The following is a 72089-nucleotide window of genomic DNA, read 5'->3' as shown; positions in this document are numbered from 1 at the left end:
CACCAAAGATTTTTAACCAAATACCAGTTTTTCTTCGCACATACAGATACCTTCAATGTATAAGAAGAAAAAAAAAAAAAAAAAAAAAGATATAAAATATTTTTCATAGGGAACTCATACCGCTTTGAGCGTTTTCTGAATGTTTTTTTTTGTTGCTTTATTTTATTTTTTGATATTTTTTTTGTCCCTTTTTGTTCTCTCGTCACCAGCACAACGTACTTCTTTTGTGAACAAAAAAAAAATCAAAACTTCCAGGCCAGTGAGTACCTTACATTCCAAACAATTCGAATATCTGTTAGGCTATAAAGGCACCAAGGCACAAGACAGATTGTGCGCTCGCGCACACACGTAATACTCAACCCAAAAACCTGGCTCTAAAGTGTACTCTAGAGAGTCTTATTTAATAATATCTGTGGCATCCAGCAGCAGTACCAGCACCATCATCATCATCAGCTTTTAACTTCAGCTCCAGCATTTATTAACCTACACAATACACACTTTGTAGATAGATATTCTCTCGCGGTTATACACCAATCCAGTCGACCGACGACTGAGTGAATAAGTAGTACGTCAGATTTGATTCGAGTCTATACGGGGACTATCCAGATTCGAAATACCCGTATTCCGTACTTCGCCGTCCCTCCGCCGCCACAGTCATCACCATCACCATCATGATGGTCTGGCCATGGTTATACCATACCAACAACCATATAGCAGCACCAATGAATGTATGAAACGAAGAGAAAAACCAGGTTCCTGAATTTTCAATTCACCACTTAATTGGTAGTCGAGATTTGGACCTTAAAATCGAAAGAACGTTCTTCGTTGAACGATGTGAAAGCGGTGTTGTAGGCACGTTGTGTTTTTTTTTTTATTTTTGTCTTCTTATTTTTGTTAAATTTTCCATTTGTGGATTTTCCAGTGTACATAAAGGAAAAAAAAAATAACAAGAAAATTTGCATAAAATTGAAATTTTTTTTTTATAAAAGAAGAAGTTTTATTCAATTTTATATAATAAATAAATAAAAAAATAAATTATTTAAATATACTTACCACACTTTAATTTTAATTTTTGTTAAAAATCGGTTACATTTTAACGGAATTTGTGAGTTGAATAAAAAAATACATATTTAATTATGTAAAATTAATTATTCACTAATTTAAAAAAAAAAAAATACGTTAAATATCAGCAACAAGGAAAAAATAAATAAATTAAAAGGAAATAAATATCGTTTGCTTCTACAAAAAAAGTCCAATTTAAAAAAAAAAAAAATAATTGAAATAAGTGCAACTAGTAGAAGAAAATATTTCAAAAGAGAAAGTGTATATGTGTTTGTGATGCTGTTGCTGCTGCTATTGGACCATTGCGAATATTTTTTTTTTGTTGAATGCAGCTCAACTTGTGGCACTCGTTTCCGCAAGGGGAATACAATTAATATAAAAGAAAAAAAAAAAATACATAAAGAAGAAAAAATAAGAGAAAAATAATAATAAAACAACAACAAATAAAAAAAAAAAGAAAATAAAAGTATCTCAAGTATCTCAACTCGCAAGCAGCACTCTCAACGTCGTCGTTGTAGCTCCTTTCCATGGTTGATTGTTGGAATTAAAAGATACATGTATGGCCAATTGGTTTTACACACAGTTCAAAACGAAAATTCTGTTATTTGCGTAGTGTCAAATACGTGATTCTTTTGTTTGGATTTTTGCTTTTTTTTTAGTTTTGGTTTATTTTTTTTTTTTTTTTTGTATTAAATGGATATTGCCAACTTGGGCTTGTTGCAGACTTTTTTTTTAAAAGAGTGGTAGGTTTTTTGATTTTATTTTTAAATTAATATATTTTTATTTAAATTTAAAAACTATTTATAAAGTGTCTCCAAAAAAAAAAATCGTTTGTACTTTGTAATTTGATGTTTATTTCTTTTTTTTAATGGCTTAATTTTGGAGATAATTTTGTTCAAATATTCACACTTTAAATAGTTTTTTTTTTAATTTCTAGTTTGTCTTTATTCTGTGAATTTTAAATGTTATTGATACTTTTGTTTTGTAAGTATCAATAATACAAACAAAAATCTAATAGGTACCTCATAAAATAATTTACATATGAATTGATTTATATTTTTGTGAACTCCCTTAATTTATTTATTTTTTTTTGTTAATTTATTCATTGATTGTGAATAAATTTCAAATAAAAATATATTTTGAAAAAAAAAAAAAATATTAATTTTATTATTAGCTTTGAGTTTACATGACTTTCCTAATGGGATTTCATTGATGAATAGAGGACGATTCTGCGAAATTATTTTTGTTATAAATTAAAATTCATAAAAAGAAATAAGCCTATTTTAAGCTTACAATTTCAATAGAATTTACATTTTAAAGAATTTAAACAGCAGGGTGTAAATTAGGGCGTTCGTTATTTCAGAGTTTTTCGAGAATATTTTTTTAAGGTTTTGTTTGTTTTAATAAAACATGCTTGTTACAATAAACTCAAAAACATGCATGTTCTGACTAAATCCCTGGTCCTAGAAAGATGGTTTATACCTTTATGAAAACGGTGTCTAATGTAGACAAGAATTTCATTTAAAATTTTTCTTTTAAAGCTACATATATCTAAAAAAATGACCTCATAAGTCAAGATATACCTATTTCAAATGAGAAAAAACTTTAACCCTCGTGGGGCGCCATCTAGCGTCAAAAGAAAAATCTGCAAAAATAAGAGGATTTTTTTTTTATTATTTTGAAAAAGTTTTTCCACTTAGGAACTTGATTCTCGAAAAACATTTTAATAATAAACCCCCTAGTGTACATAGTCTAAAATTCACTTTAAATTAACTGGTAAAAGAAAACGTTCGGCATTTATATATGATTTTTGATTTCGAGATTTTTTAATTTAGGCTTTTGAATCTGTTTTTTTTTTCTGTAACTGCTAGTAGATTTTACTTCTTATTCTTAGTTGTTAAACCTTCATACCTATTTGCTTATACATTTAAAAAAGAACACAAATTTATAAAACAAAAGTTAAATAAATTTTAATAAATGCTCTATAAATTAAAAAAAAAAAAATTGTTTGGCCATTTACAAGATACAATTCACTATTTTTGAGAAAAAATAAAAGCTCAATGTGGTTAGAATCACTAAGAGTATTACGTGATTCATATAAAATCTATTGGAACCGTTTTTGAGGAATTCGCAATACATCGAAACCGTTATACACTATGAGGTATTCCTTCTGGTGGTGGTATGAAAAAACAACCTTGGGAAGTAGGATCGATAGATTTTTGACATTTGACAAAAAGAAAAGAAACTCGATTGTCAAACTCTGAGATGGTGATTGCGTCATCACTTTTTAGAAATGGAATGTTTTGATTAGACCTAGATATAGGGCAAGTAAAATATTAAAATCGTTAGATTGCGATTTAAAAAGATTGCGATTTGAAACAAAATTTCAAAAAAAATTTAAGTTTTTGTTCAGATTTGTCTTAAAATCCAATTATTTTGTTTTTTATGAATATTTATATTAAAATGACATATATGTACTATAAGGACTTCGTATAAAAAAATTTCTGGTTATTTTAGGAGAGTCCTTAATGAGAAAAATAGTAGGTACCGTACATTCTGGGAAATAACATTTTCACCAAAAGATAGATTTTATTTTAGTAAACAAAAATTAGTAAGTAAATTATCTATAAAAAGTTGATTTGATGAGAAATGTAAAAAATAAATTAAAAAATTATTTTTAAAATATTACAAATATCTAAAAATATAATCTTAAAACGAAGGTTGCTGTTATATTTCTTGTACAACAAAGAATTAAAAAAAAAATAAAATTGTATGAACTGTTAAAAACTTCCAAAATTGTTTAAAAAAACAGTACGATTTGCCATATTTTGCTGACGACAGCCTTTACAATACAAAATAAAACAAATGAATTCTGTTATACTAAATATGTAATTAAAAATGAAATAACAAAAAAAAATCCCTGACCCGTTTTCAAAAACTTGTTTTTTCGAAAAAAAAAAATGATATATTTTGAAAAATCCAAAATTGAGAATTTTTGAGAAAAAGATATATTCGTTGAATAAGGCTAAGTCAGGAAGGATAAGAAAAGCATAAAAAAACGGTTCTATGGCAGGTTTGAAATGGTTAAAAAAATATATTTTTTTTTTATTTCAAAAGTAAGACCTTATTTGTCTTTTTGATAAAAACAACCTTTTAGATATTGGAAATTCAATTTTTCCCCTAAAAATTGATGTTTGTTTTTTTTTCAATATGTGACGAAGGAATCAATAGAATTTAGAATTGCCAGTTAAAAAAAAGTGATCAGAAAACATAAAAAGTTCCGCAAAAACAGATTTTAATACGATGTTCACCAAACGAAAAATGGGTTTTTGTTAACATTGATGTATAACATTTAGGAAATCCAAATTTTTATTTTTCCTTCGAAATACCTTCATAAAAATTCCTTTCCATGCACTTTCTAAGACCAGAATGTAGTACCTATGTATAACATAACACTAACACATTTTTTTTTTGTCACAGTAAAATACTTCAAATCAAAAAAATGTTCATTGGAATTTTGACAAAAACCACCTACCTATTACTCTGAATCCATTAAATAAGATCTAACTCAAGAAACCTTAAACTACTTTTTTTTTGTGTGTCTTGACAAAGACACAACAATATATCTCAATATCTCATGGACAAATCATTAGCAGCTTTAAGGTATAGTTAATAAGAAGACAACAACAACAACAAAACATATCTCGCACAACAAGAGTAAGCCACCGCGTATATAGTCAAAAAGCCACAAACAGAATGCGGTCACGACTTTGTCTTACCCTTTTTTTTACCATTTTGGTGCACATTCTATTGAGCATAACATAAACAGAGTGGAATGTCAAATCGATATGGCAAAAGACTGACAGTCTTATTGGGTAACAGGTTTATTTTTTGTGTGTGTATGATTTTTTTTTTGTTTTGTTTTGTTAAAGCAAAACAAAAACACACTTTCAAATACCAAACAACAAAAATTAAGTTCTTTTATTTAATTTTTTTTTTGTAAATTCCAAAATGAAAGATTCGATATTGAAAGATTGATTTTGGCATGCAAATTCAAAGGAACGAATTCAAACTGCAAAAAAAAATTACAATTAAATCTTAATCTTTTCATAGGATTTTTTAGTTGTTGTTGTAGAGATCACTTTCACGCCATCAATTATGTTTGATAAAAGAAACTCCATCACATTTATCTAGGATAAGATTCCTTTTTTCTTTTTTTATTGAAAGTAAAGTATGAATAATTGACTGTGAGATTGAAAATCTATGAGGCTTAAAATTCAAAGCATTCACTGGACTATGGTGGTACTGGATGGCGGTCCTTTTATGTTTGGACACAAAAGATCTGACAGCGCAACGAATAAACGTCACTCAATAAACTGTTGCTTTGTCGTTTTTTTAAGCGATTAGGTGTGTCGGTGTAATGTAGTGTATTAATTCAATAAGTAAATAAATCTTAACAAAGATTTCACCATACAAGCTGTATCCCTTCTTGCATGAACCATCATCAATTTAAAAAAAAAAGAGTGTGTGTACACATGTACACGCGACTGAAGTTATACTTCTCATTCAGTATATGTAAATGAATTTCATTTGATATTTTTAATTTCTATTATGAAGTAATTAATCCACACTTAGTTTTTTTACATTTTTATCAAGTGAACAATAAATTAATTCTTTCATCCTCCTTGCGTCCATGTAGTTTTCAATTTATTCTGTGAAATTTATTAATGTTGTACGGTTCAGAACGTACGGTATATGGTTAACGAAAGTAAATGAATTGCTCATAAAATATGCGATATGGTAATTTTATGAGAATTGTGTGTGCTTCAGTACTAGTAGTAGCAATATGGAACTTGCAGGGTTGCTAAAAAGCTCAAAAGTTAGCTGAGCTCAGCTCACAGCTCAGCTCAAATTTTGAGCTATCTCAGTTTTGAGCTATTTACCATAGCTCAGCTCATTAGAGCTGAGCTGAAAGTGAGCTGAGCTGAAAGTGAGCTGAGCTGAAAGTGAGCTGAGCTGATGGTTGAGCTGAGCTGTTGGGTGAGCTAAGGTAAAGTGAGCTGATCTGTGATGGGTGAGAGGATACATTGATTTTTATTTGGAAAGTATAATGAAATAAGAAAATATTTTAAACTTTTATAAAACACCATAGCTTAAGATGTTTGGTTCAAGTTATTAATGGAATTATTTTAACACATGGATATTTTTATAAATAAAACAGATAATTTTTCGTGATCTTTTTTCTTGGTTTTTTTTATAGTCTATTTAATAGACCCGAGCTCCAGAGCAAAAATAGAACAAATTTCAAGACTTTTTATTGGCGATTATGATTCCTTGGCATACAAGAATACTCCACCCAAAAGTGCTACTAAATCCATTGGTGCATTTCTGAGAAAACGGCAACACTCGTCGGTTTTCAGTTTTTTTGATTTAACTCGAAAACCAAGCCTGACTTTGAAATGGTTCAAAGACACTTTTCATAGCAAATTAAATTTTCTGTCAAGTTAAGATGGTTAAAAAATTTTAAAAATTATTTTTGTCTAAAATTCTAAAAAAAAAAAGTTAAAAAATTGACAATTTTATTTTTTTTTACTAAATCAAGGGGCATTTTGTGTATGTAGCCGGGACGTCCAAACTTTGTACTAATGAAATAAAGAAGAGGTAAAATCCTTTGATAATATACAATTTTTAATTTTTTTTGTCAAGAAACAACTTAAATGTACCTATTCAAAAATTAGCACTTTTTCTAAATTTTTGACTTTTTTAGTTAAAAGCAAGTTTTTAAAACTCGATAAAATCGTATTAATTGGTAACTTTTAGACTTTTAAAGTAAACATACTTCGAGGGATTGATTTAATATAAACTAAATATGACAAACCAGAGCCGGTTTTAGGGGGGGGGCAGCCTGGGCCGTCGCCCAGGGGCGCAAGAATTGAGGGGCGCCGCAGGCGCCCCGAACTTTTACAAAAGTTATATAAATAACGAAGTCTTTCCATTCGATGTTTTATTTTTTTTTACATTCACAAAGGCGCCCCAATTTGTTTCTATTTTACATTTTCAACGGCGCTCGTATTGTTTGTCCTAAACTTTTTGAAGAATGAAGGCGCCCCCCAATTTTGGGTTAATTTATTTGGCTTCCGGAAGGACAATGGTGTCCAAAATCTTCGTTCATCTTTGAAGAACAAGGCGCCCCAATTTCTTTTGAAAGACTAAAGCAATCCTAATATTCCTCCTACCAATTTAATTTTTACAAAGGTGCCCCTATAGTAATGAATAAGGAGAGAGAAGGGAGACGGACAGAATCCCGAAATTAAAAATCCAGAAAGCCCAAAATCCAGAAAACCCTAAATTCCGAAAACCCAAAAACACAAAATCCCGAAAACCCACAATCCCAAAATCCCGAAAACCCAAAATCCAGAAATGCCAAAATTCACAGCTTCTCCATTTCTCATAAAAACTACTTTTGTGTGTGAGAATAAAAAAATAGGTCTGTTCGTTGTTCCCCCCTCCAGGGCACTCTAAGTCATTTCAATTAACTGTGAAAAAATCAGAGTTTCTCGGGTTTTTATTTTACATCGAACACCTCAGAGCTTTAGTTTCATCAGCGAACATCGAACACAGAGGAAATAACTCTGGTTGAAAAAGGAGCTACAAAAAACGCTTGACAACGAATTCGGAGCGACCCAGAGTGCCCTAGAGCTCACAACGAACAAACCTTATACTTATAAAGGTATGTTGTTTTCGATTGGCCGTCCGGAAGCGCCTGGAATCATTAAGAAGCGTGCTGCAAGTTTTTTATTCTCCTAGTGAAAAAAACAAAACACAATATTTGATTTTTCACCAATACAGATATTAAATTTTAGAATTGGGTGGAAGCGATTCAAAGTTTTTTATTGGATTTCAGAATGAGTGAATCATTGAGTGATTCCAATCGAAAACGACATTAATGTACCTAGTTGAAAAAGTTTTTGAAAAAATATTGTTCAAATAAGACCAACTGTACCTAATCTTTAAATGTGTTTAAACAAAAAAGTCAGAGATAAAGGTAGTCTTGTCAATTGAGCCTAAATGACATGAATAATTAATTTTTTTTTTTAAGTTAACCTTTTTAAGTTAATACACTGCACATTTTTAATAAATGCATTAACAAGTATATGAGAGGTAAGACATAATCTGCTATTGCTTTTTTTCGTGATTTTAAAAAATTGTTTTTAGATGAATTTTTTTTTAGAGGCGCCACTTGCAATCTTGCCCAGGGGCGCCGGTAGTGCTTAAACCGGCACTGTGACAAACAAAAAAATTTATTTGCATCCTTATGGCCTTTTGTGCAATTTTGTGTATGTGCATTTTTATAAATTCGGGTCGAATATATGGACGGAGAGCCATTAGCTTTGGTCTATTGCATAGAAGAACATTTAATACCAACTCTTTTACTGTTTTCAATGGCCTGAAAAACAATTCTTGTAAAATCCGCGACCAACGAAAAGTTTCTCTTGAAAAACGAAAAAAATACTCTAATGAGTTTGAAACAAAATAGCTCAGGGAAATTAGTAAATCAAATTGCACTTTTCGCGGGACAAATTTTTTTCATGGAACGTATTTAGGTGAATGTCCTTATCGTAAAAGTGAATTTTTTGGGATGATAAGATATCGGGAACAGCCGCCATCTTGGAAAAGAGGTCGGTGCCGTTTTTATTTTATAACTCCATTTTTACTCATTTAAACCAAAAATGTCCGAGGGTAGACTTATTATCAATTAAATTATCTAAAAAATGATATACAAATGAATTCCGTGAGTTAGTTAAATTCAATTTTATAGTCGGTCAAAGTCCGGGTTCTTCTCGCAAGGTTAAGACAATATGACATTTTTTCAAATATCTGAAGAACTTTTGATTTGTTGGGGATTTTCTTAAAGTATGAATTATAGCACTTTGAATTATCTATGAAATGAGCCCTTTATCGTTACTGTAACCAACATAATGTATAAGCCATCTAACGTCGAAGTTCACATTCTACTATCCAAAAGTGAGAAAATAACAAGTTTTCTTCTATTAGACCGAGCAAATTTTTGAAGTGGAGGTATAACCAAAATATAAGTAAACAGTTTTTTAACTATATTCGTCTAAATATTGAATTCAAAGTTTGAAATCTTTAATGTTAACCTTTATATGGTTTTCGAGGTTTTAAATGAAGTGAATTTTCCAATTAATGTGAATAAGCTCAAGTGACACTATTTAAAATTCTAAATATAAGAACTGATGCCCTGTCATTTTTCCTAAACATGAACACCTCAATCTCAGCATTACGATAAGTATAACTCAAGATATGAGGTGTGTAAGCCGTTATGTTTTCGAGACTATTGTGTTTAATTTTTGATTGTTTATTTGAACTATTGAAATCCCAAATATGTTCAGTTAAAAAATCGTATATCATGACTTCGACGTTTGGTTGCCCCTACAATGTGATGGTTACAAAAACAATAAAGGGTTCATTTCATAGATAATTAAAAGTGCTATAATTCATACTTTAAGAAAATCCCCAACAAATCAAAAGTTCTTCAGATATTTGAAAAAATGTCATATTGTCTTAACCTTGCGAGAAGAACCCGGACTTTGACCGACTATAAAATTGAATTTAACTAACTCACGGAATTCATTTGTATATCATTTTTTAGATAATTTAATTGATAATAAGTCTACCCTCGGACATTTTTGGTTTAAATGAGTAAAAATGGAGTTATAAAATAAAAACGGCACCGACCTCTTTTCCAAGATGGCGGCTGTTCCCGATATCTTATCATCCCAAAAAATTCACTTTTACGATAAGGACATTCACCTAAATACGTTCCATGAAAAAAATTTGTCCCGCGAAAAGTGCAATTTGATTTACTAATTTCCCTGAGCTATTTTGTTTCAAACTCATTAGAGTATTTTTTTCGTTTTTCAAGAGAAACTTTTCGTTGGTCGCGGATTTTACAAGAATTGTTTTTCAGGCCATTGAAAACAGTAAAAGAGTTGGTATTGTAACGATGAATTACTGAACTATTTTTAAGATAAAAGTCTGAACACACTACCTACTACTGCAAAGGTAGAAATGTGAACGGACCTTTAATAATCAAGAAACTACCTACCCTCTGAACACATCCCAAAATATCCAACTAGACTGGAAGTATGAAGCGCCCCCTCTTGGAAAGGAAGTTTCGAGAAGCAAAGACGAGAACCTTCGAAGACATTCTCGAATCTCGAAATTCCGGTATAAAAGGGCAGCGTAGACACCGACCGGACACAGTTTAATCTTGAAAGTGAAAGAGTACAGTACAAAGTCAAATAAAGTGTTGCGAATTGTTAGTAGTAAATAAAGTGATATTTGTTTGAGCGAATAATAAAAGCAAATTGAGTTGAAATAAAGTGTGTTCTTATTTGAACGGAAATATAAGTGGAAATTAGATAAGTTTTATTGTGAACCCGGAATAAAACATTACAGTATTAAATGTTCTTCTATGCAATAGACCAAAGCTAATGGCTCTCCGTCCATATATTCGACCCGAATTTATAAAAATGCACATACACAAAATTGCACAAAAGGCCATAAGGATGCAAATAAATTTTTTTGTTTGTCATATTTAGTTTATATTAAATCAATCCCTCGAAGTATGTTTACTTTAAAAGTCTAAAAGTTACCAATTAATACGATTTTATCGAGTTTTAAAAACTTGCTTTTAACTAAAAAAGTCAAAAATTTAGAAAAAGTGCTAATTTTTGAATAGGTACATTTAAGTTGTTTCTTGACAAAAAAAATTAAAAATTGCATATTATCAAAGGATTTTACCTCTTCTTTATTTCATTAGTACAAAGTTTGGACGTCCCGGCTACATACACAAAATGCCCCTTGATTTAGTAAAAAAAAATAAAATTGTCAATTTTTTAACTTTTTTTTCTTTGATTTTAGGTTAGAATTTTAGACAAAAAAAATTTTTTTAAATTTTTTAACCATCTTAACTTGACAGAAAACTTAATTTGCTATGAAAAGTGTCTTTGAACCATTTCAAAGTCAGGCTTGGTTTTCGAGTTAAATCAAAAAACTGAAAACCGACGAGTGTTGCCGTTTTCTCAGAAATGCACCAATGGATTTAGTAGCACTTTTGGCTGGAGTATTCTTGTATGCCAAGGAATCATAATCGCCAATAAAAACTCTTGAACGAATTTGTTCCATCCAAAAGGGTCTATTCAATAGACTATTAATAGTAAATATATTTCTATTTTTTTAGTAAAATATTTCTTTTTTTATCATAAAACAAAATTCCGGTACAATCCGGTTTTTCGACTTTTTTCAAAATTCCGAGAAAATCGCGTTTGAAAGTTGGGGTAAATTTTTTTTTTTCGAAAAATCCCCGAATCTTTGAATGCTCCTGGAAGCTAAACCGCTTGAGAGCAATTTTTGGGAGTGATGCCAAATGATAGCTTGTGTCATGGGCCTACGCTTTGCACATTATCAGATTTTTAAAAAATCGCCTTCCATGTTAAACCGCCACATCATGCCTATTTTTTCGGAATCGCGCCTATTTTTTTTTTTTTGCTTTTAAGTTCTCCCGGTTTGAGAACTCGTGGACCTACAGGCATGAGAGTTGTACCCAAATGTAGGTTAGAGTCCCCGCTACCTTTTGGCATCAAAAACTTTATTTCCATTTTCTTCAAAATTCCGCGATATAGGCGTTCGAACGCTTTGATCTAGAGACAGGGGAGTGGTGCCATATGAAAGCTTATTTTCTCAGCTACCCGATAGTGGTATAATCCAGTTTTTCGATTTTTTTCAAAATTCCGAGAAAATCGCGTTTGAAAGTAAGGGTAAAATTTTTTTTCGAAAAATCCCCGAATCTTTGAACGCTCCTGGAAGCTAAACCGTTTGAGAGCAATTTTTGGGAGTGATGCCAAATGATAGCTTGTGTCATGGGCCTACGCTTTGCACATTATCAGATTTTTAAAAAATCGCCTTCCATGTTAAACCGCCACATCATGCCTATTTTTTCAGAATCGCGCCTATTTTTTTTTTTTGCTTTTAAGTTCTCCCGGTTTAAGAATGCGTATACCTACAGGGATGAGAGTTGTACCCAAATGTAGGTTAGAGTCCCCGCTACCTTTTGGCATCAAAACATTTTTTTTTTCATTTTCTTCAAAATTCTAAGATATAGGCGTTGGAAGTTGGGGGCGCTCACTTTCAGCTCAGCTCACTTTCAGCTCAGCTCAAATGAGCTGAGCTATGGTACCTAGCTCAAAAGTGAGCTCGTGAGCTGAGCTGAAATTTGAGCTTTTTGCAACCCTGGCAACTTGCCACATGGAAATTGCCACATGCAACTTGCCACATGCAACTTGCCACATACAACTTGCCACATGCAACTTGCCACATACAACTTGCCACATGCAACTTGCCACATGAAACATGTAACTTGCAACGTGTTGTGTGTTTTATGTTTGCCGTACTGCGGCGTACTGCATTTTTAAATACTAAAGTACTGCCTATTCTAAAGGTGAAACGACAGCCCTGCTACCCAGGGTGATCGCGTCATAATCCCTTTGACATTCTTGTCAAAAAGTAAATTTTCATACCCACCCTCCCATAAGAAGTATAACTTCAAAAACCATAACGGGTGACCTGCTCTAAAATTATTTGGGTAGAATATGGTACACTTACCTATTATAAGATGACAATTGGTCAGCATCAGCTATTAACTGAAATCTGTCTACTCGCCAACATTCTCCCAAAATCCGCGTTGCCAAATGCTATAAAATTTTAAGCGTAATAATATTTTTTATCAGAAATGTAAAGGTGGTGAAATTTATTTTCTTGCTTTTTGCACTCCAATTTCGAAATTTTTGACTAAAACGGTCATTTGAAAACAGACAAATATTTAGACTTTGATTGCTTAATTTTTTCAGGCCTACATATGTAAATAATAACGTATTTTGCACTCAGTCTTTTTAAAAGAAATCTATTTTTTCCCTTCACCGAAAAAAAACAATATCAATTTTACATTTTTTAAATATCAGCCAAAAATGCCTTATAAAATGTGTTTTATGATATTTAAAATGTTAAAACAACATTTTTATTATCAGGATGATATTTAAATGTCACATTTTAGAATTTTTTTTGATATTTTATTATCATTTTTTCATATCAATTTCTCATTCCAAATTATTGAAAAATATTAAATAAAAATTCTAAATGTGTACTAATTTAAAAGCGCTTTGTGTTTTTTCGAGGTAAAATGTATGATTTACTGAGAAAATTTGATCGGCAATAAGATTTTACTTCACATAGTTTGGGAGAAAATAACAAAACAATTATATCACCTATAAGCTATAATAGAAAAAATAATATCACCACTATTTTGTAAAGATTATTCACTTTCAGTAATGTTTTGAAAAAAGAAAGAAAATACTTAAAATAATAAAAATAATAAAAAAGAAAAAGAAAGAAATCGGTTTCATTATAATAAACTAAAACGTAAAATCTAGTCAATATTGATATTTTAATTGTCAAAGTGAAATGTTCACTATCCACTTAAACTTAAAAAAATATCAAAATGATATTTTAAGTTTAAAAGTGAAATTTTCACTATCCACCTAAAATTAAAAAATGTCAAAATGATATGATAAAATATCAAAATTGATATTTTAATTGTTGGACGACTTTTGTCACTCAAAAATGTTAATTTGAAAGCTGTTATTATCAATTTTTTTTTCGGTGTTGCGATGTGTAGCTTAAGCTTCAAGAGGATCAAGTTCTCAGGCAACCTCTGACTTAGATCCTATATTCTGTATAAAAAAGCTAATTCGAGAAATGCTCTAAGAACGACGCACGCATGTTAAGATTTTCTTAGGAAACTGAAGAAATGGTTTAACAGGGTCAACAGCAGCATTTAAAAGTTGAATGGGCTATACCTACGGTGACCATCCGTCCCGGTTTACCCGGGACTGTCCCGTATTTCTACAGCTTGTCCCGGGTTTTTATTTAAGAAATCCGGGACGTGTAAGTGTCCCGTATTTTGTAATTTGTCCCATGATTGTCATGGGATTTTTTCATTCAAAATTTTAAAAACTTTGTACGAAAAACAAGATAAACAGTGGTTGCAAATTAAAAGTTTTTCTAATTTTTTTGTATAAAAGCGTCAAGCCTAGTTTGCACTCGAAGCAAAACGAAAATTTTTCTGAGTTTCCCAAAGTAAAAAAAAACTCTTTTGGAGCAAGAAACATTACATGCACCGTTAAATATGAGTGACAAATGATTAAAAACTCTCTAATTATTCTTGCACAGGTAAGAATTTCGTTGGTTAAGCTACGTAATGTGCAACGAAAAGTAAAATTTTCTTTTACGATTTCGTTGAGCTGGTTTTATAATTTTCAATTTGCCTCTAGACTAGGCTTTAGTTTTTAAAATTTGTTGTCAATTATTTAACTCCAGTTTATATTTGCCAGGTTGAAAAGCTCCATCAGGGAAAGTTTTTTCGAATAAAGAACAGAAGAGTTTAGAACCCAGCTAAATTTCAAAAATTACAATTTTAAAATCATTTTAAATAAAATTAAAATGTTAAAAAATAGCTCTCACGATTTTGACTGAAAAAATATTTTTTTAGAAGTGATTGAAGTATAAAAACGCTTTCTTTATTTTGTATACGACTTAAATGATTTCATCGAAAACGCTCCCATAAAATTGTTTAAGAAATCTATCGAAATGAAAATGAAAATAATGAAGACACATTTTAAAAAATTTCAATTGTTTATTTTTATGTTTTTGAAGAATCAATATTTTCAAAACGATCCGAAAAATTTTGAATGTGTCCCGGGTTTTGCTTCTGGAAATATGGTCACCGTAGCTATACCTTATACCAATTTGAATACGAAAGTAGATAATGCTTAAAGACCATTTCGATTAGATCCTCAAAGGTCGAGTTTAACATTTTACCAACGAGTAAGCACAAGAAGTCAACCTGGATAATATAAATCTAGACCAGTGTTTTTCAACCTTTTTGAAGTTTTTGCGACGTTGTTGGAATATAAATATTTACTTTTTGAAGAGAAATGTCAAAGGATTAGCAAGTAACATCTTCTAGTGCTCATAATTCTAAAACATTTTTTTCTTTGGTATAAACCAGCTATTGTATCTAAAAGTATTCTCTTTCACCAAAAATTTGGGCAAGTGAGTAAGAAAATAATTTTTTTTTTGCACTTTTGCAAAAAGTGGTGAATGTATTTAAGCTTAAGTGTTAAAAAAAATTAGAGCCGAACTCATAGTAGTTGCTCAAGTTGAAATTTTTCTAGACTTAAGCATTCCCTCAAGTAATGTCATTATTTGCAGCAAGGATAGAGCGATCCACTTGAGTAAAGTAAAATCTCGAATTGAGGAAAAAATGTTCTCAATCTAGCTGTCATGTGAAAATATATTTTTTTAAATCTTCATCGATTTGGTTTTGTTTTTTTTTGGGATAGACGATATTTAATATTAAAAAAATAAACGAATAGGGAATTACTAAAAAATATATATTTTTAGATGATAGTTTCCTCAAAGTAGTCGAATTTCATTGTGAGTTTGACTGAAAAAAAAAAATATTTTATCAAGTCAAGATTTTACCCTACTCAAGTAAATGCTTAAGTTGAGAAAAATCTTTACTTTAGTATTGACTATAAATTTCGTCCTTTATGACTAATATTATAAGAAAAAAAGTAAACACAATAAGACTGAAAAATAAAAACAATTGATCAATATTTGGAGTAGGTGTAATTGGCTTTTTTTAATGAGAAAAAAAGAGAGAACAGGATAGAACATAAAAGTTGAAAAACGTTAGAACAGAAAACAAAATCAAATTTTATACAAAAGCAAGTATGGAAAATCCCGTTCTAAAATGTTCAAGGCAGGGTCATTAACACTCATTGTAACACCATTTTTTACAATTTAAGTTGTCAACCAGTTGGCCAAACGTCGAAATAATGCAGGACAAAATGTAATCTTCCGCGGTTCTATGGCGGGTATTAAAACTTCTCAAATTGAAGTAGGTACCTACTGAAACCATACAAAAAAAAAAAACTAGTGGTCTTGTTGCAATATTTTTTTTCATATTATTAGGCTTTTAGAATCTAATTCTAATTCTAAGGAAACACCAATTCCCAAAGGTAAAAAAATTACTTCCACTAACATTTTCTCATTTGAACATTTTGTATTCATTAATACAAATATAAAATGAGTGGAATCAATAATTGTATTTTAATTCAAAGCACTGTAGAACACAAAAAAATAAAAGCAAATGTATACTTAATACCTACCTCCATATATGATAAAAAACTATTTTACCTACCTAGATTTTTCTAATTTAGTATTTTCCTATAAAAAGTAATAAAAACTTCAGAGTGGGATTTATTGTATTTGCATTTTATTCTTGTTTATTAACCTGCATATATGAACGATTTACGTACATATACCTACAATCAACTATCGGATATAATATATGGTAGCTTTCAGAAAAAAACGTATAAATCTTAATTGACAGTCAATTTAGCATAAAAGCAATTTTAATGAAACATAATTAACTCATTCAAGCTCATATACAAAATTATAAAATCAAAAGTAAAAAGTGTCAGTAACTATTCGGCATCATTATAAATTAGTTGCAAACTAATTTTATTGTATATAGAACTCGTTTTTTTTTTTTTTTTAATTTAAATTTATCTTAACAAACAAAACTTATAGCTAAAGGGATATTAGTAAATTAGTGACACAATAGACTTCTTGGAGATTGTTTCAATTCGAAACTTGTTTCTTAGTTTTATTTTTCAAACGTGGGTGTTGATGGAGGGTACAAGAATAAAAAGAAGTGTCGCCATGTTTTATTGTGTGCTAAGTTGGGTCAAGAGATTAGACCATTTTAAGGTGGAAAATTTATTTAAATTATTAACATCACCTATTGAAGAATAGTCAAGGTGTTAATTAGGTATTTCTTTTGTTGTTATTTATTGTTTAAATTCATTTACATTTTATGTGATTCCTTGAATCTATTCAATTAAGGTTGAAATATTTTTAAAAATCGATTAAAATTATTTTATTAGTGCTGCTTTTTATAAGAATTTTAAACTTTTACGACTTTATTTTTAATTCACACCTAAGCATTGAATGTAAGCAGTTATAATAGCGAAGTTTTGAGAATAGGCGTAGAAAAAGATTAATTTTTATGTTCATCTAGCTAAATAGTGTCTAATAACAACTTTTAACATGAAACTAGTCCCAATTCTTTAAAAAATTTGAATCTTAGGTAATATTATAACTGAAGGAATTTTTATGATTTCATGTCAGTGCCATCCCACTTTTTTGATTAGATTTCGTTTTACGGGTCAAAATTCTGGCTTCAAAGTTCTGCTTTTTTCAAGAAAATTCTGTTTTTCAAAATTCTGCTTTTTGAAATTCTGCTTTTCTAAGGTATATATTATAACTCACATCTTGATAGCGTGCAAAACTAATTAGAAACGATGTTGTGTGATAAAAAATATACATTTTCGTATTCAATTTTTTGAATATATACATTTTTATTTGATTAATTAAAAAATATTAAAATATTGTTTTTCGAAGGTATTTATCATTGAAAACCTTAACTCAATATTTTTGAATTTATAGATTTATAAAAAAAATTTAGTACTACAAAAATTGACAAAGTAGAAGATGATCTTATAAAATTCTTAAAAAAATTAAAAAAAAAAAAAAACATTTTCCAAACAATTATTTAATTTTTTGCAGAATTTTGTAAAACTGAATTATGAAAAGCAGAATTTTGAACAGCAGAATTTTGAAAAACTGAATTTTAAAAATTAGAATTTTGAAAGCAGAATTTTGAAAAGCAGAATTTTGACAAAACATTTTTGACCCCAACCCCAACAATATTAAAAGTGTATAAAACTTCAATTATTTTCCGAAAATATTCAATATTAAAGACCTTTTCTTAATATTTTCAAATTTATTGATTTATCAAACAACAAATAAGAATCCTACAAAAATTAAAAAAAAAAGTTTTTGAAAATCTTAAAAGGTGCGCGCTTTTTACCATTTTCAAAACCCTTTTTTAATTTTTTGTAGAATTTTTAAAAACAGAATTTTGAAGAGCAGAATTTTGAAAGCAGAATTTTGACAAAAAAAATTTTGACCCTGGCAGTATTTTGACCCCAACCCAAAACTAATTATTCAAAAAAACTGAATGAAGAAGATCGTAAGCGTCTTTTTCGTTACATTATTTGCTTGTTATAGATTGAACTGCGTTTATTTGGTTTTTCTTGAATCTTTTAGGAAATCAAATTTATAAAGACCCTTAAAACTCACCAAGTTTCAAGAAAAACAGATTGCTAACAAGATAATCTGGATAAAGTACCTATCTATATGATAATGATTTGAATTTCAAGGTAATGTAATGGAGGGTTGAATTCAGGACTATAGAACATTCAATTTTTATAAATATGTTTCCAGTTTTTGAAACTTTTTACTTCCGTATTCAGTCAGAAACACTCACACTGAAATACCTATTTTTTTTGCAAATAAAATTAATGTCCTGAAATAAAAATTAATTAACAAAAATAATACATTCAACAAAACATTAAAAAGGAGGACCAAACGAAGAGAAAACTCTTTAAAACGAATAAAAAAAACCCTCACTCATAACACAGGGAGTTATAAGGTACCTATTAAAATGTAAAAAGGATTCCTCTTCAATTTATCAATCAGAAAAGATCAAGAAGATCGCTACCTAACTGACCACTAATACCATCCCCATTCGAATTTCCAAAAAAAACACTGATAACTGTATAAGTCAGTTATCCGCACATGCCTCACATTCCAAGTTAATTTCGTTCAAAAAAAAAAGGAAAACAAATGGACGATCCAAACTAACTTACAAAAAAAAAAAAAAACTGAAAAAATAACCAACTCTTCCACATTCCACCATTCCATTCAATTTACTGGTTTTTTCGTATTTATGTGGTCTCATATTTGTGCGGTAGTATGCCTGCAGCAACATATCGCATCGATTCAAAAATTGCATTGTGTGTTGTATTTTGTGTAGTAGCCCGTATTTGTATTACAGTTGTTTGAGTGTTTTTTTTTTTTTGACAGATATAAATAAATATAAAATAAACTGACAGAAATTTAATGTTTCAAAAAAATCATATCATATTTTTGTATTCAAAAATAGCTGCGTCCCTTTGAGCACATTTATCTACTGCTTAGTACTTAAAGCTACTTTGAACTACTTTTACTGTATTCAAAAAGAATTTCAGAGCAGTTTGATGTACTAAGCAGTAAATGAATTTTACCAAACAAATTCAATTTTTTTTTTTTGAAAAACCAGTGTTTTGAAATCGGTTTTAAAATTTTTTTCTTACTTTTTTTTTTTAAAACAGTTGAAATTTTAATTTTGAAAAAAGATTTAAGAATTTCTTATTTGTTTCAAAAGCACGACACAGTGCATTAATATTCAAATCGATAGATATAATATGTATATTAGATTATGATAGTCACAAACACAAAAAAAAATCTAAGACTATGACTAAGAAAATTCAATATAAAAGGTATTTGAAATAATTATTTTTGAAAAACCAAATTCATTCCAGGTACATTGTACATACATTTTTACAAGAATTTAATTACTGCAAAAAAAAATTTAAATATTGGTTTTGTAGGGCTAGCTTTTTGATTTATAGTAAAAGTGCATAATGTACCTGCACAGAGAAAATAGACTACATAAAATAGAACAAAACAATTAGATTTCTCTATAAAAGAAAACCTTATTAAAACAACGGATTTGATCGCGATTTTTTGTTCTAGTGTCAAGTTGAAAAAAATGAACTTTTCACTCAAATTTTAAGAAGATTTTATGTAGATATAAAAATAATAAGAAATCTCCTCAAAAAAACCTTCTTAATCGTTGCTTTTAATAAGATCTCCTTATAAAACATATATGCAATAAAACAATAAGGCAATCTGTTAGTTTTTAGGTGGTCATATTTTTCTCTTTGTACCCTCAAAATTTAGATTTAAATACAAAAAGGATATTTTTGTAAGTTTTCAGTCTATTTTTTTTTTTTTTTTTGGAAGGGTTTAAAATATTTTGATATTTTGGTGATTTTAAAAGATATTAAGAAGACATAAAAAGACATTAAAAAGAAAATTCATTTTGAAAAGTTTTCTATTAATTTATATTCATTTACGTTTTGGAGAAAATCATAAATAACAAAAAATTAAAAGTTCGACTTGCTCTCAGAACAAAAGTAGTGTAGAATGTTTATGTAAAAACTCATGAAGATTAGCTTTATAAAAAATGTCTGAGCGACGTAGCTCAGCCGCTCAGCTCTGTTCTATTTTCTTTTTAATCCTGAGCGGCGAACTACATTATATTCTAAATTAACACGAACATTTTAGTAAAAATTATGGTTTCTTGTGAAGAAAAATATTAAAAAATATTAATTTTTTTTCATAAAAATAAAAAAATAATAAATAGCGGCAGGAATCGAACCTGGGACTCGAATCTTTGTCTGTCTAAGAAGCTATATCCTAAACGGATTTATCAATTCTCTTCAAACTTGGTATGTAACAGTTTTTAAAGATTGAGCAGATGATTGTATGGAATTATTTATTTTAGAACCTTATCTAACCATACCTGTGATGCACCAATCCTAGAAAACTGTAATTTTCTCAAAAAAATTAAGTGTGATGGGTTTTTGGACATGGCCTATCTTTTAACAAAAAAAGATTTTTTCGAAAGTCATTATTAAAGGTACCTGTCATAGAACCGTTTTTTAAACTCTGAATTTCTCTCAAACGACTTATTTAAATTTATTAAAATTTTTTATACCAAAGCATTTATATAGCCTTAGTATAAATCAAAAATGAAATTTTGAAGAAATGCATTTTTGGGTTTTTGAAAAAATGTTGATTTTTTTTTTTAATCAAATTTTCGTAAACAGGTCATTGGATTCATTTGAAATTTTGGTTTTATGTGTTGATCTATATTAACTACAATATGGCATACCAACTTAATTTTATTTAGGATTATAAAATAAAAAAAAAATAAACTTCTAGGAATCGAACCTGGGACTCCCGCGTGCGAGCGGAGTACTCATCGATTTTTTTTTGCACTTGTAGGGTTTTAAAATTGCCGCTCAGGACGTGGCCACCTCGTCGCTCAGGATTGACGCTCAGCCGCTCAGACGCTCAGGACGTGGCCGTACCCTTAAGGAGATAGGTACCTATAAATAAAAATAAAAAAAACAGGTATTGAAAATCCCTTCAATCAACTATAAAAAATTTCAAGCGAATTCATTCATCCGTTTAGGCCCCATATCGGCCGGTTTAGGCCACACATGGACGCAACGACCGACCGACGCACGGACGGACGGCATGAAGATACGAATATTTTCTAAACGGTGAAAAGAATCAATTTGATTTCAAGGAATTTTTTATAGAACGTTTAAGCCCCTACAGAATATATCTTGCTTATTTGAAAATAATGAATTTTCAGTGAATTAGAAAATTTTGAAAAGTAAAAAATGTTTTTATATTTTTTTTAATTTGACCTCGAATATCTTTAGAATGGTTAGATTCATGAAAAAAGTAAATAAGATCTTTTTTGTGGAACAATCTATTTCATACAAGAATATGTCTTGCGCGTTTGATTATTATAATTTTTCAATTTTTTACAAAATTAAGAACAAAAAACGAATTTTTAAAGATTTTCTCGATTTTTGGACCTCAAATAACTATTAAACGGTTATATAAACGAAAAAAGTGTACATTGCCTTTTTTGTAGACCTTTCAATTTCCTACAAGAATATGTAAAGAAATTTGCTAAAAAGTCGATTTAAAAAAAAGAATGATTTTTTTTAGTAGAAACTTGATGTAAAAATTGAAAATTGCAAAGCGGAGGACCTTCCCATTAATATTAAGAGCTCATATTTGGTGTGTATATTCTAGAGGTGTCTAGCAATCGATTTTCCGGAGTACCAAATAAAAAAAAAGAATTTTGATTTTTTTTGACCCACAATAATATACATACATACCTACATAAACATTTTCGTTGACTTATTTCAAATAAGTCGAAAATAAAGAACACGATTCTGTGACAATAACGTCTCAAAATATAATTTTGTAACCATAAAAGTATAGGTAAATAACAACGAAATAGCCAAACAGACAAAATTATATGCAATTTAACAAAATTTTATGCGATTAGAAGATGAAGGTCTTAAGTGAAATTTTCTAAAATTTTAATAACACTGGTCGGCAACGAAAATAGAGCTAGAACCAAACCATACTTTTTTAAAGTAATTTTGTGTGCTGAGTCCGAATCTGAAGTCAAAATTCCACTGGCACGTCAAGGTTTTGAAATACTTGAGTATTAAGAGCTCAGAAACGCGTTTTATGGGCACATGTGATGTCGAATTACACCACCATAAAATATTTTTTTTTTGCAAATCTTCTTATGCAATCTCAAAACGCAATATTTTATCGTCCTAAATATACCTATTTACATTTTTTTTCAATATTAATTTTTTACTCAAAGATATTGGAAAAAGAAATTTATGATATCTCAACATCATAGTACATATCATAGTGAATGGTTTTTTTGATCCAAATTCCAGTTTGCGACTTCTGATTTGGATTTTAAAAAGCAACATATTAAGGACTTGCTGACCCGGCGGACTTCGTTCCGCCATTTCTTGTGTTTATTTCTAACTTTCGACTCTGTAATGAGTCATAATTTCCAATAAAAAAAGGGAATCAAAACTTGAAAAGTTCGTAAAATGACTTTTAAAATATTCACTTTTAAACTTTTAGCAAAAGTGGCCTATGTTAAAAACGGCAAAAAACTTGGGTAAAAAAAACTTCTTTTTCAAGTTATTCGGTCAAAAATAATTTTAAAAATTCAATTGTTTGTACATGCATGCTCATGACTAAAGCCTATATTTCCTACATATAAATTTGAGATTTTTTGCAGACTTTTAAAAATTCTAAAAAAATAAAAGACTACTCAAAAATGTATCTAAAAATTAGGTTGTTTTTCAAAAATTTGTATTTCCAAATACAGGGCCTATGAAAAAAATCCGTTTTAGACCCCAAATTTTTTTTTAAATATCTTTCTCATGGTGTAACTCAAATTTCTGTGCAAAATTTTGCGTACCTGTAATTAGTCTTTTGTCGAAGGTCTATGACTGCAGAAAAACCTTCACAACTTGGTTTTGAAATTTTTTGGAATTTTTTCAATACCTTTTTTAACTATTGAATAAATTTGTCTTTCATTTAAAAAAAAGTCAACTCTTTACGACTTACCGTTTAGAAAATAGCCTCTTTTTTCAATGACTTGTTACCCCTATTTACCCTATAAAATCTTAAATTTTTTTTTTGCCTTAAACCTTCTCCTCTTATGCCTCTTTGATTTAAAAAAAAAATTAAGGAAATAAGTCAGTCGGTGTGGCTGGTTAGCGAACGTACACAAAACCAAACTTTAATATATATAATAGACGTAAGTTGCTATGTATGAATTTTTTTGATTAAACATAAAAAAGAACTTCATTAAAAATTAATTTTTGAGACTTTATAGTGAAAATAGTGATCAGTAGTATAACTCAAAAACTAGACGTGATCGAACAAAACTGTTAACAGTTTTGAATTCAGCACACTAAAGTTAATTGAAATCACCTAACAAAGTTCTTGCTCCCGACTTTTTCTTAATTTTTGCTGACCAGTGTAATCAGCGTTTAAAATTGTTTTCTTCTTGAATTTAATTTTAAGCTCGAATGGACTCTAGAATCAGAAAAAAAAGTTCTAATTGGATAGAAAAATAAGTTCATTTTAATTTCTGATAAATAAGTAAAAACTCAAAACACGTCACATAGGACCTTAATCATGCATCATCTACGTGCTTTTAATTACGTTACATTGTATGTAGGCAGGGACTAATAAAGAACATATTTAATTTCCTCGTAGTTTAGCACCTTTGTTTTAAAAATCTCTCCATATCATAAGTTGAAACGAACTACTCAAAACAAAATATAGATTTATTTTAAAATTTGCGAATCAATGTTTATTTCGTTATGTTTGCAAGTAGGTAATGTACATAAAACAATTAGAAACCATTTTTCTAATCAATACCTACAAAATTAATTTAACCCATTAAATTCCAAAAAAAAAACAAACATCTAACTACCCACTTCGCGTACAAATAAACCCGACCTCCACAACAAACCACAATCCCACCTTGTAACAAATAGCAAATAACTCTCGCTTCACAACATGATGTTCTCCATAAATTGCTTACTCTGGAAATAAATTCAGATCAGCTAGTTTGCTTTGTAAATGGTCGCATTCTGATTCTGCTGATATTCTGGATTCCAGATTTTTGCAAGGAACAACAACAACAACAAACAACTGATAAATGTTGTAGCTGCACTTAGATACCTTACGTGTTACGTGCATGCCGCATACTTTTGGTTTTCCCCATCATACCAAAACCATCATCATCAGAGCAGCGCCCGTCGGAAGAGCCTTTTCTAAATCATCGTCATAAAATGTAATTATACCCATGTCGCCATACAAATAATGTTGATGTGGTGCTCTTGACTCCTCTCGGCCGTTGCATAGTTTCATTTGGTGTCCCATATGAAAACGATAGCACAGTGGTAGTCGTATTAGTCTGCATTTCTAGATTTCTGGACTTGTACTTCTTTGGCTAACAGAAAGAAAGCCAAACCAAACCAAAGAAGAGAGGGGAATTCGTTTGAACTGAAGGATGAAATAGAAATCGTGATGCTTAAGGTTCCATTATGATCGTTCAGCGCCATCAGTCTAATGCGGAAAGTGTAGAATTTAAAGTCTCCATGCTTCTTGGTGCTACTCTGCTCTGTGCGGAGCTAACTTTCTGCTCTAGAGTGGGTTCCATTGCGTGGCTCTAGCACCAATTATACGCATAGATCTGCATTGGCCAAGAAAAGAAAAAAACAAAAAAAAAAAAAAAAGAAAGATAAACATTTGTAGGTAATTGATAGAAGTTTGGAGCCATGCAACATTGGAATGCGATAAGTTTTGTCGGTGTTATGCTGGCGATATTACACTGCTTCTTACTCGTATTTATGTATGTTTGTACGATGTGTTGTATGCTTAGATGTCGTTGACTGTAATGATGGTGTCATGGATAGTATAAAAAAAAAGGTGATTGATGATTAGTACAAAATCGAATATGGAATTTTTACGATTCTAGCAGGTGGTGTTATTGATGCTATAAGGTTTTCTGTAAATGTCCGCTGGATTTTTCTTGTGATGGAATGTCAGAAATTAATTAGAAGAAGTTTGTTGTTTTTTTTTGTAATTTTTTATTGGTTAGCAAAGATATAGACACTTTTCTAGAAAATCAGGAAAATGAGTTTTCAAGAAGAATCTAATCGCTAATCGTGTTTTACGAGTTGGAATTTTTCTGTTTTTTTGTTTCTTTATTTATATACCACAAGTTGATTTGTATGAACCATTTAAAAAAAGTAGGGAAAGGATAAATATCAAAGGTTCAGCTTAGATGTACCTATAATATTAAGATGAGAACTTTTAGTTTTCTGTTGTTTGTACGAATCTTTTGGTTCGTACTTTTCAAAGGACTTATCTGAATAACTCCAAAACTTAGTTCACTAAAAAAAAATTATGAATCAATATTTGCTACGTGGTAGACTTTTCGTAAACGCAAAGTAGCAAGTTGATAAAATCTTTATAGCAAAATAAATATTATAAGTGCGGAAAACTCTTTCTGAAATTAATTTGTAGTTTATTAAACCGATGTTAAAGTCAAGATGATTTTTAAGACAACAAAGTGAAAAATTGTCAAGATCTAAATGAATAAAAAATCATCAATGTAATTTATTCATGCAGCAAATACAGCAAATTTAAAGAAAATAAGACGATGAAGAATTTTTTTTAGAAATTCTTACTAAAATCGGTTAAAAAGTACAAATGACTTCATAACTTTAATGCATTTTTTTTTAAATTTTAATACTATTAATTTATATGTAAGTATATGATATAAAGATGCATGTTAAAATTTTAAATTCCAATTTTTGAGCCGCTTACAGAATATAAGCGAAATCCAGCTATATTTATACGCTGTTTTAATTCTAAGAGAAACTATAGAAAAGTTAAGTTTTAAAGGATCAGTTTCTTTAAATCCATTTTTTTACAGTAGAATATTTTTTTCTTGCACAAGGTCAAATAAAAAAACAAAAAGAAAACGAAAATCGACTGCAGATATCAAGCAAAATTCAAAACTTACCATACTTTTTTATTTTATTTTGAATCTAATGAGACTTAAACCAAAGCAATATGGCAACTCCAAACATTCAAGTCCTTATCAGCATTTATTGTACTTATTTGGTGTGAACATTTTGTTCAACATGAACAATTTGAATAAAAAATGTGTGTAAGACTACCTTGAAAAATTTGCTCATACCATTCAAATGAAAAATTGAAAAAAAATAATAAAATTGTGCGGGTCACTGTGGTGTATGCGTACTATTTTTTTCAGAGCCAGAATTGTAGACTTTTTTTTAATGTTAATTTTTTTAATTTACAGCAGTAAGCTTTATTTAATTAATTTTCGTGTTTATAAAATAATTAGGTCCATTTTCTTCACTCGGAGTTGAACATAACTCGAGAATTTTTAATATAAAAATTCTCAAGTTTTGTTCAACTTCGAGTGAAGAAAATGGACCTTAAACTATCAATCGTTTTCATTTCACCAACAATCTTATAGAAAACATGAAATTTCTTTCAATGAGAAATGCTTCTAAAATATTTTCCAATAACGTCATTAAAATTCAAATATTGGAAAATGCTGTGTGGTAAATTTCATTGAGAACAAAAACTTAATCTGTTGTTTAATTTGAAAATAAGCACTATAAGTAAATAGTTTTTGAAAAATAATTTTAAAACACAAATATAAAAAAAAATAAATAAATTTATTTAAAAAAAGTTATGCTACACCGAAAAAAAAACCAATATCAATTTAACATTTTTTAAATATCAAATTAACATTTTTTAAATATCAGCCAAAAATGCTCTATAAAATGTGTTTTATGATATTTAAAATGTTAAAGCAACATTTTTATTATCAGGATGATATTTAAATGTCACATTTTGGAAATTTTTTTGATATTTTATTATCATTTTTTCATATCAATTTCTCATTCCAAATTATTGAAAAGTATTAAATAAAAAATTGTTAATGTGTACTAATTTAAAGGCGCTTTGTGTTTTTTCGAAGTAACATGTATGATTTACTGTGAAAATTTGATCGGCACTAAGATTTTACTTCACATAGTTTGGGAGAAAATAACAAAACAATTATATCACCTACAGTGACGAGCAAAAGTGGTCAAATGTTTTGCCTTTTTTGAGAAAGTTGTTTAAACTTAGTGTTCTTTACATTAATTAAATCGTTTTTATTTTATTATTTTTCTATATTATGCCAGCAATTGTTTTCCTGATTGAAATTTTAAAAAGTGCTTCATTGTCCAAAAATGGAGAGTATCATATTGGTATTTGGACTTGACCAATTCTGCTCGTTTTGGAAAAAGGCTTTTGTTTCAATATATTGAGTGTACTAGAATTAATTTTTACCACTTTTAACAATGCCTCGAGATAGGATCTATCAATCTGTGAAGAAATAATTTTAAAATTCGGTCGTATTTCAGCTTAATGGAAAGCTCAAAGCTCATCGCTTTTAGACTTGTGTTTTTTTACTGCGCTTACAATTTCTTCAAAAATTTCAACAGATTTTCAGCCAAAATGGGTCAGGGCCTTATGCTGACTACGCAACTGTCTGAAATTTCTGATTTCCGAAGCAATATTTGACAATTTTAAAGGTTTTGGTGGGGTCTTCATCTAGTTGAAAAATTATATGAGACAACACGGAGTCTTCTTTTGCCAAAAAACTTGGTAAATTGTTTCGTTTTATATCAGGATAGGTTCGCTTGTTCATTATTTTTTCAAAATTAGCTAGCAATCCACAAGATAACACCGGAAAATATTCTTGAGTCCATAATAATTTATGTCCGTTCTATAAACTTGATAGTGCTGAAATTTTTTTCCAGTTTTGGATAGTAACTAGATTTGCATTCTATTTCTTCTGTGTTCTCGTCAATCCAATCTACTTTTTCCATTGATTATTGATTCCTTTTTGTTGGTTATAGTTAAAGTTTTAGTAAAAGTTTTAGTAAAAATTCATCTAACCTAACGATTTTTGACTTGAAAAAAGGTTTGGTGATGTTCTGTTTGAGTTTTTGGGGGGAGTTCCCGACCTTTGATAAAATTTGAAGATATGATGAAGAGGAAACTCTATCTTGATATAAAACGGTACAATTTAACAAGTTTTTTTTTGGCAAAATAAAGACTCCGTGTCGTGTGATATCATTTTTCAACTACATGAAGACCCCACCAAAACCTTTAAAATTGTCAAATATTGCTTCGGAAATCAGAAATTTCAGACAGTTGCGTAGTCAGCATAAGGCCCTGACCCATTTTGGCTGAAAATCTGTTGAAATTTTTGAAGAAATTGTAAGCGCAGTAAAAAAACACAAGTCTAAAAGCGATGAGCTTTGAGCTTTCCATTAAGCTGAAATACGACCGAATTTTAAAATTATTTCTTCACAGATTGATAGATCCTATCTCGAGGCATTGTTAAAAGTGGTAAAATTAATTCTAGTACACTCAATATATTGAAACAAAAGCCTTTTTCCAAAACGAGCAGAATTGGTCAAGTCCAAATACCAATATGATACTCTCCATTTTTGGACAATGTAGCATTTTTTAAAATTTTAATCAGGAAAATTAATGGTGGCATAATATAGAAAAATAATAAAATAAAAACGATTTAATTTATGTAAAGAGCACTAAGTTGACATTTGACCACTTTTGCTCGTCACTGTATAATAGAAAAAATAATATCACCATTATTTTGTAAAGAATATTTTCTTTCAGGAATGTTTTGAAAAAAGAAAGAAAATTCTTAAAATAATAAAAATAATAAAAATGAAAAGGAAAGAAATAGGTTTCATTATAATAAACTAAAACGTAAAATCTAGTCAACATTGATATTTTAATTGTCAAAGTGAAATTTTCACTATCCCACCTGAAATTAAAAAATGTCGAAATGATGTGATAAAATATCAAAATTGATATTTTAATTGTTGGACGACTTTTGTCACTGAAAAATGTTAATTTGATAGCTGTTATTATCAAAATTTTTTTCGATCTAGGATATTGTGCGACAACCCTATCACGTTTTGCTTATCTTTACCATATTTCATTCACACACCAAAATTTGGGTAGCATAATTGAATCATTTATATTCAGAACATGATAAGTCCATGATTTCAAATTTTTCAGGAGAAGAAAAAAACGTTCTATTTTCTTTTGTTAAGTGTAGCAAAATGTATAAAAAATATATTTTGTAGAACTTTTACCTAGCTACAGAATATCGTTTGGTATTTACTTTTTGGACCGATTGTTTAAAAGATAAAAAATAAAAACGATATTGGACTTATCATACTTTGAAAATAAACGAATGTGAAATTAGTTTTAAAATGAATATACAATTTTTTTAAAGCCTCAGTCTATGAAACAATTGCATTTGGGAATAGAATATAATGTTTCGAGTAGTTATTTTACTTGAAAGACGTCTTCAACTTAAGATTTTGAGTCATTAGTCAGCTTCTCTATGTGTAGTCAATTACTCATAAAAAAAGTTGCTGTTTATTTTCAAAAGATGATAAGTCCGGGACTTTTATGATGTTTTGACAATAAAATTTTTTTTTCGCTTAGCTGTAAAATCGAATATAGACTGAGTAGATGCTTCATATTTTGAAGGCAGGTGTGGTTATCCCCCAAGAACATATTCAGTTAAAAAAATGAATTTTGAAAAAAAGTGAACTTATCATGTTTTGAAAATAAACGATTCAATTAAGAAAACTCTTTGTTTGTCGGGATCTTAGACTAAAAGTGTTCATATTCTTATTTTAAGAATCAATTTTCCGTAAATTTAATTAATAAAGTGACCTACTCTGTTGCAATGCATTTTGACCAGATATACCTATCAGTGAAGCGAAATTTTGGTTGTTATCTACAGTCTTTTAAAATTTAAATGCATTGAATTAAATCGAAAGCTTAACAACTGAAAATAAAAATAATTTTCAATAGTTTCTTTTCAAACACGTTTAATTGTTTTAAATTGACTTATAATTCTTAAAAATAGCACACAGAAAAAATCAATGTAAGATGAAAAAAATGAACATGGAAATAAAAAATTTTTAAGCATCTAAATAAGAGAATTCAGGTGAATTCAATAAAACTTCTTTTTTTAATTAAAATTTAATCATAATTGAAACAGGGTTTAATTTAACTTATTTTAAGTAATGTAATATTTTAAAATAGTTTACTTAAAAATTAAACTTACTATAGTGTGTTTTTTAAATGCATGCCCAAAAATATCCTCAAGGAAACAGTTGGAACCATTTACTTAATGGTCCAAATTTAATATATAAAGTGAAATTTAAGGCATGAATGTTAATCCTTTTGGAAGGAAAATAACAAAATTATTGAAAAATTAATTTAATATTTGATTATGCGAGTGTTCCAAGAAGAATTAAAAAAAAAGTGTTCCAAATTACCCGCTATTCCTTATGTTACTTTAATTTTGTCCATAAAATGTTTTTAAAGTTTAATCAACTTGAAATTTAAGAGCAAGTACGTGCGACGATATTTTTTCCATTTCTTTTTCATTTGAGTTTTTTTTTTCAACTTTTTAAATCAAAATGCATTGAATAAAAATTGTTATTTCTTATTGGTACAAAATGAATTCCAAGAAAAATCCAACTACTTTTTCAATTAATCTATAAAATAAATCATCAAAACCAATAACAATCAATTACAAAATATTTATACATAATCTTTTTGCAAATCCTCCTCTAATTCCAACTGATGCATTTGATAAATAAAACATGTTTATAAAAAAACCACATTAATCACAACAAAACTAAAAAAAAAGTACAAAATATCACACCTAAACCTAATCGAAGCCGGCCACAAGCAATTAGTTGTATGTGACATGACTAACTTAAAAACTATAAACAAGTTTTTAACTCTAGCTCTGCTTCAATATGAAATGGATTTTCTTTTACCATATAACATAGTCCAAACTCATACCTATAAAATACCATACCATCACTATACGAATAAAACCGCGAAATTGAGAAAATGGAATAGAATATAAAAAAGTAAAGAAAATAAACAAAATTCATAAAAATAAAAAAAGCAAAAATAAAATCCGATTAGACAGGGAGAATTCCTGTCTGACTCTATCAACTCTATAACTTCAGGAATTTCCTACTGTCGCTATGATTTATTTATTATTTTTATTTTTTTTTTATGAATCGCTTCAATAACCAAGATAAGTGCGTAAGTATGCGTACTTTTTAATACTCTTACATTGAAGATGGCACCCATACTCAGAATTTTGTTAATAATAATGTGAACCGCAAATGGACAGCAGCGTGCGGTGCATAGAAACTGAGAAACATAAATATTTTGCTGTTATCACGCCGACATCTTTCTTCTGAGCTATTTTTGCTCTCAGATTTGTTTGGGTAGAAAAGTTAGTAGAATGGATGAAGCCATAGTTGCCACTGTGGGATTTAATTTCCAAGTTTCAGGTCAGACTTTCAATTGTAATTTTTGAGTTGATAGTCGAATCAATCTTCAATATGACATTCGTTTTGTTTTCAAATGGAAAATTTCCGAGGATTTACAGGCTTTTTTAACAGTCTTTTTTTATTTAAATCTATTTGCTAGGTATGACAGCTTTTGAACTAATTTACCTATTTTATTTTCCTATAATCCATCATTCTTCCTTAAAAAAAAAACCAACACAAGTTCTTCCTCAAGTAGATATACCTTCCTAATAACTTATAAATGCAATGCAGGAAGAGACTATTTTTGAGCGCAAATTTTTTTTGCTTCTACCAAAAATAAAAGTAGAAACATAAATAGTACTAAATTCACCACACTGCACTCACACACAAGAACTTGTGCAAAACAAAAACGCCAACATGTAGCTACCTCTATCCATTCTACCGCTACACACACAACATTCAACCAACAATCTAGCCACCAACAAGTAGGTAACTAACTGGTTTTCGGAACAAGGACCTGCATTTTTGAACACACTCACTACGAATTTTAAATAGAAAAATTCCAGTCTAGGATTATGTATGAATAACTATACCTATACCTTACTACTTGCCTAGGCTTTCCTACCTACAATGGATGCTTAGATGCGCGTATATGGAGGTATGATCGATAAAACGCGCCCGCGTAGCTGAGTCAAATACTTTTGTGTATAACTTTACCATCAGGTTCCGATTCAATGTAGCTATTGTAACTAGGGTTGCCATAATAAAAATTAAAAAAAAAAATAAAAATTTTTTTTTACAAACAATACCTACTCGATAATAACTATAAAAACATACTAACAAACAATTAATGTAATTTCTAAAAGAAAGCATTTGATCAAACGTTTTATTTGTAATTTTTTTTGTAATATTTCGTAAATTCCCCGATTTTGATAATTTTCTCAAGAGTTAATTTTTTAAATTAAAATAAAGTATTTAAAATATTTAACAAAATATTTTAATGATATTTTGCTTTTTATAAAAAAAAACATACAAACATACATATATTTTGAACAGGAAACACAAAGATTAGATACATATTTGAACTAAATTAATCGAAATTCTGAAAGAACAAACTCTGTTTCAAAATCACTACTTTTTTGTTCCACACTTGACAGAAGAGATGATTTTGTCCATTTTATAAAATAATAAAGTTTGCACATTTTTCCTTAAGAAATTTAATTAAATAATTAATTACACTTGGTATTATTTTGAAAGTCAATGTAAATTTTGTAAAATTATAAATAGAATTACAAAATATGTAAACAAGGAATATTCTTAAAGTCCTTTGGTTAGATTTGAAATTCAGTTAATTTAAAAGATAGTTTTCAAAAAACTCGAATTTGAACTTAGAATTTTCAAAAATATAAATTAAAAACAAAATTGGCTAATAAAAAAAAAAAAAAAAAATAGGAAAAGTTAAGTGAATCCACCAAAATGAATGTACCTATACCTACATTATCATTATAGCTACTTTATGTCAAAGTCAATACGATGCACGACTGGGGTCGCACGTACTTGCTCTTGCAGTTTAAAACACTTTTATGTTAGTTTACTTGTAGATTTTAAGAGCTGCCTCTATATAAAATTAAAGAAATTTTGTTGATTTTGGGGAAGAGCCGACATTTAGGGCAAAATTTTGTTAAATGAAAAAAAAAATGTTTTTTTATTTGACTTTTTTTGAAAAAAATAAAAAAACAGTTTTATTGCAATTGCTTTGAAGATTACGTTTGTAAAGTTTAACCAAAATCGTTAGAGCCATTTTCGAGTTATTTGGTATAATTTGAAAAATTTGTATGGGAGGTACACTTTTTTGACTTTTTTGAGAAAAACTAAAAATGCAGTTTTGTTGCAATTGCTTTGAATATTACGTCTGCAAAGTTTAATCAAAATCTTTAGAGCCGTTTTTGAGTTATTTGGTTTGAATTAAAAAATTTGTATGGGAGGTACACTTTCTAAGCGAGATATAAAAAAACAAAAAAAAAACACAACTTTCAGAATTCCATTAAAATCATCTGTACCAAATTTGAAGAAAATTCGTTCACCCGTTTAGGCTGTGGAAATGTGTACAGATGGACGCACAACCGCACAGACGTACAGACGCACTGACGGAATTGCGAGACCCACTTTTTTGGAATTCTCCATCATCGTAATGTTAGTTTTGATTAAAACCTCAAATTTTTTTTTCGACACTAAACCAATACTTGCCCTATAGAGCAAGTAAAAATGTTTACTCTCAAGAAACTATGCAAACTAAACATTTTGTAGATTTTTGTTCTTTTTCGATGCGAAAATAAATCTGAAGTAAGCTGAAAAGAATTTGAATAATTTTAAAATTGAGTTTGGCTGACACCAAGTTTGAAGCTTATCAGATACTATTAAGTTAGGAAAACTTTGCTTACAAAAAAGTTTTTACTTTGATTTTAAATACTGCTAATTTAAGACTGAAGTTAGTGGACAAAAAGAGAAGAAAAATATTATAGATGTTGTATTTTTTTGTATCCAAAGTAAAACTTTTTAAAATGAAGGTATTCTTGCTACACAAAACAAAAATAAGGTTGTAATCCAGGCATGTCAAACTCAGTGGTTCCTAGGGGCCAAAACAGCGAGATCTAAATTTTGATGGGCCACAAAAAAGCTAAACTAGAACTTTTTAAAACAGATTTATAAAAATAAGAAGAATTATAACATTAATGATTTCTTCCTGATAACTAGAATCTCTTCTTTACTACCATTTTGTTTTTTGACCAGACCAAGGTGTAAGTTAGGCTGGATTTTAATTCTCTTAATAGTTAAAATATTTGCTCGCATCCGAAAGTTGTATGAAATTTGCAAACGATTTTTAATTGCAGTTTTAAATTGTCCCAAATCTGACTGAAAAAGACGTATAAAATTCGGTTATATCCACTTCATAGAAATTTGGAATTTACTTCGCAGTTACATTAAAAATCGCATGCCTCCATTTCTATATCATTCGACATTTATTCTAATTTTTATGAAAAAAAAAAAAAAAAAACAAACAAAGAATGCCATACCTATGGCATTCATGATTTAACCTACCGTTGGATTAAATCAGAACGTTCGCTTCCTAATTCACGATATCTTATTAATTTATAACTTTTTTTTCAGGTACATTCCATGCCTGGTACGCAGATCGAGAAAAATTTAAGCATATTTCGAACTTTAATTGGTCAGAACAAACTCATAATAAGATACATTTTAGCTCCCATACAAACTGTCGAAAAATGTTTGCCGTTTTAAAATTCATCTGAGCATCTTATCTATAAATTTGTATGAGACCTAAAATTTAGCTCGAATCTGTGTGAGGGCCGCAAAGTTACTCGTTGTGGGCCGCATGCGGCCCGCGGGCCGCAAGTTTGACATGCATGTTGTAATCACTTAGGGGCAATTTTAAATTTTTTTTTGAGTGAAGAAGACAATGAAGAAAATTTTAAAAGTTATCTTTTTGAAGAAAAAAAAAAAGACAGTTTGGCAGCTTTTTATAACAAAATTTGCTTCATAAACTTTAATGTAAAAAGAACATAATGTCCGAATAAGCGGATATATTCAATTCCATAAATCTGGCTATAATGAGCACATGCATAATTTATTAAATATTCGTTAAGCACATATTTCTGAACCGCTTTGTTCGGAAGTGCTGCTAAAAATCGAATTCTTTTAAAACTGTTTTTGATAAAATCATAATATATCAAACTGGTTATATGGAAGGTATTTATTCTGAAAGATATGTTAAAAATAATAAAAAAAAGGCAGTTCAGAAAATGACATAAGAATATTAAATCAAATTTCAAGCCAATCCATCCAATTGCATGAAAAACATCGTAAATTCTAACACAAAAATAAGGTCCGTTAGGAGCTACATGATAAATTTGTATGCATTTAACATTAAGGCCCAATTTATTCACTCTCCATTAAATTTAAAGTCTCCATTTAAAATTAGAAATCTGTCAAATAGCATACCAATTTAATTGGACCTAAGAGATCTAATATGATTTAGTTTCCTTACTTTTGTCCGGACCATGCAAAACACAATTTTTTGTGGTTTTCTCAACAAATTAGCATTTACAATTTATATACATAATTAAAATATTTAGATTTTGCCACAAAGTGCCCGCCAAAGACTTTTATTATAAACATAAAAAATCAATTGGTTACCGGAAGAATAAAAAAGATACGCATACGCCACAGTGGCCTGAAATTGCTTAATTTATCACTCGAATGATCTGCCGAGGTAACTTTCCCATGCAAAATTTCATAGGTATTTGTTTCCATCATATTTCAGTATTTAGATATGCCAGGTCATCAATATATAAATATAAAACAATCTTAATACGCTTATCTCGAATCCGATTTCTTAGCTTTGTTATGTCACCACTTTTATTAGAAAACTATAATTTCAATTTTAAAAAATCTTAAGTAGTTATTAATCAAAAATATAAAAATAAAAATTTCACTTAAAACTTACAACATTTTTCTAACTCTTTTTTTTTTTTTCGTTTCTTTACAGACTCAAATATAAGAGACAACAATAATTTTAACGAAAATCCCAATATCATTCCTGGGATATGGATAAAACCAAACAAGAATGAACAACGGCTATGAATCATTCCATGGTTGCAACCAATGGCAATCAACTAAGTCCAGTGGGATCCACTGGACATCACTTAGTTCAAAGTACCTCGTCTCCATTACACCATCAACAACAACACCAACAACAGCAACAATTGCTTCAACAACAATCCCCATCAACCAAAGTCACAACATCAGCAAAATCAAATCATGTTTCTCCATCTGTAGCCGGAGGTTCATTGCATTCTCCGTGTGCTTCAACATCTTTGTCACCATACAATCAATCCCCACCAACAACAACAAACTCATCATCATGCAATTTAAATGCAAGCCAAGTGAATTGGTCGAAAAATAGTTCAATTTCTACATCGGCAATATTCAGGAGCGGTTGCTCCCGAACTGCGGCGACAGCAGCAGCGGCTCAAGCAGCAGCAACTTCCAGTGCAATTATAACAAACGGAAAAGTTCCCACCGTAGCTACATTTAGTTTAAATAGTAGTAATAGTAGTAGCCATATTAATAGTAATAATAGTAGTAGCAATAGTAACAGTAATAATAATAATAATAGTGCCAATAGCTTAATCGTGGCTAATAATAATAGTAATAACAGCAGCAATAGTGGGAACAGCAATACTAGCAACAGCAGCAATATGCCAGGTCGACATAGTTGGGATCCTGGACGAATTGGTGTGGAACATCTGGCTGGAGCATTAAGTCCGTTTTGTATTACGGACGCAAACCATGAAATCGTTCGACCAAAGCCAAGAAGGTAAGCATTATAATGACAATTTTTTTTAATAGTTAGTTGTTCTGTAAATTAATTATGAATTTATAATCAGGAAGGTAGGGTTGCAATTTTGAATTGCAAGAGAGTGACAGAAACTTTTTCTGGTATTATATTGTTGGTATAAACTGGTCTAATGAGTGTAAAGAGCATTTCTTGAGGAATTATGCTGACTGGAAAAGGGCTATTCGTGACGATTTAAAAAATTCGACCAGTTTATAATAATCGATAGAATCTTAAATTAATCATATTAAGAAAATTTTCCTTATCGTTCAGTCAAATCAACCGTCTGATTGAGTTAAAAGACCATAATAACTATTTAAACAATGTTTCCTAAAAAACTCCGCAGGTATTTGTGTAATTGGTATAGACAAAATAAACTTCACAAGTCAATATTGTGACATTAATATATTTTATGGATATTTTTCGATAAGCTAGGCTTTTATAATATTTGGTACAAATTGTCTATTTTATATTACGATTGGTTAAAACTGGTCTAATATGTGTAAAGAGCAGTTCTTGACAGCTGACTGTAGAAGGGTTATTCTTGCTGAATGAAAATAATTAAATTCTCGCAGGTTCTGAAAAATTCGACCAGTTTATACCAATCGATAGATTCTATTCATATAAGGACATTTTTGTTCATTATCGGTCAAATAAACCGTATGATTAAATGATATGACCTTAAGAACCATTTGAACAATGTTTCCTCCGAATGTCTGTATAATTGGTATAAACAAATTAAACTTTCTTTTCTTTCTTTCCTTAAATACTTTACCATCGAATATAAACAATATTGAAAAAAAAAAATATTTTTGATATTTGTACCTACGATTTTTACTTTCGACCAGCTTATACCTATCGCTGCATGAACAAATAAAACTGTGTTTATCATATCTTTTTTGTGTACAAAATTTGAAACAATATTGTCTTACATTGAAAATAATAATAAAATTGTCGATAAAATCATATTATTTTTTTCAAGACTGCAAGATTTGTAGTTTCATTTTATTGGTATAAATCACTTTTTTTCTTTTATAAATAGAAGAATAAATTTTATGAAGGGATAATTCGTTATTTTTCAATATGAGAAGCTTCGCTTGTCAAATCTTCATATATTTGATACAAATTGCCTATTTTAAATTATGATTGGTATAAAACTGGTCTTATATGTACTGACAATAATATAGACAAGTACTCCGTTTAATACTTTACCACCGAATATAACCAATTTTGAAAAAAAAGGATTCTTGATGTTTGTAGTTTTGTACCTTCTCAATATACTTTCGACCAGTTTATACCATTCATTGCATCAGTTAGTAAAACTGTGTTTTTATATCTTATTTTCTACAAAATGTCTTTTCATAATGACAACAATCAAACTGACGATGAAATCATATTATTTTCTTCAAGACTGCAAGATTTTTAGACTGTTGTTGCGTTTTATTGGTATAAATCACTTTTTTTCTGCCTATTTTCCTCCATTATAACAAAAAAGTCCTTTTGGTAAATACAAGGTGCTCATTTTCTCCAGAAGAACTTTTTATGTTAATTACACACAGTTGTACTATTTCATTTATTTATTGGTATAAACTGGTATAAAGTTAATGTTTATCGCAAAATTAGTCTATATTATCGTCTCGGGTTCAATATTTCCATAAATAGATCTTATAATTTGCAACACTACTTCGCAACTTATTAATTTCCCATCCCGCAAGTCCCACGCTTTCCAATTAAATGAAGATCCATCTAGAGCGTCTTGGGCTACTCACCTGGGTGAGACAGATCATTGGCCTTTTGCCAGTTGTGTTGTTGGCTCTAAACTGCTTTAGCTGCGTGATGCCTCCATCATCTTTGTGAGTAAAAAAAAATTCCTTTAAGTTGATATAATTTATTATTTTCTTGTTTTCACTTTCAAGCAAAATATGAAGTAATTGTTATCAGAGAGTTGAGATTATTCAGTGTGAAGATTCAACTTCCATTGTAATAAATTGTCTTCTCATTAATAGCTTCAGCTCTGATCGCCCACCGCCAGTGCAGATCAACGTTGAACGCGCAGCGTGTGGCTGAATAGGTACATGTTTGTAGATGTTTTGCTAAAATTATTTCATCACATTGTGGATTTGTTTTTATTATTTTTTACTAAAATATAAAAAAAAAATGTTTTGTTTGTTAATATAAATAAAAAAAAGGTTAATACAAAGGGATTGTAGGAGAATTTTGTTGTTTTTTTTTTTTTTTGTATTTATTTCCCGCGCACTTGGAAAGTAAAAGTGAAAATACAGGGATTGTTATGCAAATACTCTTACGTATGTAGAAAGGTTTTCCCTTGACATCGTGTTGTTAAACACAAAAAAAAAAAATAAAACATGACATGAGTAATTTATTTAAGGGTACATTCCTGGGATTTTTTAATGGTGAGTTTACATTTTATTGAAATAACATTTACGACTGTTCCTAATGAAACTTAGCAAGATCATAAATAAATGGTTAGAGAGTTATAGCCTCGGTTAGGTTCAATAACCTGAGAAGTTTATGCGTGTAGAAAAGTTTTACAAACTTTAATGTTATACAACAAAGTTTTCAAATATATTTTTTTTTTATCAAAGGAATGGAATTTCTACAAGTTTTCACTTTTTTGTGAGAAATAGGTATACTTGCCTTTGGGTGACATTAAGACTTCAAAAGGAAAGCAAATTATATCTATTAAAGGAAGAAATCGAGTTTTGTAAAATAGAAGTTCCAGGTGGTGCTACATTTTTTTTGTGTCCAGAAAAAAATAAGAAATACGTTGATTTTTTTATAGTGGATATGTAAATAATTAAATATACTAAGTGCCATAAATTAATCTACCCAAAGCATGCCAAACAAACACCCACATTACGAGTGTCATGTCAACTTTTAATGGAATTTTTCAATTACAATTCAATTAATAACGGTTGGCATCATTTTCTGTTTTCAAAACTTTTTGTTAAATAAGTAATAAGATATCGAAATTTAATTTATATCCATTAGGGGGCAGTGGTCACCCTTCGTACAGTTTTTACTTATTTTTTTTTAGTTATTTATTTACTCACTCCAGCTTCGAGAAAATGGACTTTATTTGTAATATGTATATTATTACACTTTACAAAAAAATTTGACACTTCTAAGTCAAAGACTTAAATAGTTATAGCCATTTTACTGGGATTAGATTTTTGTACGAATCCTCCCCACCTGTGGGGTACCTTAATACAGCACATGGGGAACATTCGTACAGGATATTTAAAACGTTAATTTGACTAACTTTTGATTTGTCAAATGCCCAATTTGAGTTTTAAAACATTTAATTACTTATTAATTTATTAATTAATTGAACTTGGCTCAGAAAAAAACAAAAACAAATAAAAAACTTAATTTTTCGCGATTCGACGATTCTGAAACAAGTTATTATTTACATAATATATAAAAAAACCAACCTTAATTTACTATAAAATGCGAAAAACTTATTATAGAGGTTTAAATTTCATTTCAATAAAACTGTAACTCCGTGTTTTGATTGTTATCTGCTCAAGAAAATTTACTGGCGGGCTTACATATGCGTACGAGTGTGCCCCATGTTTGACTGTACGAATGCTGTACATAATGCAGAAAAATCGATTTTTGAAAAAATGTACTGAGATTTTTCAATATTTATAATTAAAACACAAATTTAACACTTTAAACAACAATTCTTCATTACTGTTTAGCCAAAAACATACTTAACTTAAACACAACATGACATCAAATGTACATAAAAAAAATTACTCAGAGCACTAAAAAACACTAAAAGTGTTGTGGCGACCGAATCCGTTGCATTTAGGATTCAAAACTTATCTAGCAGCTCGACGCCTACTATGTCTATGCACACTAGTAAGCACGTGTTTGAATACCGTTTAGTTTTTGTTTTAAGCTCACTGTACGAAGGGTGACCGTGTACGAAGGGTGACCACTTCCCCCTATCAATTGGTGTAAAAGATCCATTAAAAAACCGTAAATTTTAATATTTAACATGATTTTGAAAAAAGAAAATTGAATTTGTTTCAAAAATCAATTTTTTGAAAAATGCTTATAAATAAATTACTTCAAAGTGGGATAGGTACCAAGATTGTTTTAAAAAAATAAAAATATTTTTTGCAGTGTATGCAACCTGCCATAGAACCGTTTTTTGGTCTGTGAATATCTCGTATATATGACTATTTCAACGAAATATTTTATGCGAAAGCGTTTAAGTAATCGCATTATTAAAACTTGAGAAAATTTAAAACTACCTAACGCATTTTTGGATTAAAAAAAAAAAAAACAATTTTTTGAAAAGGGCTTAGTGAAATATTTCGAAATTCCTTCAAAGTTGCATAGGTACCAATAAAAAAAAAATGTTAGAAAATTTATACCTATAACTATACAAAAAATTATTTTTTCTAAAAATTCCTTGTTGTAAAATAAATCAGATGGCATACTTCGTTTTTTGATCAAAGTATGTAATTAAAAACGGCGTTAATTAATTAAAAAAACAGATTTTATCAAAAATGCTTTTAAAAAAATCAAATTATAATTTTGCCTAATATTTTTTTCATAAAAGGATTTAAAATAAGGACTACTTTTAACATTAGAGCATAAGTGCATTTTAATTTATTTTGTTCTATATTTCTTAAACAATAAAATCCCTCTGGACAGCAGCTTTTTCAATATTGTTTTATGGAAATCTGAAAGCATTTATTGAAATTTGGAAATAATACTATTGACTTTATGAAGTATTGATACAATTTTTTTGAACTAAAAAGCTAACAAAATGGCGGTTCTGCAGTCTTTTAAAGTTGACGCCTCGAGTTTGCGCCGTGCAATGCCTAGATCTAGGAAATTATTTATAATCAAAAGAGATTTTTTTCCATTAAAATATGTTAGTACGCATTGCAGTAAGCTATATTTAGTAAAAAGAAGTAAAAAGAAGTAAAAAATATCAATTAGATACAAAAATAAAGAAAAAACACCAATTTTTTTATATAAACAAATTATAAAAAAAAATACTATAAATTACAAAAATTATGGGATTGTGGACTATCTAGGGAATTTTGAGGCTTCATACAAGGCTAAAAATTGTTTCTTTAGAAGTGGATGAAGTTTTTAAGCAATCAAAAAAATGCAAAAAAAATATAATACAAATTCCAGAGGGATTTCTCCGCTTAAGTAAAATTTGTATTTTCTAAATTTTTACAAATAGCTTTAAAATTTAAAATAAAGAGTAAGTTAATGTAAGTTTTTTTTTATAGTAAGATCCGTTTCCTTGTGAAAGAGCATATTATATTTTATAGATATCTTTAAAGCTTTACATTTAACATTAATACATTTTTCACTATATTGGAACAAAACTGCAGATTTTTGTTTTCCTTAAATAAAAAATAAATCTTCCCAAGCCTTGTTTTTTTTTACCAATAGAAAAATTTGTTAAGATCCATATCGTATAAAAACATTTAAGCTCTTTTTATCTTCATCTTTTGAGTGAAATTTAACAAGCGAAATAATATTTTTTAATAACTTTACATCAATTTATAAAAAAAAAAAAACAGAAAGTCTCCTAAATTTTTTTTTTTTATTTAACCTACTCCTAGGCTTGACCTCATCATAAATAATTTAAGCCTAGTATCACATATTCCTAAATGTGACTTTCGTTTTTTATCTCTAAGAATTAAAATCTGGAAAGTACCTAAATGAAAAAAAAAAAAATAAACAAATACTAAAAACAAGTAAAACAAAATAATTGGCCAACTGGCACAGTAACTGATTTAAAGAAGCTAACTAATGAAGTATTTGCGTGAAAACTATCTCACGAAGCTTGAAGTGGGTACTTAGTCTATATTTCTATTTTCCTGGTTGTTTTTTTTTTGTCTTAAAACAATAATTTCTTTCAAGCTTAATAATAATTGCTGACATTTATTAAGCAAACGATGTTGTTGTTGTTGTTGTTTTTTTTCAAAGCTTTAGCTGACGTTTGAAATTTAATGAGAAAAATCAAAACCTATAATTACATAAGCAAACCATCACAACAATATGGTTTTACTTTTTTTCTCCAAAACTATTAATTTTAATTGTTGTATTTTAATCAGATTCAATACAAACTTTGTGTGTTCCAAATTTTAATGTTTCACAAGTTCAATGTTCCAATTTTTTTTTTGTGTAACTTTTGGTCAGACAAACTTTTGTAAAGAACGTGCTGCTAAATTATTCATCATCAAAATTAAATTTGTAAAGCCTGTTGCTTGTGGTTTTTTTGTGGAGAGATGAAAAATAGCCAACAATTATTATTAAAAATTTTGTTCGTGTGCAAAGTCTCACGAAGATGATGGCGCGAACCTATTGTGAACCTAATTGAGGTCAAACTATTATGAAAATGTGTAACAGCATTACCAAAACATTTCCTAGGGAGAAACAAAAAATACAAAAATTATGTGTAGAATGTTTATTAATTTTAAATATTTAATAATAATTCCAGATTATCTGAAATTAAAAATTAGAGCAGAGTTGTGTGTTGTTTTAATTTGAATCAATCCAAAAATTTTGCATCATAAAATGACGTTATGTTGGGTTAATGTACAATAAATATTTTAATCAAACCAGGAAATTGTAAGTATATATCATTTCTTCTCCCGCAAAAGTTTACAATATTTACAACTGATGTATTTGGGTTGCGGAAACTTCATCTATACGGCTTTTTGAGGAAATACTTTATTATTTCTTAATTCATTATGCAATCAGTTAACTCTAAGCAATTTATTGCAAGCATCCTGATGAATTTCCTACACAAAAGCGTGGAGATTAACTTGCAGCTGCCCAAGGAAGTTGGATGCTTTCTCGCTTTTCGAATACGTTGGAACCTAGCTATTGTATCGTTTTAATTTGAAAACCGCATCTGAAATATTATTACATTGAATTTTGCATTCTTTCCGTCGCAAAATATTTATTTCTCAGTTAAAAAGTAGATTTTGCGAACTTAAATTAGAAAAAAAGTTTTTTTTTAATTTTTTCAATACATTACACCTTTTCTGCATAAATGTATGTAAGTTTGTTGCCATCTATCAGACAAACTTAATCACCATTATGATTACTTTGCCTTTTCAATACTTTGCTAAAACACTTACGATATTCATATCTAATACTTATTTACTTACTTTTCAAATATTGATATTTTGTTATTTTAAATTATTTTTCAATTGCTGTTTAATTATTTAATAAGCTGGGTCACAGATCCCAAAGCCGACATAATTGTTGATTTAGGTAATTTAATAATGTTTAATTTTGTTAATTTGTTTTATTTAATTGTTATTAAATATTTAGTTCCTTTACTACATCAACTTGTGTCTCAATCCGAATAATTGGACTTAATTTTATATAATCATAAAAGTTTCAAGCCAAACGGTTGAAACTTACAAATCAACAATTAAGATGGAAGATATTAAAGTTAAATTCTGTTTATCTTCCGAAGCTTGGGAAAACAAAACTACAGTAATGGTCAAATCCATTGAAATTTTGGGCCGGGAAGAAATTTTTTCTTTTCCAATTGAAAGTCAACCAATACAAAAACACACGGAGTTGACGAAACTGTCTATAATAAAGGGAGCAGTGAAGAGCCTAAATACAAGAGGAAAAATTAGAAATATTACAATTACACTAAAAAAAGAATTGCAAAAATCATATTTTGATGAGGAAGGTAATGTAGTCTTTGGTGATTATTATTTAGAGGCAATCTATTTCTCCCCCCAACCCACTACTAATACCCCTTTACCTACTATTGAAAATCCCATCAGGTCTTTTTCAAATAATATGATGCTAGAAAAATTTTCAAGTAAAAATCAAAATGCAAAGTCATGGTTAAATTTGTTTTTGCTCGAATGTCAAAGATTAAAATTGAATGAAAAACAATATCCAGAATCTCTAAAACTTTACTTGGAAGGACCTGCTTCAGACTGGTTTTCATCCTTATACAAAAATTGTTCTATGAATAAACCTTGGGATTATTGGGAGACATCTTTTCTAAGTACATTTGGAGAGAAATCATGGAGTGAAATTGATTACGCTTATTCTTTTCATTGGTTAAATGGTCCATTCTTAGATTTTGCTTTAAAAAAGATAAATCTTCTTATTGATGTCGATCCAGATCTAAGCATAAGCTCTCAGATCAATTTTATTGTTTTAGCTTTACCAAAGTTTGTAAGATCGCGTATAAATAAGAAAGAAATAGTAACGATCGAAAATCTAATGTCTAGCTTGCGACAACTTGATCCAATATCAAACAATAATACACATGTAAGTAAATATGAATTTGATTTAAATAGACAAAAACGAAGCTTCATACCATGTCAGATCTGTGAGAAAGCTGGCTACACGAATAGATTTCATTCAGAAAGTGTATGCAGAAACAAAATAAGACCAGCTTATATAAAATTCTCAGAATCAAAAAACTGAGTACGATCCCGCTTATAAAGCTTAATGTTCTAATCAATAATGAAATTGCCAATGCACTTTATGATTCTGGAGCAAATGTGTCATTAATTAACTACAATTTTTTTAAGAAATTACAATTGATTAACAATTTAAGCGGGATCCAAACTATAAAAACAATGAGTGGTCTCACAGATGTGTATGGTGAAGTAACTGTCTCTTTGAAAATATTAAATATACAAAAACAATTTTCATTTTTAATTATGAAAAGTGATTTGTTTGAAGAAGATTTGATTATCGGGCTCAATTGCATTAAAGAGTTTCGATTATGCCAAAACGAAAATTTAGAAATTACTCAAATTTTGAGTCCCATTCTCGAGAATGACGAATTAAAATGCAATCATAGCTTAATTTCAGAGCTTGAAAACAATGATAATGTTTTGAATGATCTTCTAAAAAAATATGATCTCGTTTTTGCTAAAGAAAAATTTGATATTGGTACGGTTAAAAATTTTGAAGCTACGATTAGATTAACTGAAAATAAATATATATCTAGAAAACCATATAAATGTTCCATTCCGGATAAAATAGAAATCGAATCTCAAATAAAAAAATTATTAAAAGCAGGACTTATTGAAGAGTCATATAGTCCATATGCCTCTCCTGTTACTTTAGTATATAAGAAGGAAGAGGGAAAAAAATCACGGTTGTGTATTGACTATCGTGAGCTTAATAAAATAGTTGTCCCCGAAGGTCAACCATTCCCTCGAATTGATGATCTTGTTGTTCGTGTTGGAAAGTGTGTTTACTTTTCCAAACTAGACATTAATTCAGCCTTTTGGTCTATACCTCTGCGTGCTAAAGATAAATACAAAACGGCTTTTGTTACACACCATGGTCACTGGCAATGGGCATGTTTACCTTTCGGTTTAAAATCAGCTCCTGCTATATTCCAAAGAATTTTATCAAGTATAATAAGAAATAATAACCTAGATTCTTTTGCTATAAACTATATAGATGATATATTAATTTTTTCAAATAGCTATTCTGATCATTTAAAACACATTAAAAGAACATTACAGGTTTTACAAGAACAAGGTTTAAAGTTAAATACAAACAAATGTTGTTTTGCACAAAAAGAAGTAACTTATTTAGGACATCAAATATCAAATAATAGTATTAAACCTATTAATGATAATTTAGTATCTTTAAGGGATTTCCCTGAACCAAAAACTAAAAAAAATATAAGACAGTTTCTGGGCAAAGTGAATTTTTATTTAAAATACATTCCCAGATCTGCAATGACTCTAGAACCTTTACATAACCTCTTGCGAAAAAATGTAAAATTTGTATGGTCAGAAGAATGTAAATACAGCTTTGAAAAAGTAAAAAAATATTTATGTACAACGCCTGTCTTAGCTATATTCGATCCAAATAAACCAATATACATTTATACGGATGCTAGCTTAGAAGGTGTTGGTGCAATTTTGAAACAACCTCAAGAAGACGAATCTGTTAAACCGGTGTTTTATTTCTCACGAAAACTTAATGAATCTCAAAAAACTAAAAGAGCCATATATATTGAATGTTTAGCAATAAAAGAAGCTATATTATACTGGCAATATTATTTAATAGGCCAAAAATTCATAGTATTTACTGATCATGAACCATTACGAAATTTAAATATTAAGAACTGCAAAGACATTGAATTAAATCACATCATAAATTTCATCTTACAATTCGATTGCAAAGTTCAATATAATCCGGGTAAAAACAATTCAGAAGCTGATTGTCTTTCGAGAAATCCAGTCCTACCCGAAAAAAATGATAGTTGTAATTCACAAATAAAAATCGTGAATTTCTTAACAGTACAAAATATATTGGAAAATCAAAAGCAATTAACATGTGATAAATATTGTAAAATAAAAAATAAAATTATGTACAAAACTTTAAATAAAAGAGAGAAAGTATGGTTAACAGAGGACTACGGTATCTCATTACTCAAAAAAATACATGATTCGCAAGGTCATATTGGTGTTAAGCAAATGATACTAACAATTGCACCAACCTTTTATTTCAAGAATATACACAAACACATAAAAATCATTTGTAGGACTTGTGAAACATGTATTAAGAATAAAACAAGATTCGGTAATTTTAAAGCTCCGTTGTCACAATTAGGTCCAGCATCCATGCCATTAGAGATAGTATCACTAGATACAATAGGAGGTTTCACGGGAAATAGATCACCAAAAAAGTATTTACATTTGATGGTAGATCAATTAACTCGATACGCTTTTATTTCTACGTCGAAAACACAAACAGCGAGAGATTTTATTAATCTGGTAAAAACAATTGAGAAAAAAGGCAACATTAAGACGATTTTTACTGATCAATATCCTGGAATTAATTCTTTGGAGTTCAAAAACTATTTAAAGAATAAAGATATAAAATTGATTTTCACAGCAGTAGACTGTGCATTTTCTAATGGACAGAATGAGCGAACCAATCAAACTTTAGTAAATAGAATTCGTTGCAAAATATATGAAAATAAAAATAAGCCCTGGTCAGTGATTGCTGAACAGTGTATTTCCGAATATAACAATACCATTCACACTTCAACGGGTTTCTCTCCCAATTATTTATTAACAGGTGAGGATGTCTCAATTATCCCAATGGAGTTAAATAGTAATACGTTAGACAATTTAGATTTTAATAGATCTGTAGCAATACAAAATGCAAACAGATCGCATAATATAAACAAAAAGTATTATGATAAGAATTCTAAAGAAATTGAATATGAAGAAAATGACTTAGTTTATATTCAAAATGGTAACAAACTCAATAGAAACAAATTAGATCCTGTTCGAATGGGTCCTTTCAAGATTAAGAGAAAGATATCTAATTCGATTTACGAGATAGATCTTGGCAGTAAAAAGAAAGACTTGAACATTTTTCATAAAAGCAAGATGATTCCCTATTCTTTTTATCCTGATGAATCCTCTCGGGGAAGGGGGGATGTAAGTTTGTTGCCATCTATCAGACAAACTTAATCACCATTATGATTACTTTGCCTTTTCAATACTTTGCTAAAACACTTACGATATTCATATCTAATACTTATTTACTTACTTTTCAAATATTGATATTTTGTTATTTTAAATTATTTTTCAATTGCTGTTTAATTATTTAATAAGCTGGGTCACAGATCCCAAAGCCGACATAATTGTTGATTTAGGTAATTTAATAATGTTTAATTTTGTTAATTTGTTTTATTTAATTGTTATTAAATATTTAGTTCCTTTACTACATCAACTTGTGTCTCAATCCGAATAATTGGACTTAATTTTATATAATCATAAAAGTTTCAAGCCAAACGGTTGAAACTTACATGTATATGTATGTACATTAGGGTGGGTCAAAATACAATTTTTTGGATTTTCAAAAAGGCTCAGCGGTTAAAAGGTGCTAAATGGTTCGGTTAGCTTAAAAGTAAAATTTCATTTCATTATTTTAAGCCTAAGTGCCTCCGGATTGTGGTTTCATTTTTGAAAAAAGCTGATTTTTGCCTAAAAACCACATACGCTTTGCTTAATTTATTATGATCTCATTTCTTATACAAGCTAATTCAAGAGGATGTTCCAAAAAGCTTAAGAGTGTAGGTTGGGTCGGGACAAGAAAAACATCGTTTTGGAGGGGGTTAATATTCGCCCCCGTTTAGCCAAGAGGGGCAATTTTCTAAAAAAATTATTTAATTAGGAAAAAATATTATTAAAAATCAACCGTTATACCTACAACAACATGTTATACCTTTTTGTTGAGCCCAAAATCTCTTTTTTATTTTGCTTTCAAATAAAGCTCTTTTATAAAACAATTTTTGAAAAATTAATTTTCAAAGTCAAAATTTTGAAAAAAAAAGTTAAAATTTGCGAACTATTTTTTTTTTTACCAAGTTTCAAGATTTTAGGGTATTCAGAAGTATACTTTTTAATAATTGATATTAATTCTACCAAAATGGGCGGTTACCACGCCCCCTGAATGTAAAATCTCAATTTTTCGATTTTTTTCTTTGTATGTACTTTAAGATCCATGAACATAACAAGTTTCTATGAAAACTAGAAGTTTGCCAGAATTTTTATCATTTGTTAGTTAGCATGTTAGTGAGTAAATCAGCTACTCCTTTTGCGATTTTTGAAAGCCTTTTTCTCAGAAACTACTAATCCTACGTAGCTGAAAGTTTTTGAGGAGCTTGAGCTTGGACTATGTTAACAAATAAAACGAGTTTGAAATGTTTGTCATTATTGAAACAAAATTTAGAATGGTTCGAAAGCGGCTTGAGTTGTTTCCTAATGGTGTAGGACCAAAGTTCATAGAGAACTTGGCTGGGCAACCGGAGGCAGAAGATAAAGTCTGATTATAACCAAACTTTATATTATTGTTCTATTTACAGTTTAGCACCTTTTCATCACTGTGCCCGTAAAAAAATCAGCAAAAAAAATTTCTCCATTCATTTGTGACCCAGCCTAATGTACATATGCATATAAAAATACATTACATACATATAAAACTTTTCCTCGTTTAAATACTCGCATACCTGAACGAAGTTATGAATATTTGAAAAGCAACAAAATTGGGTGGAAGAGTGTTTTTTTTACGCGGGCAAGAGGGAGGAGGTGATGGTCAAAAATATATTGAAAAAAATTGTTTGTGGAATATCATCTATGACACATCTTTTTAAGGTATTTTGATGTTAAATCTAATGACATAAAAATAAAGTCAATGCGATTGCTCCAAGAAAAGTTTTTGCCGATTGAAAACAAGAGTGTCTGTTTTTTTTTAATTCAACAGATAAAATATAACCGAAACCCATGTGAAAAACATTATACACTGGATGAAATTCGGTATGAAGGTTTTAGATAAAATAAAGACAAAGAATGCATATAGTTCTAAAAAATGTTTTTGGTAAAAGGGTGTTTTTTTTTAGGGGTTGAGTTATGTGTAAAAATGGTATCATAACAGCTCACATAATGTTTGTTAATTTCTTTTAAACTTGGTGAAAATGTTTCTTTTGTTATAAGACTTAAAGGGTGAAAGGGTGCTTTTTTAAAGAAATGAAGAAATGGTACCCCAATGAAATTTGGTAAAAATCTTTCATTCATAATAAAACTATAAGTCTAAGAGCTGTTTGCTGTAAGTTCTAAATAACTTTATGTGACAGTTTACGCAGAGGAAAAAGTAAGGGAATAAGAGTTTATGTTGTACACAAATATTCAAGTTGCTTTTCAGCAAACTAAGTAACATTTAAGGTGAAAGGGTGTTTTTTTGTTTTTTTTTTGGGGGGGGGGGGGGGAATAAGGAAAATCCGCGATAAGTCAGAGAAAATCAATTGTAAATAAATTGCACGACTGCGGTCGTACGTACTTGCTCTTTTGGTAATAGTTACTCTATAAGTTTGAACATTGAACAAAATAAGGGAATATTTAAAATTTTATATTTACACGGAATTTCATAAGTGTTGCAAAAAAAAAATAAAATCTGTTTTTATAAATAATTAAATATAACTTTAAATGATCTTTTACAAAAACCTAAGTATGCCATCTTATTTCTTGTATAAAAAGCAATTTTTAGAAAAAAATTTTCGAAAATCGTTAGAGCGGTTTTTTAAAAAAATAATTTTTATAGGTATATAAAAATTTTCTAACATTTTTCGAAAAAAAAAAGTTGGTATGCCATTTTGAACAAATAATTAATTTACACATAAAAACGGATTTTCAAAATTTTTCACTAACCCGTTTCCAAAAAATTGATTTTTCAAAATATTTTTTAAAAATCCAAAAAATTGTGTTTTTTCGAAGAGACTATAAATTCTGTAATTGGTCCCACAACACACAATTTCTCTACACCTACAAAAAAATAAAAACAAAATGTAAAAATCAATTTTTTCAATGCATTTGATTAAAAAAAAAATATTTATTACAAAATATAAAAAATGTTATTGCAAAAAAACTAAATTTTCTACATGAAAAAAAAAAAAATCAATACACAATTTTTAACTATGGTTAATACATCAACCTATTTCTACAATATTATTGAAGCTAATGTACATACGACAGACCGAACACTTTTTTTTATTTCTTTATCATTTATGTTGCTTTTTATTAAAACCTCAAACTTTTTTTACGTCTTGCCCTATAGAGCAAGTAAACAAATCTTTTATTACACATAATTTCAAAGTTCTTAAATAACTGTTATATGCGTTATCACTAAGAATTTCATTGTATTCAATTTTCCTAAGAATTTTCTTTTGTATCCCTTCTCCATTGACATTTTATTACTATTCCATTGCTTTAATAAACTAAACTTGTATCATTTCCATTCTCAACTCGCCAACAATGACTCATTCACTGTAAATAGATTTCAATTCTTGATACGGGTCACAAGTCATAGATTCATGCGCGCAAGAACGCTAATCGGCTTAATTTCTTCAAAATGCCCAAAATGTACCCACGTCGCGTCATATACCTTTCTACAAATCAAATTCAAAGAAAACCATATCAAATTGATTTGGAGCGCATTGAGTTCATCAATCTCTTACGAAGACATATCGTTGAGAATTAATATTATAAAGGTACATGAACTCTATTTGGTGTGATGTGTGTCTCTTTTTTTTCTGACCCAAACCAAAAATGCCTATTCTTCATTCAAGGTTTTTATAATTTTCAATCAAAATTTTCATCTGGAATAATTTAAAGTACACATCACAGTGCAACTGAACACACTAATTTCTCCTTTGCACCAAAACCTTTAAAAGTCCACTGTGGCAAATGAAAATAATTACCCAGCAAAAAACCTTTTTTAACGACCAAAAGAAAATACAAAAAAATTACAAGAAGAAGAAGAAAAAATTTTAACAAAGGTTCAAGACACGAAACAAACCGTAACCATAGTACCGTCGAACGACGAAGATGTTTGTAGGAGAAATGTGAGAATATTTTCCTCCATTGTTTAGGCACAGCAGAAGAGACTTTATACGCATTATAACAACACTTTGGGCCTCTACTCTGATGATGGAACACACAAACAATGAGAGATCTAAAGCCCCCTTCGTTCAAAACATATTATAACCAAAAAACTTCCCACTTAGTAAGTAAACGCGATCACTCCAAACAACGACCTCCAATCTGAAGTTTTAGTTTTGTTCAGAACTCGACCGCGTCAAGACTTACTTTACCTTCAAGTCCATTCAATTTCATTCAAAATAATAAGCCTCTATGTGTTGATACTTACCTTAAACCTTTATAACGTGTGTTTTTTCTGAAGAAAAGGATGTCTTCGTAATTTTCGGTTTTTAATGTTTTATCATTTTTCGCTAAATAAGTTGCATGTTTGTGAGACTCTAGCAGCAATAACAACTTACAATTTTCAACTTCCCTTTCTGGGCCTTGCTCGATTCGACACGCATCGTTGAATCTACTACAAATCAAAAAATAGCCATGGACGACTTTTCACACAAAGTTTCGTTTCGAGGCAGAAGTTAATTGAACGTATCGAGGAATACCTACATTTTTCGTTCGTCGTCGGGCGGTATCACAGAATACAACCGGAAGGAGTTAATTGTGTCATTATATAACGTCAAATAGTGATATCGGGACCGGGAGTGATCAAACGCGAAATGTTAACCCAGTTAAAATTTGACTATTTCAATCATAATGTATTGCACAAAGGATTGCGATTGTAGTTTGTGTCGAGAATTGCGAGGTTTTCGGCCTCCAAAATCGGATAAGAAGTTGAAAAAATCGGATAGTTTTGTTGGAAGTGAGAATTTTATATTGAAACGTTGTGATATTGGCGCCCAACGAAATGGCGCCCAACAAAATGATGAATCAAGAGTTGAAAAGAAGTCAGCTACACCACCAGCACCATTACCACCAAAACCTCAGGTGTCTTTAGCAGCAATTAAAGCTAAGACAGGTGATAAACAAGAGTCGTCATCGTCGTCCAAACACAAAGTAATTATATACTTTGGTGATTCAATAGAAAATCGACAAAACAAAGATCGGCATCATAATAATAATAACAATGCTGCTGTTGCTGGCCAAGGTAGTGATTTAAAAGACTTGATACATGCGAGTAGGTTGTGCGATGAAATGGTGTTGAAGACGTGCGAATCAGAGTTAACGACTTCACCACAGCCAACACAGCCAATATTGCGGTCGTCTTCTTCTTCTGCAGCAAAATGCATTGATTCTAGCACAGAACTACCATCGTTTATTGAAAGCATACACAATGGAGTAATAAACATACGAATTCATGGTAATTACAAAACGGCAAATGATTTGGTTGCAACATTATCGACACGGCAACGCAATAATAATAATAATAATTCAACATCATCTAACACCAATAGCTGGGATATTCGATCACAAAGTGAAGACTCATTCGATTGGAGTTTTGTACAAGAATGGAGATCTCGGTATGGAAGGTAGATTAACGTTTTCTTATAGCTTAAGTAATGACTTTATTGGTTAATAAGTTTAGTTGTTTGAAAAGTTTCCATTGATTAAAGCAAAAGAAACTTAAAAACGGTTCTAGGATATAAAAAAGACACTAACTTAACGAACATTAACAAAAAAATAGGCTTCAGTTAAGAAGTTGCTTAGAAATATTCTTCAACTATGAATTAAAAATCAATTCTAAAATCAATGTAGTTTAATTAAACTTTACCTATAATAAAGAATGGTTATAAAAAAATGTCGATTATTCTTTTTCCGGCATAAAATTAGTAGGAAAAGCCACAAACTCAAGGTCGAATGCAGGGTTCGGACTTCAGTTTCAAAATTTCGAAGCAAATTTGAAAAAAAAGTGAAGTAGATCCAAAATTTCGGAAGTAGATTTCAAAATTAAACTTTCAGAACATTTATTTACAAAATTTTATACTAAAAAAAAATATTTTTCAACAAAATAATTTTTCTTTACTTATTTCATTATGATCTTTTCCAAAAAACCTTTCTCATCTAGTGGTTGCAACGGTGCTTTGGGGTAAAACGGTTAATTCAGCATAATCTAACAAATTTTTGATCAGGAATTCTTCAAAATCAATAAAAATGACCTTGATAAACTTTATTTATATCTTGAATTCGAAGAATAATTGACCTCCATTCATCTTTTGAGATTTTAGTTGAGCTTTATTTCTCAATGCCTCGACCAGATTTAAAATTGAAGTTAAATCCCTTTCTCTAAACTTATTATTTGAAAAATATTTTTCAATCAAGAAATAGAAGTAGATCCTGAAAAAGAGAAGTAGGGAAGTAGATTTTATATTTTTCTCAAAATTGAAGTAAATCTACTTCGATCGAAGTAAAGTCCGAACCCTGGTCGAATGTTTTAATGTTTTAAAGAATTTTTAGTTCACGGTTTTTAGTGTTAAGCTATGTACGTGAAACATAATATTTCAATATGAAATAATTGTTCAACAGAAGTTTTTACAAAGACACTCGTGTAGTTAAAATACGTGCTATCTATGTTTAAAAGGTTGGAATGTTTATGTTTGTGTTGTTACTATTGAATGGAACGTTTGTTTAATTCAATTAAATATGTTGACTAAAAATATTTAATATGAGTACCTAACCATTTATTTTCATTGAAAGATAAATATTTTAATTCGAGTTAAGACAGATTGTTTTATTGATGAAGACATAAAATAAAGGTTCTATGTTTTGCGATCAAGGGAGAAGAAGAGTATTGGTTTTAAAAATGCAAATGCTGTGCGTTTTCTAGTTTTGCATTTTAAAATTTCGTTAGACTGAAAAAAATGAAGAAGCCGTTTGTGGTACTATCAAAGTTGAAAGTTGAAGAATGCAATGAACGAACGTTAAGTTAAAAAAAGGAAAGTTATGATTGAAGAGTGCTTTTGTTTTCAAGTTCAAGATTTTAAAATTGAAGAAAATAACAAGGGTTGGGCTCAAAATTTTGACAGGGTTAAAACTTTTTTTAATATTCTGCGTTTCAAAAGTTTGTTTTAAAAATTCTGAAATTCAGCTTGTCAATTTTTATTTTATTTTAATTCTTACTTACAAAATTCTGAAATAGTTAAAAAAGATTTGGAAATATATTAAAAAGTGCATGCTTTCAAAATTTGTCCAAACGCTTTATTTTTTTTTTTTCTTGCAGAGTTTTGTAAAAACTTCTTTTCATTTATTAAACACCTTAGTGTTAAATGTTGGTCTGCGCGTGCGTCGGTCGGTGCGTCCATCTGTACATGAATCTGCGGACGGATTTTCTTGAAATTTGGTACAGATGATTTTTTCGTAACTTACAAAGTTGTTTTGTATTTGTTTTTTTTATATCTCACTTAAGAAATGTGCCTTCCATAATTTTTTTTAAAGTTAGGTATTGCAATTTTATCGAAAGCGGCTCTAACGATTTCAATTAAACTTATTGTAAATAACGATCTAAGGTATTGTAATCAAATTGTCTTTTTAGTTTTTCTAACAAAAAATTCGGGTAGTGGAAATATAGCTTTGCCATTTTTTGAGAAAACTGATATTTTGGTTATTAACGCATAACTCGTACATACATACATAAGGATATTTCTTATCAAATAAATAAATAATTGTTTTTATTCAAATTTCCAAAAAAAAAAAAAAAATTGAAAATTTTGAAAATTTTTTTTTTAATCTAAAAAATTAAAAAAAATTTTTGTTCATGATTTTATTTTTTTTTTATTTTGTCTGATTTCTAACCAAATCGTTAAAACTACATTGGCAAGCTAATATTATTATAAGAGCAAGTACATGCGACCCAGTCGTGAATTTTATTTAGTGATAGGAAACGAAACAAACCCAATTTTGGTCTGTGACCTTATTTTATAAAAAAAAAAATGAAATGAGACCTGCGATAAAGCTCTATTCTTCATTTCTGAATAACTCGCGAACCATTCAATCGATTTCCACCAATTTTTCGTACAAAAGCCTTTTGATTATTGTAAAATTTAAATAAGTAAATTTTTCGAAAAACGCAGTTTTGAATTTTATAACAAAATTTCAAAAATCTTGTTTTATTATTTTTTTTTTCAAAATATTTTTTCTATTTTTTAAACAGGTTTAGTAATTTTTAAAATATAGTTTCTTTCTTGTGCATGAAACTGAATGGCATACTTCATTAAGAGATTAAAACCATTTAAATAGATGTTTGTAATATTAAAAAAGAATTTTATTTGACTTTTGTTAAATATTTGAATTAAAATTAATTTTAAATAATTTTGTACACAAAATCTTTACGGTGCGACTTAGTTTTGCATTTAATTTTTATATAAGAGAAAATCTAAGCTAATATTTGATGACAATATTAGCTTTTAACAGACAAAAGATAAGATTTTCCTGAAAACTTTATCCAACAATAAATTTATTAAGGGTCAATTTTTCAATGGTGAGATACACCTCAGAGCTTATTCCTAGGAGTATTTATTTTTTATATTTAGCCCTGATTTTTCAATCGTCAGTTAGACTATCAGAGGAATAAATGTCAATATAAAAAAAAACTTTTATTCCTAGGAATAAGCTCTATCTGAGGTTTATCTGACTATTGAAAAAATGGCCCTTAGTAGAGTAACTAAAGCAAATTATTAGGGAACCCAGCTGAACAGCTCTGATTTTGACGATTTTTTTTTTTTTCAAACGTAGGTTATTAAAAATACTTTAAAGTCTATAGATTATAAATTGCCGATGTTGCCGTATTGCTTTTTAAAATTAAAATTAAATTTTTTTTTGAACAAAACAATATTTTTTGCTCAAATTTCATAAAACAAATTATAGCAAAAGATTTTCTAGGTAATTTAAAGAAAAAAAATATAAGGGAGTAAGGGACAATCTTCCATCGTTTGAGCGCTAAATGCAATTTTCTCACAATCCGACTTCAAACACAAAAAAAAATATTTTGAAAACAACGGCAACACCAACAATATTTAAAAATACATTTTTAAAAAGCCAGAAGCTCATTCTTATCTCTTAAATTTTAATCCACAGAATTTAATTAAGAGTTTTTGAAAAAATGGTTTTCAAATTCAGAATTAAAAAAAAATGTTATTAAAAAAATTTAAAATGACTTTTTTCCAAATTTTTTCTAATAAAATATGAATTTATTTTAAAAAAATTTTTGGCCATAAATATTATCAGTTGAATTCCGAAGCAGAAAAGGTAATATATATCACATTTTTGAAAAAAAATCTGAGTTAAATTACCATTCATTCAAAAGCCCTTCATTCAATTGACTTAATTTCAATTTTACAAATATGACTAAAGTTTTAGCTTTTTAAGAATGTATATTTAAATATTGTAGGTGTTGCCGTTGTCTTCAAATATTTTTTTTTTTTTGTGTTTGAAGTCAATTAATAATTGCATCTATCGCTTGGACGATGGAAGATTGTCCCTCACTCCCTATATCTATTTTTTTTCCTTGAATTTCCTGAACAATCTTTTGGCATCAAATAATTTATGAAATTTAATAAAAATTTTTGAAAAAAAATTTTTTTGTTCACAAAAATCTTCAATTAAATTAAAAAAATCAAAATGGCAACACCGGCAATTTTTAATCTATAGACCTTAAAGTATTTTTAATTACCGACGTTTGGAAAAAATGATCATCAAAATCTAAGCTGTTCGGTAGGGTTCCCTAATATTGCCAATTTTTGAGCTTAAGTTACTCCACTAATTGACTTTATTCATTTGATAGTCTAACTGATAATTGAAAAATCAGGGCTAGGTCAACAAAAATTATAATAAATCCACTTTACAACATACTTTACCAAGCAATTTTACATTAAAAAATCTTTACTTTTTATACCAATAACTAACTTTAAAATTCTTCTTATTTTTACAGACCATCTGGAAGCACCAGAGTCGATATACTGCCATTCAATTCATCATCCCAATCGAATTCCCAACTAGCAGTAAATATAAGTTCTGGCAATTTGAATGCGTGCGGTGTTACATCACCAACCAATAATAATAATAATAATCTCCAACCACCTGATCTAACTGCTTCGACAAATTGTGGTCTATCATCGGGACGCATACAAAGTCCAGCTGTAGCAACACCTGCACCAAGAATATCAAAGGAAGTGGCGCAACGATTAGCTGCAGCTGGAAATCAATCAACATCACACCATGAATCAATTGATGGTTATTCACCAAATAACAAATCAGTCTCTGGAAATGTAAATGCATCAAATGCAATTGAGCGTGACCATCATCAAACAAAAATGGGAAGTAGTGGTGGTGTTGGTTATCATTTGGGTCAGTCCAAGCCTGTTCCACATCGTTCAGTTGCTGGTCCAGCGCGTCTTACAGCACAAAGTACTCCGGTAAAATCACAACCACCCATGATAAGCGGGAGTCTTTCAAGTCAAAATAAAACACCTTCCGAAAGAGTTATCGATAACCTGCATGCTTCCCAGAAACAAAACCTCGGAACAAGAACACACCATCATGAGTTTCGAGGTCTTCAAAGGGTCCAAGAATGCCACAGTTCTTCAGATGAAAATCGTTCATCAGGCCATGCCAGTATGTCAGATACTGGAGGTCATGGTAGTAGCTCTCCAGGAGGAGCTCTAGGTCCTCTCCCCGAAGATCGATTAGCAGCTGGTGTCACAAATCGCAGTACAAGATCGAGAGCTAGCACTAACCATTCCCGTTCTCGTCATCGTGCCACTCCAGCTAAAGTACCTTGGGGAGGTAGTGGATTGGAGGACATAAAACTTGCCATTCAGCAGCTTACAATGCGTTCTCAAACCAGCACTAGCACTTATAGTAGCTTGAGTGCAGGTTCAGAGAGTTCAGAGCCTGCGCGAAGACTTGGTCGTTATTCGTCACTAGAAACGGTCAATACCAATGTGACTAGTGCCGATGAATTCGTTTGGGTTGACTCCCATAACCGTTTGGTTGAACTTCAACATCCTCCCTGGAGTCAACATTGTATCTTGCGGGTCATTCGAAATGGCCGATGCAAGGAACACTCCGAAAGAGTATCGATTGAAGCTGTTCCAAGACTTGGTTATCTTCTCCAGCGTGCTTTAGTAAGAATCGCTCGAGAAGTTCAAAGACTCTCATCGAACCTTGGATTGTGCTCCAAACAGGAAATAGCTGGTGCTTTCAAAGTGGTTTTATGTCCTGGATTAGCAGACTCTTGTATCAAAGCTTGCCTTCGAGCTGCTGCAATGTTTGCAGTTCCCGGTGAAAGTGCATTGAAACAAAGTAAGTCCTCCCGGGCAGGTCTTCAACTGCCTGTTGGGCGTTTTCACAGATGGATGGCTGATGCTAGGTTGGGTAAATTCATTCATGAATACGCAGCAGTGTATTTATGCGCAGGTATGGAAAACCTTTTAGAAGAGATCCTTCTTCAGTGTTTTTCGTCAGATGCAAATGCAGCTTTAACTGCAACTGGCTTAGAGCAGGCCATAGCTAGTTCTGGAGATTTGTGGGGTCTGCTACAGCCATATGCCCATTTAAATGCTGGACGAGTTGCATCTGGGGCCTTGACTATGCCACGATGGGCAAGTCAAACATCGATAGGGTCTGGATCACATCAAAATCCAAGTGTAAGCTCAAGTTTGGAACCATGCCTACTTACCACATGCGTGGGGAGCATCACAGAACTTAAGGACCTGGTTTCCCGTGCTCAGCAAAAATTCCAACATACTGCTTTCTCCAATTCAGCCATAACAGCTTTGTTTTATTTCATGAGATGTTCGCAGTTGGAACATAGCGAAGTTGGAAGTTCGACCACTTCAACAACCAATACTCAAGAGTTATGCTATGAGAGGGCCTATGTTGTGCTCCCGCCATTGGTCGAATGGTTGAGAGTCTCCTCAGCCCATGCTGAATACCGAAATGCTATAATGATTGATAAGGATGATATCATGCAAGCTGCTAGGTTACTCCTACCTGGAGTTGATTGTCCAACTCGAGGAGTTGGCCGCGATGAAGAGTTGCCTTCGAAGAAGACACATTTCGGACATAGTTCGAGTTCAGTGAGTGGGAGTTCGAGTGAAGACACAGCTGATTTAGGACGTCGAGCAACTCTGGCACTGGCTTTTAAACTAATGCTAACAGGAAGAGCGGATATGTTAGCACAAGCTTCAACCTTATTACCGCCTACGACGAGATATGATACCTTAAACCATGTCGGAATGTCAGCGCTAATGATAGCTAGCATTCGTAATGACGACATAGCTATTCAAGCTCTTCTCGATGCAGGGTGTGATCCAAACATTGAGGTTCCAGCTGTTGGGTCTCAAGGCTGTCCAGCTATCCATCCAGATACTCAACATTGGACAGCTGTAACATTTGCCTCGTGTAAATCGAACTTTCAAGCTTTGCGGATGTTACTCGATAGAGGGGGGAAAGTTGAGGGTGGAGCTCGTCTGAGTGAAGACAAATCAACTTTGACGCCACTTCAGGTAGCTTGTGGATCGGGTAACCTTGAAGTTGTATCACTTTTACTCGCTCATGGTGCACATGCATTTTTATCGACTCAACAAAAAGACTCAATGTGTTTTGCGAATTCAGCTCAACGAGGTTGTTATTGTGCAATATCTGTAGCAGCTGCACACGGCCAGAGGGCTTGTTTGCGGAAGCTACTGTCGCATCCTTTGGCACCGGGTAGTCGAGAGGTGCTATCGTTGGAGGAAATGCTAGCTGAAGGTGATAGCAGTGGTAGAGCTGGTGCTGAACGTCAACAAGATGTTCCACCAAGTTTGAATAAGACACAAATAAAAAGCTTACAAGAAGCTATGTATCACAGTGCTGAAAATAATCATTTAGGTATAAGTTTGATTTCTATCCAAGTTTGATTACAAATTTTCTAACAAATTTTTGTTTTTTCAGATATTACAGTTGAATTACGTGCTCTTGGTGTTCCATGGACTTTACACTGTTGGATGCATGCATTAGCGGCAGCACATGAATTACGATTGGATGCAGTTATTGATCAATTGTTGCAGGACTTTCTTCAAGTTTGTCCCGATGATTATAGTCCTCAATTTGTTTCCGAATGCCTTCCATTGCTGTTTAATATATTCCGATATAGTAAAAATGAAGGAACTACTTTACTGTTGGCAGATATTTTTGCAACTTGTTTTGGCTGGGAGGCTATTAAGTCGATAAAAGAACCAGTTCTTCAGCCGGTTAATAGCTCGAGAATTGATCCGAAATTTGTAAATAATCCAGAGCTTAGTGATGTTACGTTCAGGTGAGAGAAGTTTAGATAACGCTTTTGTTGTTTTGGTATAAACTGGTCGAAAACCTGGGGAACTCAATTTGAACTATTTGCAACTATTATGCAATTATTAGAATTATTTGCAAAGAACTGCTTATCTTTGTCACATTTTTTACTTTTCGAATTTGGTATTAAATAGATTCATTCATTTTTTTAATTGGTATAAACTGGTCTAAAGGTGGAAAATATAAATTTTTAAATCTATTCGTATGAACTTGTCTAAAGGTTAAATACACATAATCTTAGGTTCAAAATAACGTCAGTTAAATCATTTTCTTATTGGTATAAACTTGCCTAAAGGGAGTTACAATTAAACTATTTGCGTAAGTCCACCTCTTTGAGTCATTAAATGAATTGATTATTCAAGTCTCACTACTTAGTTATTTATTCTTGATCATAGATTTTCAGTTTTCTTATTGGTATAAACTAGTCTTAAATGTAAAAAAAACAACCCTGTGCTATAATTGAATAAGTCACATAATCAAATAGAACATTAAATGTCTTTCTTTCAAGATCAGTTAGTTAATTTTCTTTGTTGTTCTATGAATTGGTCTAAGCCATGAGGAGCCCTTTTTTAGCTGTTTGTGTATGATAATTCGTCGAGGTCTCATAACAAATTGAGTGCTACGAATTAATTTTCTTATTGGTATAAACTTGTCTAAAGTAAGTTACACTTGAACTATTTGTTTAAGGCCGCGTCTATGAGTCATCAAATGAAATGAATATTCAAGTCTTACTATGTACTTATTTCCGCTTAATTGGATTTTCAGTTTTTTTTATTGGTATAAACTGGTCTAAAACTTTAAAAAACACACCTTATGCAATGGTCCGTTTGATTAAGTCACATATCGAATAGAGTTTTTAATCTATTACTTCCAAGATCAGTTTTTTTAATTCTCTTACTAATATAAACTGGTCTAGAGACTGAAAATTCAAACTTTAACTCACCAAAATCAACCGAGCGAATAAACATATTAGCTCGGTTGATTTTGATCACTTATCTCATTAACTTAATGGTATAAACTTGTCCAAGGCTAAGACAACAGAGAGTTTAACTAAAATTCGCCTTCTCTGAGGCACAAAGAGAATTAAGTATAAAATATTTACTGGCTACTTACTGCGTTAGAGCAAATTATCAGTGTTCTTATTGGTATAATCTGTTCTAAGACTTGAACAATGCAACTTAGGCTATTTGCAATACTTCTTTTCATAGCGAATTCTATATCTACTATTTACATTAGATAATATTTTTTTTCTCTTTATTGTTAGAACAAGCCAAATTTTTCATTATTGGTATAAACTGCTCTAAGACTCAAAGAACCAATTTTCAAAGGTTCTTTTTAAGACACATAGTAAATCTTGTAATAAATCTTCTCTTTTTACAGATTATTTAAATTATAATTGTTATAATCTGGTATAAAATACTGGTATAAAATACCGAACTATGCCTTTAGATAATTATCTGATTATAATCAGATAATTTCAAATACCTTATTTTGTATAGGGATTTACCACTCTTAGGTAGGTACTTTCATTGTGAAATAAGATTAGACCAGTTTATACCAATCCGTTCATATTTAATTTTGGTAGTTTTGTTCTGTACATACACATTTTTGGATCATTTAAGAATATATTTTATTTTAAATCATTTCAGAGTTGAAGGCAAAATCTTCTATGGCCACAAAATAGTATTAGTAACGGCATCACCACGTTTCCAAAATATGCTCAGCTCCAAGTTGAGTGATGGCAACGCTCCAACCGTTCAAATCAATGACATTCGATATCATATCTTCCAATTGGTCATGCAATATCTATACAGTGGAGGCTGTAACAATTTGGAAGTTTCCCACAATGATGTCTTGGAATTAATGGCAGCAGCAAGTTTCTTTCAGTTGGAAGGATTGTTGCGTTACACTGAGGCAAGGTGCTCAGAAATGATTGATATTGATAATGTTGTTGCAATGTATATACATGCAAAAGTAAGGTTTTCAATGTTTTTATAATTTTTTACGAAATTTAAAAAAATTTAATTTTGAAAATAGGTTTACAATGCCAGCAAACTTATGGAATATTGTCAAGGATTTCTTTTACAAAATATGGTTGCTCTTTTAACATATGATGATTCAGTTAAAAGATTATTATTTGCAAAGAAAATTCCAAATCATGATGTTCTATCTGGGTTATTGATGACACTACAAGCAAGAATAAAAAATCGAAAACCAGGTTCGACGAATTTTTCACGACCACAAATAAGTTCACCAGCAGCATTAAAAGTGTCACCTCAAAGTGGAGTTAAAAAATAATAAATAAAAATAAAGTTTGAATTTCTTGTATAATTGTTTTAATTAAGAATTTTTTAAAGTCAAACTTAAAAAAAAAGTATATTTTTTTAAGAACAAAAAAAAATAAGTAATACATCTAAAAGAAAATAATATCGTTTTGATAACAAATAAGAGAAAGTACCTATTTCTTTTTATTATTATTAATATTATATATTTTTTTAATTAAATTTGTTTTTTTAATTCTTTTTAATTTTAGTTTATATTAAAATATTTTTTAGAAATAGACATTTTTTATTTTATTATTATTGTATTGTATATTATTAAAAAAAAAAACAAAATATTTACTTAATATATTTAATAGTCGAAATCAACTAGAAGTTTTTTTTTATAACGAACGATTTTTCGGAACCTGTCACTCAATGTCATGAGAATCAACAAGAACGAAGTGTCATACAATAATATTTGTTGTTCCCTTGCTACTTATTTTGATGACACTAATGTATGAGAATCAATAAGAACGAAGTTGGTATTCGAATCTTTTATTCAATTGAAGTCATTCGTTTCAAGGCTTCGTTTCATCAGTTATCCGCCTCCGAGTGAAAGATAAAAAATGTTTGGATGGAAATAACTTAGCAACCGAATGTCCCAGAGACTTTTGGTTTTCAGTTATGAATAGAGCTGAAAAAGACCTTTCTTTTGATATCTCACTCGATGAATTTGGATGAAATTTTTTAAAATGCATTTTTTTCGGCAAGGGGTTAACCTTGATTTTTTCTTGAAAATCTGAAAAAAATTAATTTGCAATTTTTTTACCTGAATACATAGGCCTGTTCAACTGAACTCATACCTTTAAACCAAACCTTGTTTTGATACTTTCATCCGCTGTTATCTGTCTTCGAATGTTAAGAAGAAAAAAATGTTTGGATGCTATTAACTCAGGAACCAAACCTCCAAGAAACTTTTTGCTTTCTGTTAACCCTTTCGAACCCAAGCTATGAAAATCAATATTAAAAAATGTTTTTTCGGTATTATCGGGTCAAAAACATCACAACTAAGAAATATGAATAGCAAAAAGTTATTTTCCAAAATAATAAATAGCAAAACTAATGTGTTTTTCTCATGTTACATGTAAGTAACATGCACTGCCTATGACCACCAAAAGAAGTCGGAGAACTGAGAAAATAACTTTTTATGAAACTATAATGTATGCTACTTCATCTAAGCAAAAAAGCAAAACACTTTCATCATTAACATTTTTTATATCTTTTTTTCAAAATTATGACCATATATAAAAAATTTTTTTTTTTGCAAAAAAAAAAAAATGTGAATTTCAGTCCCTTTCTCGATAAAAAAAAAATTAAAGGTATGATATTTGACTAACTTTTTGTAATAATCCAGTAACTAGGCATTATTATCTTTCAATTAAGCCATCGTTACCTAAAAAATTGTTTAATTTAATATTTTGTACGAATTTTTAAAAAAATGTTACATGAGAGTAACGCTGGGTCCGAAAGGGTTAAGAATAGAGCTCAAAGATATTTTTCTTTTGATGTCTCACTCGATGAACTTTAAGGAAATTAAAAAAAAAATGAATGCACAGAGATCAGATTGTTTGATTCCTTTTAAATTTTCACTGATACAAATGCTGTAAAATATAATCATCCTCGAAAAATCCTTTTCACAAACTATAAGGAAACTTTGTTAGTTTTTATTATTTCGATTTTTGCAAAAGTTTGGTTTTATTTTTTTTTTTCTAGAAAATCAGTAATTGTGATAAAAAGGTGTAAAAAAGTTTAAATAAATCAAGATTTTAACATTTGTATAAGACCTGAAAATAAAACTAAGATCTTTTTTATTGCATTTGTACCTACGTCTTAAAAACCTATTTTAATTTATTTGCATGTATAGTTCGTAACAGTGCAATAACATTTCTAGCTGCAGATATTAATATTCATATGCTATTTTGAACTCTCTTTACTCATAAGAACACATACAATGTCTAAACAATAAAATTTTTGAAAATACTTTCTTTTTTTTTTAATTTAGTATTATTTTTTTTTATTGATTGGCTGCCAGCCAATATAAAATAAACATATTTTCAATTGAAAGGAAACATTAAAACAAACAAATAAATAAAAGTGAAAATCGAAATATACTGAAAAAAAAAACTCATGCCGTGAATCTGAAGATGAAGTGTGTATTAGATATGTGAGTATATTGTACGTGTATAAACATATTTTATTTAGCTCAGCTCTTTTTCATTTCATTTCGATCCACTCCACTCCAAATCAATTTCAATTTTTTTTTAAGTATTTTCATTGAAATAAATATTGATTTTTTTTGGTTTTATAATTATGTTTATATTTTTTATGGCAAGTGTTTTTGTGTTTTTGTATTTTTTTAGTTCAATGTGTGTTATTTTCTTTCTTTTTTTATTCGAATATTCAATTCTTGATTCGATTTTGTTATAATAAACACTGAACTATATACACCATAATATTGTTTTATATTTATTGAAAAATAAATAGACTTTTACTAATAAAACCAATCATTTTATGCATATAGTGTATTGTATATACATATTTTGTATATTAAAATGTACTCTTTAACATTTAACCATTTCTTTTCATATCTCTGAATAATAAAAAAAGAACAATATATTTTTCGGACACTGTGGTGTATACGCAACCTTTTTTTATTGAAAAATATAAAACAGAAATAGAAAATATTTCGATTCACTTATTTTAGTAATAGTCTAAGAGCCCACAGCAAATTTTGGGAGCGGAGGTACCTATAACCAAAATGTGAGTATGCATTTTTGTATAGCCTTATGCGTTTTAATAACGAATAATAACGTTGTTATTTATATTAATATAATATTATAATAATATTTTCTAATATGTAATTAACTTTTAATTGTATATGTATAAAGTTATTTGGATTGATAGGGCTGATAACAAAACATCGTAATATGGAAGGCAGATGTTTGACTATTCGAATAATGTATTTCTGTATCTCCCCAGCTTTATTTTTGGCAATGGAGGCACCATAAACAAGGAAACAATTAAATAAGTGATCTCTTTCTGAAGCTTTTCTAAACGCAAAGCTCTTAAAACTCTATAACAATCAAAATCAATGCAAAATGTGTGCACTAAATATTTTTAATTAATATTTGTCTAATTTCTTACAATTTTGACTAGTTGCCCTAACATTTGGTTCAATATTATAGTTGAAATAGCTAATGTATGGTCAAATAGTCAAAATTGTAAGAAATTCGATGAATATTAAAAAAAAAACTATTTATTGCATACATTTTGCATTACATTTTTTTTTAGTTTTTATTTGCAAAAACATTTATTTCTTTAATATAAAATATTTGTATATGCAATAAAAAATTTATTTTCAACGCAAATATTTTCCAGTTGTCATAATATTTTTTTTTTAATGCAAATGTTTTTCATTTTTTTTTTTTTTTATTCGCAGGAAATATTTTTTTTAATGCATTTTTTTAATTGATATTTGTACAACCCTGAAAAAATGTATGAAAAAAGCGAAAACTGTTTTTTTAATTTCTAGGTTTTTGAGATGTATCATTGTTGCAAAATAAAACTGTTTTGAAAATACTAGCCGACCCCGCACTCAAAATTCGAGTGCCAACTGTAACTTTTATTTATGCTCAAATAAGCACACTATATAAATCACTTTATTTACTACTAAGAATATGCAACACTTAATTTTTTTCGAAATTCGAGAATGTTTTCGAAGGTTCTCGTCTTTGCTTTTAGAAGTTTCCACTTCCAGAAGGGAGAGGGCGTGGTTCAGCACATTTGTTTTTGTTTTTTCCTCAATTTTAATTTATTGTTTTTAGCTATTTCGGTAAAAAAAAATAAATAAAGTATATATTCTGCACATCTAGATAAAATTTCCTATCGTTCCGTATATAATTTATGCCCCTTCGGTTTTTGTGGGCCACGTATTTTGTACCACAAAATAAGTGTTTGCCGTTTTATTATATGATTGTCTACAAAAAGTAATTAATACATGTACTTAATTAATATTTTGTTTCAAGGTGCTAGAAAAAAATAGTTGTTTAGAATTATTATTGTTAAATTGAGAGAAAGGAGATGAAAAGAAATTTCCATAAGTTAGTGTGGACAAAAAAGTTAAAAAAAAATTGTATAGACAATATTAAAAAATGGTGCTTTACAGTGAATGTTTGTACGTGCCTTGTAAAAAAGTTACTCAAGCTGTTTTTTAAAGTCTTAATCATTCAGGTAAAAAGAGTTTTATAATAGCTTAGCCTTATGTTCGCACACCGAGAAAAGTGATTAGAAAGAAACAGACTTTTCTTTTATTCAAAGTAAATGTTATTTAAATAAACTCTTCTCTTGCAGAGCAATTTTCACGTTTCCGTGACATTAATATCTCACTTTCCTTTATAAACCCAACCTTTTTTTTGTAACAAAGAAACTACGAATATTTTGCGTATGATTTAAATAAAAAATTGGAATAAATTTGCAGTAACACTGTCTCAAAAATCACTAAATTTGTTATCCCACCCATCAGGAAGGAAAAAATTGCTTTTTTTTCAAAAATCTAAGTTTACGTATTTTTTTGCACGTTAAGTCCGACTTCGTATTCGTTTTCAATACCTTAAAACATTCAAAAAAGTATATTTAAGTTCTTGTGGCAAAAAAAAAAATTTAATTTGGTTGACCAGTGTTATGGGACGCATTTTGAAGGGAAACAGTAACTTATTAATTTCACAAGTATCCTTTTATTTGATTTTTTTTAGTTGAGAATATTTATGTACGGTTCTGCGTATAAAAAAAAGGTAGGTAACACAATCGACGAAACTATTTTCTCGGAATCCCCGATACCGCAAGTGACGTTTGTCGGTATTTTTCTATATTTTTAACTTTATTTCATATTGTAAATACCATTTTCTGTTTATCAATTCAAATTAATAACTATATACTAAAATTTATTAGTACATAACATTTTACTTTTGTTTGATACAAAAAAAAATTAATAAACATAATTTGTTGATGTTGTCTTCCCTAGCCAATGCGCCTTTTTCCCTTTGCTGTCGACTCAAATAAAGCGCCAGTAAGCGGAAAAAGACAAATCAACTAGAAATTACCATAAAATTAACACTTAAATATAATTTCAACCAAAATATATATGTATATAAAAATAGATTCAAGACAGGTGCACATATTTAGTCTGTCAAAATTTGACAAAACTTTTTAATATATTACTAATTTTATGTTTTGTGTATATAAATAAGATTTAAAGGATAAATAAAGAATATTACTTAACCCACACATATCTCTTGCAATATTCTATAATTCTATCAAAAGAATATTCGAAAAAAATGAAATTATGCCAATGACGCATATGCATAAAAAGTTTTTTTTTTATTTCTAAAAAATCTATTTTCGAGAGATGCTTTTTTTTACTCGAATAAAAAAAGATGAACGGTTAACCTACAGCAGACGTCAGGAAAGAAAATTTTAAAAAAATCATAGACACACTTTGAGTTGAAAATCTTTTTAGGTATATACCTCCCTACCTAAGTTGATTTCTATGTTTTTTTGCCTTAAAGTAATAAAAAGTTTATATTTTTAGATCTTTCAAGAATATGAAAAAAAAAAAAACTTCAATCTAGCATTTTGGTAGTCTTTGGCTGCTTTTTTTTTAGATTTATTACCATTAAGATATACACTACTTGTCTTTCAAAAAATATACTTTTTCTTTAATTTTTAACAATAAATTTGTTCTGTTGGAAACCCCCATATGAGCCATGAGATGTTTCAGTTCTACCATTTTATTGTCTGAAACTCGTTCGAAAAACATCAAAAATAAAATTACACAAAAGTACAATATTAATGTTTCCAATTAGACAACAACTGGCGCTGCACTACATTATACAATATCCATTGACAAAAGACCCTAATAATTGTTTTGAAAGTGCAGAGTAATTTGAAACTATTAATTTTCAAGTAAACGCATACACAAGATCGTGGTGTAGGAACAACATCAATTCATTGCTGCTTGGTGGACAAAATAAATTACATTATTTGACTTGAACCAAAAGGATCTTTATGCGATGCGGTAGTTCGTGCACGTAAAAAGTGGTTTTTGGATTTGATCCAACTCATTTTCAATTCGTGCAGTTTTGTGACGATATTTTTTTTTCTATTTGAGAATATTTTTTTTGTTTTATTTATTCTTTTTCAGTTGGAAATAGTACATCAATATGGCGCGTTTGTTGTTTTCGGTTAAGGGCTTGAAAATGTGATTTTGGCACAAATAAATATTTTTTTGCATTTTCAAAACACACAAAATAAAGGAAAAAAAAACTAATACCTATTTAAGATAAATGAGATGATTAGACATGCGATGTAAGTTCTGATATGTTTGTCGAAAAGTGTTGTTTGGACACGTGTTTTCGAATATGGTTATTGTCTAAGAACATAATTAATTAATGGACAGTGGGATTGAATATTAGTGATTGTAAATTTTAGTTCAGCTTAGGGGAGAAGGGGCTATTATTAATTAATTTCACAGATATATCTATATTGTATTTGGAGAAAGTTAACACAACTACACATCTAACAGTTTTAGTTTTTTTTAAGGAAATAGATTTCCAGATATAGATTTGCAAATCGAAAATCAGGAGTTTTGTGTGGTCACATTCGTAACGTTCGCAATTAATTTTTTAATTACTTATTTAAAGCACTATGCGTTTTACTCATAACTGAATTCTCTTGATATTGAATATTGATTTTGATATTGATTGATTTTTAAATTTATGAGTAAAATTGTCATACCCAAAAAATTTGTAAGAAAAATCGTACAAAAAACTGTTTTATATTGTATTTTTTGTTAGTGTAAAAATATAAACACGGCTATCAAATGAACATCGCTTAACGATTTGTATTATTAAAGGTTAATTCCACGGCAGGGCTTTGGGAGATTTTTGTATGTTTTTGCTCTTATTCATTTAACTATTCACTAAGTTAGGTAATTACTTGAATACATTAACACTTAGTATATTAATTTGTTTCATTGTTTTTAATATTCGAGGTATCCCAACTATTGTGCTTTCTGAGAATATCTTCAAATAAGATGTAAATGATGTAGAAAGTCATGCCCGTTACATTTTATTTGATGATATTCTTAGTCATCACAATAGTTGGAAAATTTTTAATATTAAAAACAATGAAAATAAAAATAATATACTAAGTGTTAAAAGAAGAAAGAAAACAGAAAATAATGAAAATAGATTCATAATTTTTGTTTATGTTTTGTGGACTTTATGAATAAAAAGTGTTAATCTAATGAGGTAATAAAATAAGATCAAAAAACGGACACAATTCAGCCAAAACCCTTCGATGGAATCATCCTAAAAATAAGATGATTTACTGCTTAAATTAAGTGGATTTTTTTAAATTTGCACATTCAAACAATTAAGAAGATCTGTCTGATGTCATCTTGGCAAAAAAACCATGCAGAAATCCGCTTTGAATTATTTTTTACTGTAGGGGGAAATAAAATTAGAAGTTCCAAAATCGAATTTTCTATTAATTTCTTGATATTTTTTTTCAGTTTCTTTCATTTTTTTAATACAAATCAAATTATTAATTAATTACGTGATTTTTTTAGGGTTATAAACAGACAAAAATTGTGACATCCAGAATGCATCTTCTACCCTAGTTTTACTTAAATCCCATATAAATCTGCCATGTTTCCACGGAAAACAAATAAATTGTTTTGTCAGGATTAGTCAATTTTAAGCAAACACCTCGGAGTTAAAAAATATTTTAAAATCGCAAGCAAAAATTCAAAATGCTATTA

At 29.5% G+C, this 72089-nt stretch overlaps 1 protein-coding gene across 3 annotated transcripts; it reads left to right on the top strand.

Annotated features, from left to right (window-relative positions):
• Positions 1–36379: 36379 nt before the first annotated feature.
• LOC129918245 (ankyrin repeat and BTB/POZ domain-containing protein 2) lies at positions 36380–64402 on the top strand. 3 transcript variants are annotated; one of them, XM_055998670.1, is made up of 5 exons: positions 36380–37203; positions 58549–61490; positions 61554–61917; positions 63599–63923; positions 63987–64402. In XM_055998670.1, exons 1-5 carry the CDS (start codon positions 36464–36466, stop codon positions 64245–64247), a joined length of 4632 nt encoding a protein of 1543 aa, XP_055854645.1. In that variant the 5' UTR covers positions 36380–36463; the 3' UTR covers positions 64248–64402. The 3 variants fall into 3 exon arrangements, with proteins under 3 accessions (XP_055854645.1, XP_055854644.1, XP_055854643.1); XM_055998669.1 differs by lacking the exon at positions 36380–37203 and adding an exon at positions 52467–54145; XM_055998668.1 differs by lacking the exon at positions 36380–37203 and adding an exon at positions 52467–54154.
• The last annotated feature ends 7687 nt before the right edge of the window (positions 64403–72089 follow it).

The sequence above is a fragment of the Episyrphus balteatus genome, chromosome 4 (assembly GCF_945859705.1).
Source record: "Episyrphus balteatus chromosome 4, idEpiBalt1.1, whole genome shotgun sequence".
In the NCBI taxonomy this organism is placed as follows: domain Eukaryota; kingdom Metazoa; phylum Arthropoda; class Insecta; order Diptera; family Syrphidae; genus Episyrphus; species Episyrphus balteatus.
Note: the sequence above shows the minus strand (reverse complement) of the source record. Positions and strands in the feature narration are given on the sequence as shown.

Bases quoted from the DNA above. Each gene is read 5' to 3' on its own strand.
- LOC129918245 (XM_055998668.1), top strand. From the start codon at position 53,382: ATGTATTGCACAAAGGATTGCGATTGTAGTTTGTGTCGAGAATTGCGA. The intron at 54,155-58,548 runs GTAGATTAACGT...TTATTTTTACAG, and splicing joins TGGAGATCTCGGTATGGAAG to ACCATCTGGAAGCACCAGAG. The intron at 61,491-61,553 runs GTATAAGTTTGA...TTGTTTTTTCAG, and splicing joins TGCTGAAAATAATCATTTAG to ATATTACAGTTGAATTACGT.